Genomic DNA, 60,948 nt, shown 5'->3' on the forward strand with positions numbered 1-60,948 from the left:
ATTTTCTATAAAATATTCTTTATTTTTTCTCTTTTAGTCGACACACATACTACATACATTTTGAGAAAAGAAAATTTTAAGAAAAAATCAAAAAGTAAAAGGAAATAAGAAAAAAATATATAAGAAGGACGACCACGGGAATTCTTTTTAGAATGTTTGTACACTTTTTTTTTGTTTTTTTTTCAAGAAAAAAGAACATAAAATGACATGAACATGTCAACTATATATCTGTTTTACTCTACAGAATTAACTAAAATTCTAAAATATGCAATAAGGTAAATTTTATACTCGCTCTTAAAAAATATTTCATACAATTATAGGGTGCTATTTCATATTCAATGCTAAAATATAAAAAAATTTGGAGAGACCAATTGTTAGAATGTGGAGAACTGACATTATTTTTCAAGTAGCAGTTTTAACTAGTATATTGATAAAGCTGAACGAATATAAAAACTATTTCTATTCTCACAGTATCGGAGCGGCTCTATATACACAAAATTATATATTTGGAATCGTTGGCATTCTTAATGCAATATTTCTGAAAATATTACAAAACTCTATCATATAGGTTTTCTACTTTTCGGCCAGTTGCATTTTACAGCGTGATCTTTATACTTCATTTTTTTACTTTATAAACTTTTTTTTCTCCATTTGAGTTTACGTTCTTCCCCTCTCATTGAATTTGCATTTAGTTCTGAACATATTCTTACTCCCCCTTAATCGATTTGTAAATACAAAATATATTCGAAAAAAATCATAAACAAATCTATAATAATTACATTTAACATATTTTTATTTAATATTAGGTTTTCGGACCGTATGGAAGCTGTACCAAACAAAAACTCATGGGACAAAACTAAATTGTAAATGGCCAAATTAGCTGCTCGAGCCTGTCACACGATTGCACTTAAATTTCCAGCTGTCATGTGTCCAATTGTAGAATTAAACTACAATTGGACACATGACAGCTACATCTTACGCAGCTAGAATACATATATATACTTCCACAATAAATATAAAATGTAATTGGACAAAAGCACGTTCAAAAAATTTAATATTAATTTCTTTGTTAGGTTTTGAAATATTTAAAACAATAATAATTTTGAGTTGTATTGGAGCTAGCCGGAACTGTTGTTCGAATCTGTTCAATTACAATAGCAGCCGTCCTTTTCAGAAATGAAGCAATTTTTTTAAAGGATGGATTGGAGGCAAGTCTAAATCAACGCAAAATAATTAATGTACCCTTTGAGGTTTATGGTATAAGAAAGTACAAAGAGTAATCATAAAGTGTAGAATTTAAAGCTTAATTTCCTACAGTTATGCAATACAAATTTTTTCCATCAAAGAATAGAAAACGATATTATAAAAGTTGGAAGACAAATTTTATGTCTATAAATTTGTTATTTGACAAAATTTCTTTTAAAATTTTGTAAGGAATAAAATCATAAGAGTTTTCATACTACACAAATATAAATTCTCACATATAATTTGTAAGACAACGTACATTATGATTAATATTTAATTTATGAGTACCTCGTATATAGAAAAGAATATTCAATACAGGTAGATTTTCATATAAAAATGTGAGCACTTAGTTTGATAGTAAACTTGCAAATATTTTAATATCATCTTTGTGTATGCATGCAATCATTTTTGAAGTCAAAAATTTTTCGAAAACAGAAAATTTATAAAATATTTAAAATAATATTATGTGCATATGTGTGTAGGTAGAAATAAATGAAATTTTATATTTTTCTACATTCAACAGGCTTTTATTATATACGATATATAGTGAAATTATAGTGAAATTATTATATTGTACAAGAACATGTCAAAATGCAATTATTACAGAGCCATATTTAACTTCTTATATAATGGTGGTTAAATTAAGGAAAATAGTAATTTTTATAAGTTTCAAAATACGTGTTTGAGTTTAAAAGTAAACATGACTGACAGAAGTGAAATAAAATTATTTTGAAATAAAAAAAAAAAATGTTTACATTTATATTTTGTATATTATTTTGTTGAATTATAAAATTAAGAAAAATTTTGAAAATTGTTTCACAAAAAAAATTCAATAAATTTTTTCATTAAATGCAAAAAAGAATTTACATTATTGTTAATCAAAATTTTAATATACAAAACTGGTCAATTCGATTCCAGTTGAGATTGTTCTACTCTTTCAGCTAATTTTGAGATCTTTAGTTTAGAATAAAGAGTTGAATACAACCGGCCCGAAATGCCGACTTATAGCAATCAAATATGAGTTTTAAAATATAATATACAATTTCGTTTTAATTTTTCAATTCCAACTTGAATTATTAATTAACACACAGGAAACAAATCAAAATAACAACCTCCCAGTAACAGTATACTTATTATATATTTATACTTGCCTGGAGCATCAATGATTTCGGGAAATATAACTTAAAAACACTTTAAAAATTGAATGGAAATAAATCTTATTCCAAATATAAACTCTCAAATCTTGATACTTTAAATATTTTAAAATATATAGCCATTCTAAATATTATACAGAAATTTACTTTCAAAGGGTCTTTTCAAAATTAATTCTAGAGTTCCAACCGGTAAAAATTTATTCGTATATGTAATTCTCGAACAATTTTTTAATTAAATAATTAAATTTTTTCTACTCTTAACTAGTAGGATCCCTATATATTGAACTCTGAAAATTATGCAACTTTTATTCGTAAGACAGAATTCGTAAAACACGAATATGTTCATTATATAGAGATACGAAAATGTTAATTATATAGAGATCCCAGTGTATAAATACAAATATAATAAATTTTAATAAAAATTATTATTAAAATATATTTTTAAAAGAAAAGTAAAACCAATATTTTAAATGGTACTTAAAAAATATTTTTTAAAATTGTTTAACATTTAATTCTTAAATCTCATAGTATTGGTATATTCTCCTGCCGCCACACACCCCCATCCCATCTCCACTCATTTACTACATTTCTTATGGTATTAATTCTTACCGTCTATTATATTTTATAAACACTATAAAGGATTTTATAATCTGAAATTTTTTTTAATAAAAAAAAAACTTTTTTTCTATATTAATTTTAAAATATTTTTTTTTTTAAATAAAAAATATATTTTTCTTAAATTTTTTTGTAAAAATTTTTTTTCCCAAAATTCTATTGTAAAAAAATTTTATGTTATATTTATTTTGTATTACACTATAATATTAATACCTATATGAAATTAGAAAAAATTTCCTAATTCTTGATGAACAATTTAATTGTTCCACTTAATATTTTAATATTTTTGAAAGATCATACTCATACCCTTTGTACATGCATTATGTTCATATTATTAGATTATGTAATTCATTGAACAACATGCTTAATAGTTATTTTCAACACTTTCAGAACAGACCTTTCGCATATTTTTTGAACACATTTAACACGTTTTACTGAAAAAACTATGAAAGATAGACGAAAATGTTATATGGTATACTTTTAGATCTCATCTCGTAGCGCATCGAAAAAAAAAACAAAAAATAATAGGAAACATTTCCGAGAAATTTCGAGTTTTGAAAAAAATATCAAAAAACAAAAACTCTGACTTTGACTTGCTATGTCTCAAAAATTATAGCTCAAATCAAATTAATTGTAAGATCAAAAATAAAGACAAACAATCAATCGTCTGTAAAACAAGCTACTAATAAGAACTCTATATTGTATGGTTGCTAAGTTATAAACATTTATTTATGTTCAGGAAAAGTCCGAAACATTTTTTTTTCAACAAGCTATAGCTCGAAAACGAATATATCGGTAACTCCCCCAGCCATAAAATTTTTTGTTGGAAATTGATCAAAGAACCATTCCTGAAATTATTCGCCGCCTTATACGAAACACCCTGTTTATATAAAAAGATTAGATTGTGTTTTTCAGTTCTCTTAATTAATTTCCTTACATATCTTTTAATATCAAAACTAAATGTTGTAAAATTCCCAACCCAAAGCCCTTATCCATCCGAATTTGTAAAGTGAAATATTTAAGAGTATCATAACTGAATAATATTTTAATTTTTTATAATATGTATAATAATTTCTTTAAGTTAGTTTAAAATATAAATGAATAAAATCTAGAAGATTGTAAAATACCTTGCAGACAAAATTACCACCTGAAATGATTTCGAACAACAGAATGTAGATCAGTCATAATATTAACAGAACTAATTCTAATAAATTTATTTTTCAGAGTTGTCGATACTATATATAAAATGTAAATTAAATTGTAATTAAAGGTGTAGATGCGACTCTGGTTGTCATCGTCAAAAATTTTGTTATTTGCTGGCTTTTCTAAGCAGATTTCCGAATTCATTAGAAGAAAGATACTTTATTAAATGAGTACTGCCTCCTTCTGTATTCAAATCTAGAAGATTTAGACAAGAACGTAGAAATATTATGATGTAAGCTAGGTGTAATAAAAAATTCATTGGCTATAAGACGATTTAATCGTCTTATCCTACTTTATGAGGTTGGATACATTTTGGATAAATTTTTTTCTCGAAATTGGATACATTTTATTTTCACCGAGTTCAGGGAACACTGATTTCTACTGGTCAAAAAATTATGCGCTGACAAAAATGTATGGTCGTATCATTCGCCCAAATATATGCAACACTTTTATTGATTTAAAATTTTTCTATACTTAGGCTTACATACGAGTATTTCTCATAAAATTGAATAGCTAGGCTAGTTGTTTCTTTTCTCAAATTACATACAACCAAATATAGGATATACAAATTACTAATATGCAAAAATTACAATAATTATTAATGTTTTAATATTAAAATTTTTCCTTTCCATAAAAATTAAATTAATCCCATCTTTGTTGTACACCATTTAGAAGCTAATAACTTTTACAAAAGTTTTAAACCTTATAAAATTTGATTTTTAATTTTTTAATTTTAAGGCAAACTTTTCATAATAATCAAGTTTAAATTCCAAATAAAAAAATAAATAAATTAAATATGTAATGCAAAATTTTATAAAATTCGAATTCATAGAATGTTCTTTACACAATAATTATTGTAGTCATCAACTTTATTTTTGGAAATCTGAAATTGAGGGAAAAAATGAAAACTTAAAAAATATAATAACGATTTTTTTTATTTATTTCATTCAAAATTCTTTATTCCTTATACTTTCAATATAATAACCATAAGTTATGTAGGTATACACATATGGCAATCAAGGATAAATATGGCATATATGCACAGATATATTTGCATTTGGGAATATATAGAAATGGGTAGGTATTAAACTTATAAATCCTTTCAACAATCAAAATTGTAAAAACATTGAAATCATACCGAAATTTTTTTTTTTTCTGCAATTTAACTTTACAATAGACTAATAGAGCTAATATACTTCAATATACATATTTAAGTTTTTTTTTATATTTCGTATTTGTATATATGAATGTGTGCACTCATATACTTGTCCATAAATTTATATGGTTTAAGTTTTCGTAACAATTAAATGTATAATTCTTATTTTAGGTTGATACGACTCAAAAAAATATTTCATTACGATATTTGATTTTAATTTCGCCAGTTGTATTGAATAATCACACAGAAGTGCCTGGTACAGAGTCCGTATCTGTGAGAGAAATATTTTAATAGGCATAATGCATTTAAATATGTCATACTTCGAAACACTATGCAACAGCAAGAATAACGAGTTTGTGTCTTTACTATTGGTGGAATCTTATATACTAATCCTTCAAAGCTTTGCAAATTAACAAGTTCAGCTAATAATCTTTTTATCGTCAGCCTTTTTTTCAGGATCTGCAAAATGCATTCACTTAAAGGAATGAAATTCTTTTCTTCAGAATTTTCGTTCCCATATCTATTTAAATATTTTATTGTGTTCAGATATGAAAATCAGTGCTATTCCCTTATTACTACTGAAGTTCTAAATCGCTCCAAAACAACAATCTGTTATTTCAGATTGATGTTTTGGGGCGCTTCAACCAAGAAGGCACTGTGTTTTTAATCTGATAAACGGTAATCCTATCAACGCGGCCTTGACTATTGTAAAAAAATTTTTATTTTTTCGCTTAGCAGTACCCGAGGTATCAATTGTCTCCTTATGTCATTTAGATTTGTAGTACCTTTACGTACCTTCATTTTAATCACATTACGAGAGCCCGACAGAAAAACTGGAGAATAAATTTTCACAATTCAATGAAACAAGTATAAACAAAATTTAAAAAATTTGTTTTTGTTGTTATTAACCCCCTTTAAACCTCAAGCAGACTCCAAGTAAAATTATAGCATATGCCGTTGAAAATGTTTCTTTCAAATTTAGAAATTAGATATTTTACAATTTCCAACCGTATATTAATTTCCGAAAACCATTACTATTGAAAATTTAAATATTCAGTATCGAATTTCCGAACCCAACGGTCTTAGTGAAATATTACTTAAAAAATATGTTATACAGTGGAGCACACACGTATCAATCTATTACATAATACGCTTATTTTTCTATTGTGTTATATTGTTTATTAAAAAATACAAAAAAAAAAAATTTTTCTCCCAGACGTAAGCTTAACGTATAACTAACAATCATATTCAAATTTTCAATTTTTCTTTTTCTGTACCTGGACTGTGTATAGTAATGCAAAATCGAATGTACGTATGCATTACATATATATGATTCATGTTGTTATAAGATTCACATTGTTATTTTAAAATCCAACTTTCCTTACAATATAAAATCCTTAATACCATAAATATAAATTTGTAAAATAAAAAAAAAAAAAAATTTCGTTAGGTCGTATACGTATTACACATATTATATTTTGTACTACTAATAATGAAATCCTTTTGTAATCGCCAAATTGTTGTTTAAAAATTTTTATTCATCCTTTAAGCAATGAACAAACAAAAACAAAATACATAAGATTCTCTTTAAATTGATTTATACTTTAATAAAATCTAGTTTTTATTGATTTAAATTTGACTTTCAACTAATTCCAACTAATAGTTTACAATAATTTTAAATTCTTACATTTATGTATTTCAAGAATTTTAAAATTACGATATTATACGAGTTGGTTTATTTATAAGATTTAAGCTATTAAACTTGCATGTCCGCACCTTGAATATAGCAACATAAATTTAATCATAACTTATATAAATTATAACATTAGTAAGAATTATAACAGAATTTTCAAAATGAAATTGCGACTCTATTATTACAACACATCTTACGTTCCATTAAATTATGTACATATAATCTCTCTGTCAGCGCATAAAACTTCCAACTATACCAGCAGCTGTAACGAATACTTATTCCAGTAGATGTCATAACAATTTTATATGCAAAATTTATTTTAATTCTTCAACAACGCATACCTCAATTCATAAGTTAGTATTTACTCCGGTAAAATAGGATTATTCCGAACAAAATAAATGATTGATTTAGATAAAGTTATAAATCAAGATGAGGAAAATTCAAGTAGTTTGCCTCTCCAAACTGGATACCTAATGATTATTTATGGCATTTTACCAAATAAGATTAAGAGATTTAAAGGAATAACCGGCGATATGTTCTTTAGTTTGCTTATTTCAGTAATTTATTATAATATCACACAAACCACCCCTGAATCACACATACACAACTATATACGAAAATTCATATCGTAAACCCATTAACAAACATTGCATTCACATTAATTCTTACAAACTTTATGTACCTAAGTATGTATATTGCAATAATTCAATTTTATTATTAATTAATTATCATTGTTTTGGAATTAATATTTATATTATCATGGTCCTAAATACTTTTCAACAAATTTTTCATGATATGTCAAAGCTGCTTTTATTAAATTTTGCCGTTCCTTTAAGCGTATTTTCAGGAATATCTAGAATATTTTAGCTCAGTATAGCTGCCTTCTTTAAATGTGACTTTAATTTATTTAATAAAACACCGCTTAAACAATAATCAGGTTCTACAAAATGAAAAAATTTTGACACTTAATGTTTAATTATTTTTCAAAAAAATAAATTTTACTTAATTTTCATTTTTCGCTCTTTATCTCAAAAATTCTATGTCAAAAAAAAATTAAATAAAAACGTATTCTATGACGTCACTCCATAATGTGGATGTCAATTTGACAACTCATTTTGTACATACAATAGTCTTATGTCGTGACATTGTCCATTTTGTTACAACACTATAAAAATATTTTTATTTTATTATTGAATCACAGATTTATTTTTACTTAAATATTAAAAATTTTTTAAAAAATACTTCTAAGACATTTGTTAAGAATTTTACTATATGTATGTGTGTATTGAATAATTATTTTTCCTAATTTTTTAAATATTTGAATTATTTATGTCGTGATAAAACGACGGAACATCTAAAAACAATATACGAGCAAACAAATCACTTACATCAACTGTCGGCAAAATTTTATAGGTTATGAGCAAATATATATACTTAGCGAATATGAGTATGACCTACTTACAAGAAGAAATGAAATTTTCAACAGACGTTAATGATTTTGTTTTGAGTTTTATTTTGACAAATAATAAATTTGTATTGAACAGATCCGTTATCTATGACTTAGATCTTAAAATTTTTTTTTGAAAAATTTTAATAGTCGCAATCGAATATATTGTTTTTTTTGCAAGCAAAATGATAGGCCAAATTTGGAAGTTGAAAGCGCCACCCTTCGCCAACAAATGAATTACATTATTATAAGAGGAATTTTAATGAAACCATGAAATTTCATAAGGTTAATTTGAGAACACTTTATTTTACAAATATAATGTATATCTACTGGATAGTTGTAAACGATTAGTTTTATAAAATTTACGAAAAATTTATAGAAATTAAAAAATTTACTTTTTCTCTAAGTGAAACCTTTAAAAGACACAGAAAAAATTCTAAAAGAAAAAACTTTTGTTTTTATGCATTCATTCACTCTTAAGGGCAAAAATAATGTGCTGCTGAAACAAAAAACCCCAAAATATGAAAAGAAAAATTATAAAACAATGGCAGTAGTGAACGAATGCTGCAATATTATATAAATTGCTATTGCATATGTATGTATATGAGAACCCTAACTAACGATACTATATAGACTCACTTAGATTTTAAATAATTTTGAATGGTTTCTGATCCTATTCTGTATTAAAAAAAAAATTTAATCTTCACTTTTCAGTTTATTGGAATTTATTTTCGACTCTTTTATTTCACTCTGTCTCTTAATAATATTTATACCGTTTATTTTTAATTCGAAACGTTTATTTTACAATTGAAGGAAGAAGAAGCCTCTATAATATTGTGTGCATGTGAATGATTAAATATGAGAGAAGTTTTTTACTTTTATTTAAAATTTTTTTTCTTCTATTTGTTGTTGTTATCAAAATTCATTTAATAAAATTTAATTACCATCACTTAACAGAAAATAAATAATATTTAACAAAAAAAAAAAAAGAAAAAAAAAATTTTTTTTACTTGTTTTTTTTTTTGTATTTCGTCCTTTAAGAAGCTTACATTAAACCATATAATCGCTTTCGGCTTACAAAATAAAAAAAAAATTTAATTTTTTTTATGGCTTTCATTTAAACTTTTAACAGAAGTCATGAAAAATTATAGTGAAAATGTATTCTAAATTTGATTAAGCGTTTTAAGTATATACTGATAGCGCGGTGACATCCATATTGCAAACGTTATTGCAAATAGTTGACACAAATAAAGCATTTATAAGCAATGCTAAGTAGATTAATAGATTCCAAAGGGAAATGAGTAGAGGCAAGTGGAGATATCCCCCGGGGAATGCTTATAAAACAATCTTATTGGTTTGCAAAAATAAAGCATTGCTTACAACTTGCATTTTGGAACATTATTTTGAACTTTTATCTATATTTGAACTCGTCAATATGATTATAGTTATAAAATTTGTTTTTTAAAGTTCTGATCTTTAAAATTTTTAAACAATTTGTACTAAACTATAAAATCATCCGCTTTAATAGAAGAACTATTTCTTCGTCACAACAAACCAAGTAAGTTCAAAGTTTAATGAATTATTATAGCAGTATGATTAATAAAAAAACGAGTCGAAAAATTCCAATAATATCAAATTTTAAAGATGCAATAAGAAAATATCAAGAAGACGGACGTATTCTTTAATTATTTCAGAATGAGTCGAAGAAGGTTCGAGATAATTAAAACAAAAAAATGCAAACAAAATGCAAACACAAAAAAGTTTATTTGCACTATGCAAATATTGTTTTGCATCTGTCAAACTTTTCAATTTGGATCATAATGATATTATTAAAAATTTTTGGTTTGCAACTTGGATTATTTGATATTGCTACACACACTCGAATTTAGTTCTAATTTACTCTACGTAATAGTATTCAATTTTGAATGTATCATATTTAAGGACAAATACATATTATGACGCAATATACTAGGCTACTAGATTTTTTTTTGAATACGTACATTATGCATGGACATTAATGAACAGATTTCCTTTAAATTTTCAATTAGAACTCATAAATTTAATTTTAAAGAATTAGTATAACTTTTCTGTTTATTTTCCCCCAAAATGTAGCAAATCTAATATGTTAGTTTAGAACAAGACTATTCTAAGTACTCTCGAAAAAATAAAAATTATGCAAAATCCAATGATATGTTTGTTTCGCGCTAAAACCGAAAGTGTAAACGTCGTGGCTTCAAAATCATTCTACTTAAAAATTCTATGTCAAAAACTTTAAACTATTCAACGCTATAATGTATTGCGATTAATTTGAAAAATGAAATATTTTTGTTAATTTTGGTATACGAAATGAATTTCATTTTATTTTTTATATTGACAAAACTGGCATAAAGCGACAATCCGTGACTTCAATAATATTCAATGTCAAGAGCTTTTACCAAATTTTTTAGAATGTGATACTTTGTAAAGTTTATGTTGTAAGCGCATTATTGAAGTTATGGAATAATTAATGTTACGTTGCTCTCATAAAAATGAAAATTCAATTTGAGAACTTTATTTTTGAAAAATTTAAAAATTGCTACTCAAACTTCTTACTGACATCATTGTTATCCTAAGGTTATGCTATATAATTCTACAAAACAACTTTATTTATCGCGTAAAAGTAAAATGAAATTTTTAACTTTATTTTTGCACTTTTATTTCAGATTTTTATTGTTTTAATAATAGCGTTAATTTTGTTCTTTTGTTTTTGTTTTTTTTCCTTTCAAAAAATAAATTTTATTTTCTCCATTTTTTTTTTTTTTGATCCATTTAAATTGTGTATTTGTTTTTTTAATAGTTTCATGTACACATACATATTTCATTGGTTTTCCGCTCAAAACAGGTGACAAAGGAAAGGAAAAAAAATCTTCATATATGTGGAATAAAAAATCATAAATGGATTTATTAAAAAACCACAATATAGCAGAATTCAAAAGGGCTTTTTGTTTTGTGGTAAATAAATTTTTTTACCCCCAAAATGATAATGTCTTTTTTATAATATTCTTAAATGTTAAAATAAGCCAAAAATACAAATATTTGGAAATAACAATGACGGAAAGAGAAAAATGGTACAAATCCGCTTAATTCACATATCAGGATCATTTTAATAGTGGGTAAAAAATAACAAAGAACAAATAAAAAATGGCAGAATAGCGTGTGTTAATGGCAAATAATTTAAATTTTTTTTTTGATTCATAATTCCATGAAAAACACAAAATTTAATAGGACAAAAGAACTTTTAATTCATTTGATAAATTGAATGCTCATTTCGGATGAAATTTTCAAAATCTAATCAAATATTTATAAGATTTTTACTAGAGTGTTGAATTTAAAAAAAAAAAAATTTTTTTTTTCCAAAATTTTACCATAACTTAAGAGAAAAATCTTATCATAATGAAATTAAAAATTTCACATTTCGGAATTTTAGCGAAAATGAATTTGTTTATATGTTTTTCTTCTATTCTGTTGATCAGCTTGGGTACTTTCACATTTCAGTTCTCTTATTTTAAATTTTATTAGTAAAGTTTTTAAACTTCAATTTAAATTAAGCCTAAATGTAACCTATGGCCAGTATTTTTACAGACTGTCATGGTAATGTAATAATGACAATTGCAAACATTTATTATAGGTCAACCTGAATACATTAAAGGGATTTATTTAGAAAATGAAACTCTATATTAGGCCGGAATAGTTTTAAAATATGGAACACTGTTTTTAATAGAAATTCTATTATATAAGCAATGAAAACTAACCGATAAATTTGAATATTCAAGATGTCGACCTTTGTTTTTCATATTTATGTTAAAATTCTTTTGAAATGAAACCATCTACCGGGATTAAATGTGAATGATTACTCATTTCATTTGTATAAAATGATGTATTGAAGATTATTACTGTTTTTGTAATCTATTAGTTTTGAAAATATGCAATTAAAATTTCTTATAGTTAATATCAGTTTTCCTTTCCATTATAGGATATTTAAATTATAATGATTCTAAAGTTATAAATCTAAAAAAGAAAGAAAATCATTCTGTAATTAATACAAAACAACCAAATTGAATTTAATAAAAAATTATTTAATCCTATACTTAAAACTTAAAAAATAAGATATTATTTTTTAATCTTTTAAGATAAAATCTGAAAAGGTATAAATCTTATTTATTTTGTACTTATGTTCATATTTTAACTTAATCATTACTATTTTATATTGCTTACATTAATATGACCAAAAACCTCTTGTTATACAAGCCAAATAACAATACAATAGAATTAAAATAAAGAGATAAAAATTTTTATTAAAATTTTTAATTTATTTATGAATTAAAACTAAAATTCCATCTTTAACTAAAAGAATCTCATTAAGCTAAACTATAGGAAACTAAATGAGAGCAATTAATTTTTTTTTTCAATCTACAACATTGTATATTCAATAAAGAAGGTATTGTAATCGTACTATTAACTTCAATGGGTTTTAGATGAAGGAGATATAATGCGAAATTTTATGAGCTGTTCAACGAGGCTGATGTCGTGAAAAAAATAAAGATTCAGCAACTAAGATCGCTAAGTAATTTGTTTAGAATGGAACAGCAAACTCCAATTAAACAGGTTTTTACCACTGAACCAGTGGGTAAGCGCAGAAAAAGTATACCAAACTTACGATGGATGGAGAGGGGTTAAAGCAGACATTCGAATGATAAACCTTACCGGAAGTTTTTAAGGTTTAGCCGATTCGGCTATAAATTCGGCGCTAATTTAATGAATTGTCTCGTCACTAAATTATGATGATTGTAATCGTATCAAATTTCATATATGGAGTAAAACCTGTTAAAACCACATGGTTTGGTCTCTTGCGATTCCGCCTTTAACAGATTTCACTGGATATGAAAATGTGCATTCCTCTAAATTAGAAAAAATATAATAAAAAACAAACTTCAGTTAATCTGTCTTCAATCAAAAACTCAACTGAACTGATTTGTTTAAATTTTATATCTGAGTATTCTTTCTTTGTAAATGCAATGAATTAATCAACTTTTAGAATTAATTACTTGCTATACAGAATTCTATATTTAATTATGGGCCATATGTTTTTATCACAGTAATGAACTTAATTAAAATTGTCTAAGTTTCTTCAAGAGAATAAATAAAATTTTGAAATGAAATCGAATGGTAGAGAAATAAGAATTTACGACTGTTTAATTTTTGGATTTTGAGACCACCTTACCAAATGTGAGACCTATATCAATTATAAAATTCGAGTTATATTTACAAAATCATTATTGTCTCCTGGCGTATGGGTCTTGTCGAGAGACATGTAAAGATTTACTAGTATAAATATACTGTGGAGTCATTCATGTTTTGACCCCATCGATTTTTTTTTTTGCATTTCAGTTTCTTTGCTAAATATTTTTAGTATATGGATGAAGAAAAATTTATATTTTAACCCAAAATTTTTTCATTTTATTTTCATTTTTCTTTTCTTCATCCTTCTTAATCATAATAGTAAAGCATTTAAATTACAATACTCGTAATGGCAAACAATCGAGCGCACAAAAGGGATCATTTTTTTACATAATATGCTATTATATTTTTTGGAATATCCTTCTCTTTTTTTTATATTTCATTTATTTTAGAAAAAAAAATTTTATTTTCTATAAATAAAATTTAAACTTATTTATTTAATTTTAACAAACCCCTCTAATTTCTCTAAGTAGAAAAAAAAAATTTTTTTTTTTCAACTCCCATTTGAATTTTTATAAACCAAGGTCCAGTTGAATTTTTAACTTTTTATATAATATGAATAATTAACATTACAAAAAAAAATATAAAAGAAATAAATAGAAAATTTTATATTTTAGCGCATCGTAAATATTTAATTAAAAGGTGAAATCCTTTTTAACTTTTCCAAAAAAATTAAAAAATAAAAAACAAATTAAATAAATAAGTAGACCAAAAATATATAGATAATGATTATTAAGAAAAAGGAAATTTGAGAATTTTTTTTTTTCAAAAAAATTTTCTCCCTGTAAAGTTCGTTGTGAATTCAAGGATCAATACTATGAGATAGGCCAAATTTAGAACTCAAACGATTTATTTCTGTTTATAAGCCTAATTAAATTGTAGTACAGTACCGTTATGACGGAACGGAAGTGTCCTGGGTCGAAACCTTGGTCATATTAAAATAACGATTAGAATTCAAGCTTTAAATTCCTACAAAAAAAATCGTACAATTACGAGTAAATGACAAATAAAGCAAAATTTATTGAAAATTTTTTTTTTTTAATTTTAATTTTGCATTTAAAATCTCTAAAAATTCAAAATCCTTTGATACCAGTGATATATTATTAAAGAATGGGAACTTTATGCGCTTCAAAATGGGTATATAAAATTGCTTTTACATTTCAGATTTTCCAATTTATCAATAAAAATGTAAAAATTAAACAATTTACATAAATTCCAATTTTGAGGCCTAAAAACTCGAGAAGAACGGTTATACTTTTTTCGTCTGGAATGGCTTCACTCTACTTTAGGAGTTTCGAACATCAACTTAATAGTCAACTGAATGAAATAACATAATTAATGATGAATCATTCTATTTAGCAATTTTATAGCAATTTTTGTATGTCTCCAATTATATTTGATATAAATTATTTAAAATTTTAACATTTACGATACTAATAACGTTGAAATTACGGTATAAAATTATTGAGATATAAAATATTTCAATATTTAAATTTTGAATTCCTTAAACTTGAATAATATTTCAAAATGGTATTATAAACTTCATAAGAGAACATGCGTTACATTAAAAAAAAAAAACTCGATGAAACACTCAGCGTCTAAAATTAAAACTGTAAAATTTTTATAAACGGTTATTTTTTTATTAAAAGCACAACCTTAAAGAGAAAACTAGAAAAATTACATAGAATAAAAAAAAAAAAGAAATTTATTCTGGTAAGGGTCAATTCATCAGTAAGCACTTATATAAACATACAAAATATATTTTCATATACAGAAAATATAAGTTAATTTCAAATAAATTATGTAGAAAAAATTATGGTTTTTAAATGTTATACGGTTAAAAAGGGTAAAATATTTCTACATTTTCTATTTTGGTACACTAAATCAAAATATTACGGCTTCTTCTCTTAGTTCCTTACTTGGTTTTTATAAAATCTAAAATAAAATTTTCCCCTAAAAATATGCAAGATTATAAGTATGCATCCCTTTGCAACGCTAAGAAATACACTGCTGCGACGAAGACTGGATTCTCAAGTCATTTAGCCAGTCTTTATTAATTAAGTTTGTATTTTTAGATCCCTGTAACTTAGTCGTCCGTTCGCCCGTTCATAATAAGAATAACCAAATTTATCATAATAAGATTAACCAAACACAAATTCTTGAGTTTTGTCGTATAACGAAAACTATATATAATAAAATCTATAATATATATACAGATTTGGTTATAGAGCTACTACTCGCATAAAAAGTTTCAGAAATTATATATAGAATTCATAAATTTCACCAGCACAAATTCAGTGGCTAAAAATTAATTATTTAGTCGATCGAAATACTCAATTACGATACAAGTTGTTACTTAAAACTTAAAATTAGCAAATATGTGAGATTTATAGACTTATTATCTATAGTGAATCTGTCAACTCGTTAAATTCGCTCTTATTAAAACAAAAGGGAAAAGAACTTTTAATTCATAATTTCACCCCGATTTAAGTTAACCTATATTATAACGTGTATAAATTATATGTATAAAAGTATAATAGTTTTATTATATTAAAAAGTTAACAGTCTAACCACATCATTAGCTCAAAGGATATTTTGAAGAAAAAAAAAAAATAAATTGATTCATGTTTAAAAAAAAAAAATTATTTCAACAACATTTAAAATATAGTAAATTATTAAACATAGGGTTGCCAAATACTAATAATTTTATAAAAAATATACATGTAAGTTTTTAAATACTCCATTCACTTACCATAAACGTTTCGAAAGCATGCCTCACTAATACTATTTTTCTTCAATCCTTGAACGCTCTTCTTGTGAGATGTTTTAGAATTTTTTTTTAATTTGAAAGAAATTTTTTCAATATATTATAAAATTATAATTATTTTATTAATTTCTCTTTTATAACTTGAATATTTGAGTCTTATTATTTGTTAAATGAAAATTAATTTTATTATTTGTTACTTTAAACTGCTTGTTCCAATTCTCAAAAAAAAAAAACGCTACAAATTCAAAATTAAATTTAATAAGTGAATTAAATTACAAAATTTTATAAATTTCATATTTACGAATACATTTATACATATACATCTGTCATCTGTCATACATTTAATTTGTCAAATTTGCGACGATCTGTCAAATTAAAGTCGATTTGTTATATTGCATAATAATTTTACATGAAATTAATTTGAAATTTTGAATTTCTTTTTCGATTTGATTTGAATTTACAGTACAGGAACAGCACTACAGATTCGGAATTGCATAGTTAGGACGGTGAGTTCGGGATACACATATTCTACTGTATTTTTTTTTTAGAGTAAATTAATTTTAGTATTACAATTTTAATCTAATTTTTTATTCTTTAGAAATAAAAAAAAAAAAAATAAATTTTTAAATGAAGTATAAAGGTTTTTTTTTAAACAAATTTTTTACTTACATGTTTTTTTTTTCTTTTACTATTTACACTGCTTTATTTTTTTTTCCTACATTCTTCAACTAATATGTATGCCAAAAATTCATTTGAAAGAGTCCTTTTTAGTGCTTTGAGGATTTTCAAGAGGTTTTTATATATTTTTTTTTTTCCTTGTATTTTCATATTCACTTTTTCTTCTCTATATATTTTTTGTCTGTTTATATTTAATTCTGAACTCAAACAAATACATATATAAAATGGAGAAAAAAAAAATAAGATAAAAAAAAAGTAGCAATATAAAGAGAAAATCAGGTTCTTATTTAGATATTGCATATAAGAAGAAGAAAAAAAATAAATAAAGTTTCCACCTCTAAAAAGCAAATATTATAATGAGATTTTATACAAATGCATAAAACATGTACATAAATTAAATATTATAGAAATTATAAGTATATATATATATATACGCACATACACATTATACATATGAAATGAAAATTTGCTATTCGAACCCTTTTTTGAATAGCTTAATTTTATTTAATCAGCTTTGTATGCTCAAAAGAGTGCAAACATAATTTTAACTCTTTTTGAAAAATTATTGCAAAAAAAATAAAATAAAAGAAAATATACAAATAAAACCATTTTCTATTCATTTAATTTTCAAAATTTTTTGTTTAATTTTTTGAATTTCGTTTAAATAGAAAATCGCCTCTATACAAAATTTTTAATAAACAAAATTTATTTTAATTTCTTTATTTCATTTATAAACTCTTTCTAAAACCAAATATTCGTATTATTTAATTTTTAAATTTTTATTTTTAATTAAATTTTGTTATTTTTTAATTAAAATATAATTAAAATTCTTTGTCTTATATATTTGCAAGCCAATTGTTTTTCAATTATGAGCTTCTGTTTATATCTAAATTGAGAAAAAGCGAGTTTCCCACTTTCCGTTCCAACAAACGAATTGCATACAATTGGCGTTATAGTGATCATTCATAATATTCCACATAGTAAATTATCACTTCCCTGTTTTAAAGAAATGTTCACATTTAATTGTAAAAGTACAATATTTAATATACACAAAATTAATTTTATTAAGATTTCAGTTTTTTGTTTCTACACTCCCGTATTTCTCAAATTCAGCTAAATCAATTTTTAAGAAATATTCAATGGATTCTCTTAAAATTTTTACTTAAAATTCTTATACAAGAATTTTATTGAAAGAATCATTTTATTAAAAAATATTTTGAAACTTACCCATAGAAAATATAACAATCAAGAAAAAGATCAAAAAATTTTAATAAATTAAAGTATGTTTTAGAAAATATTTTTAAACCGAAAAAAATATTTTTATTTTAAATATTTTTCATATTTATTGAAATAATTATAAATTTAATTTGTCGCCTCATAACTTTCTGAATACCATAGCTCAATGATCAAAAATAGCCGAGTTTTAATATTCAACCATTTCGGTTTTACTGAATTAGAGTATGGGTCTATAGGAATGAATATACACAAATAAACGTTGGAAAAAAAAATCGACATAATAAATAAAATTAATCAAATTAATTCAAATATTTTCAATTTACTTATAAATAACGTTGTATGAAAAGCAGAGAATTACGAAAAATTAATATTATTGACGAAACCAATAATTAATATTTACGATATACATATTTCTTTAGATTTTAATGATTTTTTGTTCAAATGTTCATAGATTACGAGTAAATCTTATATAGCAATTATATTTATGTCCTTGAATAAAAAATAGTGAAATTTTAAAAATATAGAATCCTCATATAGCCAATCTTCATTGACTTATATGAGAATTCCAATTATACAAACCTGTTGTGCGTACTTTTCGTTAGCTGATTTCTAACTAATGCGTAACTATAGTTGTCAGATTATTACTTATATTCTTGTAATAAAACACCGGCGGTGTAATAAACACCGGAATTTAATTTTCTATATTAATGCCTAACTATTAGTCAGTTTCTTTCTTCTAAAACTCTTATTGTCAGTTTAATTCCAACTAACAACTAACTGATTGTCAGTTTATTTGCTACTAATGACAAGAGATTGATTTTATTAAAAAATAATATCTTTCTAATGGCTAAAGGATTCTAATTGGATTTAATGTTAAGTGACAAATTAACCGAAAACCGAAAAAAATATTTTTATTTTAAATATTTTTCATATTTATTGAAATAATTATAAATTTAATTTGTCGCCTCATAACTTTCTGAATACCATAGCTCAAATATCAAAAATAGCCGAGTTTGAAAATAGGAATGAATATACACAAATAAACGTTGGAAAAAAAATCGACATAATAAATAAAATTAATCAAATTAATTCAAATATTTTCAATTTACTTATAAATAACGTTGTATGAAAAGCAGAGAATTACGAAAAATTAATATTATTGACGAAACCAATAATTAATATTTACGATATATTTCTTTAGATTTTAATGATTTTTTGTTCAAATGTTCATAGATTACGAGTAAATCTTATATAGCAATTATATTTATGTCCTTGAATAAAAAATAGTGAAATTTTAAAAATATAGAATCCTCATATAGCCAATCTTCATTGACTTATATGAGGATTCCAATTATACAAACCTGTTGTGCGTACTTTTCGTTAGCTGATTTCTAACTAATGCGTAACTATAGTTGTCAGATTATTACTTATATTCTTGTAATAAAACACCGGCGGTCAATTTAATTTTCTATATTAATGCCTAACTATTAGTCAGTTTCTTTCTTCTAAAACTCTTGTTGTCAGTTTAATTCCAACTAACAACTAACTGATTGTCAGTTTATTTGCTACTAATGACAAGAGATTGATTTTATTAAAAAATAATATCCTTCTAATGGCTAAAGGTAGATTCTAAGTAGATTCTAAGTGTCGGCAATAAATATTTTTCAGAAATGATATATGTATATTTGTTTTTGTTGTGTGTACATCATTTTTTTAAGATAATTTACTCGGTTCTTTTATAAAGGCAGTATATTTTGCTAGTGATAAATATTGTTATGGCCTAACTCTACCTCTTAAATCGTCATTAGTTTAAAGTCCTATTACAATTATAATTGCTACACATATTATTTTCAGTATAATGTATTTATAATACGATTAAAATTATTCTACAAAAATTTTATTATTCATAAAAATAATCAAAAATTTTACAATTTTACAATATTTATTATTAAAAACTTTTGTTTCATATTTACAAAGAGAAGGTAAATTACATTATTACACAATTTTTTTTTATATTTATATAATATATTTATAATTACCGATTTTTTTCATTTAATTTTTTTTTTAAGTCATCATTTTATATCAAAAAGAAAAAATATTTATTAATTTTTTATAAAAAAAAAAAAAAATGATTATTCATCTGCTCGAATAAATTTTGATTTTGTTTTTTTTTTTTTTTTTAAAGTACCCATATTTACATACATATGTTTAAGTATATAATTTTATCACAGAATGATGGTCATATATATTCAAAACAAAAAATATATATATATATATATAAAAGAAAATTACACAAAAAATAAAAACAATTTCCAACATTTTAATTAAGGTATAAACTGTTCTACTATAATTTATAACATTACAAATATAAAATAAATTCTTAATAACTAAGACTCTTACATAATGTTAAACTACAAATTCTTGTAAAAGACTTTTATTTTCTAGAATATAAGAAATATTTTTATCACGATATTATAAAAATACATACGTTACATATGGTCATTATAGACTTTTTTTTTATTTCCAAAGTTTGAAATTTGTGTTCAAGGATTCTCCATTCAATAAAATATAGTTTTGATATTTTTGTACTACCCCACGTAAAATGAATTTACCAGTAAGTTCCAATAATAATTATTTTTAATGTTATTCAACTATACAATCTGTGCTTATTTTCAAAGAATTTATTTCCATGAATTTCTTACTTCTCTACAAAGTCTTAATGTAACATTCTAAATTATTTTGAAATATCGTGACATTTAAATGTTTATATAAGTATATGTAAATGTTTATCTTACTTACATAGCATAAAAACATTTATGTTATTTGTTTTTTTTTACATTTATTTTATTTATTTTCATTTATTAATTTGTTTTTTGTTTTTCTACATTCTTTGATTTTCATTGTTTTTTTTTGTTTTTGTATTCAACAACATTTTTATTGTACTATTTGTTGGGAATCCCGAATATCACTCACTTTTTATTCTATTATTTTCTTTTATAATAAAAACTAATTTATTAATTAATTTGTTTTATTTTTAAGTACTTAAGAAAAATATTCAAATTAAATAAGTAAAGCTTTTGTGATACTCAACTAAAAATATTTCTCATATAATTAATTACGCTTTTAAAACTACTTATTTATTAATTACAAATACATTTTGTTTTTTTTTTTATTTATTTTTTGTTTGATTAAAATTTGTCGATGGGTTTTTGATTTTTAGGTAAATTAATATCACGTTTCAGTTTTAGTCTGGAAATATACAAAAAAACAAATACATTACATATAATTTTTAAGTGTTGCATGAAAAAGTAATTATTTAAAGGTATTTTCTTAAAAAGGCACTCATTTCTCATTTTATTCGAAATAGAATAACGCATCAGAACGGACAATGCATTTAAGAATAACATTGAAAAACGTTAAAGATAAAAATACAATTACAGCTCCTAATGTTACAAAGCTTAAAATATCTGATTTTGTAACTAATTTCAACAAAAATAAAAAATTATGAAACAAGGACTAAAAGAGCTTTTCCATGAAAAGTATACAAAAATTTTGTATAAAATATTTTATAATCATGATCGCAAACCATATAATATGAAAAAAGATTCAGATCTTTGCTAAAAATTATACAACAGCTTTTATATTACTAGCCGCGGATATATTTTTATAAGCCGCAGTTTTTTATTTTTTGTGGCTTGTCGCCGGCTTTTTGAAAAATTTTATAACAAGAGCCACCATGATGATAAATGTTGCTAAAGTAGCTAAAATTTTTAATAATAATGGGTATATATATATATATAATTTATACATAATACCTAAGTGTCCTCGAACTGAAATGAATATTTCACATAATAATAACACTAAAATACTATTGCATGCTATGCCCAAAACTATTGTAATAAAATTAAAGTACATAAAAGTGAAGTGTCAAACATGATGCGTAATTGTTCCAAAATAACAACAAGAATAGGGTCAACGAATTTTTATAATTTATTATGGAATCCATAAATGAGTTTAAGACGACTTAATTAAGCTTTTTACCTCCATTTTTACAGTAGTTACTACACCATTTGTAGATCCATTTATTTCTGGTAGTAAATATGTAGTTAAAGATGCTACAGTGGCTTCTCTATGCGTTGTCATCGGCAAGTTAGAACTTTCTTCAGTTGAAGTTAAAAAACATTCCTTTGGAAGAAATCTAAAACCAATAAAAAATTAAATTAAGTACATTACATAATAATATATTTTCCTTCAAATATTAAATCTAGAAAAAAACTACAAATTACCTATGAATAACTGGAGATATTAAATCAGGATCAATTGTTTTTAAATCAGTTGGACCAGTTAAAAATGAAACAATAGTTCCAACTATAACTGTAGTAAATATACCAATTGGGCTAATCCAATCGAATGAAAATCGATATAAAGGAAATACATTAGATTCATCAGGATAATTAATTTCACTTAATATTAATGAACTATTATTCATACAGCCTTCTATTGATACTGGTAATTTATGCGGTACAACTAAACCATTAGCTTCTGCTACTTGTATACCAAATGATACCCAACCGGACATTATTGCACCACATATAGCTCCGGCTATTACACCTTTTGTATTACTCCATGGTATTAACATTCCCAATGTAAACATACCAAATGTTGTACCAGCTGCTATAGCTGATAATGATGTTGCTAAACTTAATATACCACCTAATCTTTCAACTAAAAACATTAAAGAAAATGATACGACACCTAATACTAATACAGATGATTTCACTAATATTGTTGATGCCCTATCACTTAATTTCAATTTAAAACAACCTTTAGCAATGTCTTCTAAAATAACAGCTGATGTTGAATTTAATACAACTGATAAAGAACTTAAAGCTGCACCAAATACACCAGCAATAAATAAACCAGGTACACCACGAAGATTACCAACTGTTTGCATTACATAAACTGGAAATAATTGATCGTTGTTCTAAAATCAGAAAAAAAAAATTATTTTATTAGAAATACAAAAAAAAAAAAAAGCATTTTTAAAATTTGTGCATTAATAAATACCCTTATTAAACCAGCTGTTAATGGATCGCATTTCCAATATGCAGCATAAATTAAGAGACCAGCAAAACAGCATATAGACACAAACAATATAATTCCGATTGTAAACCAACATATTGACCATTGTGCTTTTTTTATATTTGGCAGTGACATATAACGTTGTACCATAGTTTGATGTACCGAATTGTATGAAGTCCAGTAAAAGAAACCTCCAATTAAAACACTCCAAAAAGAATGTCTTTCATAAAAAGATGGGGACACACTATTGTTAAATATTAAAAATTTATTTAACTACTTTTAATTACTTTAATTTGAATTTTATATTTTATTACTTAAAAAAAATTAATCTTCCACCATCATTTGCTCGATTTATAACTTCAACAGGACCGCCAATCGCAATTAAACCAAGTATACAAACTACAACTACCGAAATAAACATTACAGCTACTTGCCAAGCATCTGTCACAACAACAGCTTTAATTCCCCCCTAAAAATATAAAAAAAATATAAATACAAAAATATTCTTGAAAATCTACATATTTCAAAGTTTGATATACTTACAACGAGAGTATAAAATACGCAAATTACACACACTATAGCCCCAATAATATAGATGCTTGTACCAGTTACTGAAAAGTAATATTTAAGCAATATTTTAATACTAATTAACGTAAAAATTAAGGAAAACACTTATAAAAGTATTAAGACGCCTCAAAATAAATGAAAGCTCTAAATTGAAAAAATTAATTTATCTCCAGAGTTCTTTAAAAATATTTTTATTAAATTCTAGAACTTTACATTTAAGTGAAAATTGTTAAATTGTAAAACTTAAAAATTAAAATATTTTCTACTTTTTCAAAGGTGTTCCGTCACAATATTATGGAAATTATAGAAAATTAATTAAAAAATTACAAAAATTCTGATTAAATTTTGAATAATTTAACCCCAGTACTAAATATATTTTAAAAAATTCAAAATACTAAATATTCAAATTCCATTCATAAAAAAATTCTTTCAAACATTTTAGTGAAATGTAATATAACATTAAACTCTATATTCACCTTGATTGAAAGCTAACGAGGGTACATAAACAATCATTGGCAAGAAGAAAACCTGAAAATATACAATAAAAAAGAATTAATAAGAAAAAATCTATGATTTTCATGATAATTAATGCAAATATATTTTCATATCTAGTTTGTATCTAATTTTTCACGTTAACTTCCATACTAGGCAGAACCTATATGAAGAGTAGAAATCTATCATTATAAATTTTGTAAAAATTTTGGCCTTTCAAAGAAGTCACTTTTTGTTTTTGGCTCTTGCATAAATATGAACAATTAATATTTCCGATTTCAAATAATTAAGAATTTTTACTTAATTTTTAATAATTAATTTTTATTAAAAATACGACAAATGTCTAAATTACAAAAATGCTAACTAAAGAAAAGAATATTGTGTTGAATCGAACATGATTTGTGTTAAACAAATATCACCTTGCAATATAGTTTCTATATCTAGCTGTCTATAATTTACAGAATTTTAATTATATTGGTGATGCTTAATATCAAATTAAATTAATTAATTGTTATCATGCAATATTATTAAAATATAACTATAAAATTATTATAAAGGATTTTCCTGTAACAATTTTATGTTAATAAAATTGGTTTTTTAATTAAATTGTATACTTTAACGAATACAATAAATACAAGCTATAAAAATTCACTGAATACTCTAAGCACATTTGAAGATTACACAATAACTTCCGAATTTAGAATTCTATTTTTACAAATAAACAACCAATTCATAATATTTTTATAATGACAAATGAACCACTAAAATAAAATTAAAATATTTGATTTATTTATTTACTCACCTCATCTATTACAAACATTACTGAAGCAATAGATCGAACAGCTGAACTAAAACGCATTTCTAAATACTGTAACGATATACAAAGACGAAGATTTACTTAATATATATATATATACTCAGAAATATAACATTATATAAAAATTATTAATTTTATTAAACTTGAGTCAACTTGTATCATAAATAAAATAAAAATTTATTAGTAACATATACATTTTAAAATATAGTACATTTGAAAAATCAATAAAATTTTGAATAAGGTATTCCTCCAAATATTATGCAAACTAACATATAAGAATATGCAACTCCATAATATGTTGTCCAGAATAATTTACAGAAAATTTTTTTTGCAATTAAATTGCCGAAACTTCTTCTTTTATTATAATTAAACCATCATATGTATATATCGCACATTTACGAGAACAGTGACATAAGGCAAACTACAGAGTTGCAAAATTGCTTTTATTACTATTAAATTTTAATACATAAAACTTTTCTGTAACAAAATAATACCGAAAATTTGTTCATATACTTGTAGAATAGTTATATACCAATATGCTTTTTAGCCTTCGATAGTAATTTACACTTGGCTACAAAATGCTTTAAAACCCGGAAGACAAAGTTATATTTTTTAGTTGTGTCCTTATTCTTCCCAATATGTGATATGTAAATTTTCATAACAATAATAGATCATACAATCTAGGAATGCATTTGAAATTGCTACAAAGAAAAGGGTTTATTGGAAATGGTGTTGCTATAAAACTACATGCATTCATAATAATAATAATTTAATTCTAAGCAAGCATGATTAACAAAATCTACTCGAACTAGCTTTATTGTAATAAAATTAATTTCTCTATATGCACATACATACATACATGCACTCATATCGACAGAATATCGTAAAAGGTGTTAAAAAATATTCTTAATTAAAAAACCAGTTATTTGTACAATATACATATGTACATATCTAAGTATTTATTCACGCTTACTTTTAATTTATAATTTTATTCTATTTACTCATCACTAATCAACAAAAAACAAAAATTTCTTATTTCAAAAGAAAAAAATTCAAGTGGACTTTGTAACCAAGCTTTTTCATAATTAATTTAATAATAATATTAAAGACATGCTGAAATTCTACTTTTATTTTTTATTAAAACAAATATAGAAAGTCATTTGGCTAGAAAAATTTTTCATGTACATGTATATATACATATATATTTATTTATATTGTACATATTTAATTATTTATTTATTATTTTGTTAATAAAATTTTTATAAGACTGTACGAGTAACAAACCTTAACTAATATCGCATATAAAACAGGGTGGGCCATTAATTATTGAGTATACAAACTAGAAATAATTTGCACAGAATATAATATTTTTTTTACACATTATTTGATCTTTAGTATTTCAACTCAATCGTTAAGAGGGTGAACATTAAAAAAATTCAGATTACTACAATTATTAAAGATTTCGGAGAATTTGGATATTACGAGTATTTAGGAAAAAAATTACTTTGAAGTATCATTTTCTCCTGTTTTCAGTGCTTGACGGTGTCAACGAATGAATTCGTCAAATCCAAAACTGAAAAAATTTGTATTTTTCTACAAAAGCTATCTCGACAGTCATTGAAATTTATTATAATATGTATATATATGCATATTCCATATAGGAAAAATTCTAGGAGGAGAAGGAGGCATTTGAGCCTCTAGTTCAGAACTATAATATAATTAACTATTATTTTGATTGAAAATTAAATTGGCAGTTCAGGTACATGTGTAATAATTTTAATTTTTGAATTTTAATAATTTGCATTTAATGAAAATTAAATATTATTTGTATTAACGTTGAAATAAATATTATAATAATATAATACATATGATTTTTAATGTTTTTAAATGGTCCACTCATACCACAATACGAGTATACATATACATATGCATTTATATTAAATGAATATAAATGAATTGTAAAATAGAATAAATTCGCATTTAATTCTTAAATAATTAAATTTAACTATTTTAAATTTGTTTGAACTTCATAAAAATGATTTTTATTAGTTGTGTACACACATTTTATTTATGTAGGCATTTATTCATTTTAAAATGTCATTCATATACATTTAAACATACGTGTACATAAAGAAATTATGTATGTATGTATTATTTGCATAAATATTGTTTGATTAGAATAGGCAAAGAAAGCATTATTAATATACGTACGTATATGTATGCATATATGTATATTTATATGTACATTAAAAAAATTTTTTATTTAATAATTGACACTCAAATGATAAAATGCTAATTTCAAAGTTCACAGTCCACATTTTTATTATATGGTATTAAGTAGCCATTATATAAAAATTTTTTAACGGTACAATAGAAATATGATAGTAAGATTTATTATTCTTATTATAAATTATTTTAAAAACTGGGTTTGAATTTTTTAAACCTGGCCGATAAAAGTAGCTGACCATGCTCAATTATACTACGCCGGGATGGAACACGCCAGTCACCAGTTTTCTGCGTTTGCAAAATTTAACAGTAAAAAGTATTTGTGGTTTCGTTACAGTAAATAATCAAAAAATTACATTTTTAAGACATTGAAGGTGACTATAAATTTCAGAGGGGGAAGATACGTAAAAATTTTCTTCAATGGAAACAAAAGGGTTTCTAGTAAAAATCAATTTATATATAAAATTTCAGTCGCCTATCTTACAGACTGAAGAAGACCCAAAATAAAAAATAATTTAAGAATAAAACACAAAAAGATTATCGTAAACAAACACAAAATAAAATTTTTAAAGACAATAATGTCTGGCAACTTTAATATACTAGTTTGAAAAAAATTTAAAATGAGTTCAAATCAAAATAATAAAAATTTTATGAGTAGAGGTATACTTATATTTGTAACATAATTATGTATGTATATTGTGGCAGATTTTGGAAATAAAACTAGTACAAGCCATTCAAAAAGAAATACTGGGGGTTATTTTGATAATCTAAACACCAAATAATTGTATTATTTATCGTAAAAATTTTAAAGCTTTATTAAGTGACTCAAGTCATTTTTATTATTCTCAGAATGAGCCCTACCGTATATACCCAACGCTTTTTATTTTATTATTATAGACTTAAATTTAAATACTGGACAGGATAAAAAATATCCTGATTTCGCCAAAAAAAAAAAGAAAAAAAAAACTAACCTGGTATGACGATCCAAGACCAAGAGTTGAAAATACTGGTAAATATACCCGAGATACAGCCAGTCCCATAAATACAATCGGTATTATTATCATCCAATACTGTGTTCCAAAATTATAAATTTCCGCTGGTGTCCCTAAAACAGTTACACCAGAAATATAACTAAAAATATATTAAATTTGAAAAAGGATATTAATTAAAGTAAGACTAATATTGTTAAAATCAAAAACAAAATCTTCTTAATATTTCCAGAAGATTTTTAACAGTCAAATGTTTGGTCGCATAATTTTCAACCGCCATTTCGCATTTTTTGTTAATTTATTTACATACATATGTATATAAAAATTCACACAACACATATAAAATCCAGAACATTATTAACATATTTAAAAACTCAAAATTAAAAAATAGTTTTTTTGGAAACAAAGAAATTATTTGAATCGCAAATGAAGATCGTCCAATAAATGAAGTTAGTGGTTGCATTTAATGAAGTTTCAAAATTTATTTGTCATAATGTGCTACATACTTGGCAGACTAATTTATCATAATGTGCTACATACTTGACTCGAAAATTTCTTGGCATTGGAATTCATAAAAAACAATTGTATAAACTCTATGCCATGAAAATTGTAGCAAATCAAAATAGTCCAGAAACTCTTACATTACAGTTTAGAAGTTCTCTTTGATACTATACTGTGGAACATTCAAACATAATGCTTGACTGGTCTAAATATTTTTAAAATTACATATAAATGTGTGTTTTTGTTAACACTGTAAATAATAAATTTCTGGGTTAATTAGTTTTTCAATTTAATATCGATATAAAATTTCGCATTGTCCAATTTTAAACGGAACAAAGAACAAATTTTTTCTATGCAAATTTAGACTTCAATTTATAGACAGTCATACTATATTCTTTTTTATTTTAAACCGTTTTCTACACGCACTTTTCCCTGGAACTCCTAGACTCATTAAATTCTTACAAACAATTATGAGAAATTAAATTCCCTAAAATATTTATGCTTATATTTTTTATTTTACTCTATATAAAAACAAGAAAACAATCATTATTACCTTGCCACTAAACTCATTGCAACTGGAAATACTTTCAGTTTTCTTGAACCTAACAAATATTCATTTAGTGATTCCGATCCAAAATCTTGTTTTTGTTTTGTTTTCTTCGGTACTTCCACCTGTTGAATATTTTCCTTGAAGTTTTTTTTTCTTTTATAACAACATTAAAAAAAAGAAAAAATAAAAAATTAATTATAATTGGCAATTTTACAAAGGAAAAATTAAAGCGAAAGAGTAAGATTTAAAAAATCAACAATTGAAAAAAAAAAAAAACAAATTTTACCTGTAATAGCCAAAGTAAACACCAGTTACAGCTGACAAAATTAGCATTGCCGCAAAAACGCAATAATCAACAATATGGAAATAAAATTTTTCCACATTATTATCTGTGTATTTCTTCATCATCTAAAATTTATTATAAAAAGGAAAACATAAATTACATTTTCAAATTTAAATTAAAAAAAAAATATTATTTAAATCAAAAAAAAAAAAATTGACATTAAATACATTTATCTAATATGTAGTAACAAAATAAATTAAAACCAAAAACACAAATAACAAATAAAATCCAGTGTTAATGAATTTTATTTAATTTGTTAATAGACCTAATAAATTATTCAGTAAAATTAAATTCAGAATTGCAATGTTAATAAGTTTTAAAATAAAATTTAATGTTTTTAAATTTATGATCAAATCAAACATTTGTGTATGTCAACACGAGTTTAACCTGAAAAAAAAACGTCAATAAAGAATAAGTTTTTAAAATTATTCACAACAAATTACATTATTACTTAGTTCACAATAATTTTTGTATCAATTTATACTAATAGCCAAAATTTTGTTTATACTTAATAGAATTTGGTGAACAAATTATCGAATTAAGTGACATTTTTGTCAAAAATCAAATATTTACAATTACATTTCTACTAAAGACAGACCGTATTATATAATGTAAGAGAACACTATCGTAATAAATAAAGAGGCAATTTTTCCGTCCCTTAATTTATTTATTTTGATCAAACTAAATTTATTTATTTTGATCAAACTAAATTTATTTATTTTGATAAAAAATAAATTATACCAGTAAAAAAGAGCGTTCATGAAATTTGCTCTGCAATATATGATTGACAATTGACATTACTAGTACTAAATAAATTTGCATTTTAGTACAATTATTTTCCACGTTCTTATCAATATTTTTTTAATAAAAAATTGTTGCATTGATTATTTGCGTACATTATTGTAACTTTATTGATTTGTTTACATAACCTTTTATAATTATGTGAAATATATTTAATATAAGAATAAGTATGTATATGTATGCATGTACATACATAAGTATATTTGTATAATAATTTCAATACGTATATAATATTGATAAAATTATTTTAATCAATTATAAAGAAAAAAATTTTCTTGTTTGAATTTTCAATTAAAATCAATCATAATTATTTTAAAATGTACAAACACATGTTATTACATATATGTATGTACGTACACATGTACGTTTACAATTGAAACTCATTTATAGATCAAAGTTTCAATTTTCATAATTATTAATTTTAACAGTTCTGTTGCAATTAGAAATTCTGTTGCATAAAATATTATTTGCATTTTAATATAAGGAAAAAAACGTAAACAAATTTCATGATCAAATTCTAAGGAAATTAACATTAATGTCATGATTACTGATTTCATTTGTATAACAAATCACAAAAATTTTAAAATATGCTTATTCTATTGAACTGTAAGTAATAAAGTAAAACAAACAATAAATTAAAGTAAGTCTATCTACATATATAAAAAAAGGAAAAATTATTTTAAATTATTTTTAGTAGTTTTATATATAGACCACATTTATAAATAAATTACTTTAATTGTAACTACAATATTCTTGCAATTTTATTCACCTTAATTAATTTAAAAAAAAGCGAAATGTGTCAATTTAAATAATATATATAAACAGAATAATTTATAAAATAAATAAAGAAAATTTCAATTAGTTATTTGTAACTAGTATTGGATTTTTTAGTTACAGATAACTAATTTATTGACTATAAATGCTAATTTTGCTGGTAAAAACATTTCAATTTATACCGTTATACAAAACTATAATGGAAATGCTAGATCAGTATAATTTTAATATTATTATTAACTCATATTACTTAGTAGCACTCTATGTAGCTTGCGATTAATACTGAATTGCAATTATAAAAGTAAAAGTAATCAAAGTAATCAAATTAAGTTTATTGTAAGGTAATTCTTTTAGATTATTTTAGTCGGTATTATACGTTATTAAATCGACAAATTTAATGTAATTCTTAAATTATTTTATCGATTTAAATGATACTTGATTTATAAATATGTTATATAATTAAATTAAAATATAATTTTAGATTATAAAATTTTATATACTTAATATTAAAGTAAACTTCATAAATAATTGTTATTAAAAACTGAAAACCAAACTTTAAAATTGAATTTCAATGCAAAAAAAAAATTTTTTTTTTATTTTTAAATAAAATATTGAGAATAAAAAACAAAAACAAATAAATAATTATTATTTAATTAACTTAAAACAATTAATGTACTTACTGATAAATTATAATGTACTTATATAACAAAAACAGAAAATAATGATTATTCAATGTTAAACTTCAAACTAATTCAAAAAAATTATCTTAAGGTATAAAATTTAATTCAAAACCTTTGACATTATTATTGTAATCAACTGTTTATAAGTATTGTGTATTTTAACACTCAACCACAAGTTAATTAATTGTTAAAATCTATGCAATAAAACAAAAACCCATTAGACAACAAAATTAAAAACAATTAAATCTTAATTCTCATGTCATTTAAATTTAAATTGAGAAAGGCGAAAACAACACAATATTTTTTTTTTAAATGACGTCACAGAAAATCAAACAAAAAAAATTAAAACAAAATTAACAATAAAAATATTAGAGAAACTCATTTCTTTTTTTTTTTTAATTATTTTATTATAGGTATTAAATATTGAAAATTGTACCCGTTTCTGAATATTATAAATCATATATAAGACTTGCATCTTCACAGGAACAATTTTGACTTGATAATAGGGTAAAATAATTAAGCCTGAAATAAGTTTTTAGCATTGAATATAAAATGGAATGAACAATTTTTTATTATGGTAAGTATTTAAAAATTTCTTTAATAAATAATTTTATATTTTAGTACCAAAATTAATTACTAATTTTTTAAATACTAAACTTTCGAATTTCAAACGTTTAATGTTAAAAGGGGCAAATTTACCAATGAAAATCTTTTTGGGAATATTAGGAATATTATAAGGAATGATATGAGGAAAATTCATCTCGCAATTAAAACTTTTGTACTAAAGTTTAAGTATTTTAAGATTAATAATTGGAAACATATTTCAAATTTTGAAATTTGTGCGTATGCCATTAATAAATATGCGTATGGAAAATATGTATATAAAACACCTCCAAAATATGTTAAAATGTAAGTAAATAATATTAACCCCAATAATATAAGCAAATTTTCTTTGACCAGAAACAAAAAATTTTGTACTTATAAAAATATACAAATAAAATTACTTAAGTATAATAATTAAAACTTTTCGTATATATTATTCTCATACAATAAATCTCAATGTTTAAATGCAAATTTTCGTAATTTCAACGCAAAGATTTGAAATGACAGTGCAAAATATCTATGATGTGATGATACTTTAGTTTTATTGGTTTTATCTTTTGTTTATAAAAATATTTGTTTATTTTTCTAATTCTTTTTTATTCAGTTTTTAAAAAAATTTTAATAATGAGATATATGAATAACAGAATTAGTAAATCTACTACTTCTAGTTGGTACTCCATATAATAATATGGTAAATTTAACTCATATTTGAATGTTAAGTATACCACTTATTTTCAAAAGCTATAATTACAAAATTAAATGAGCGCGATAATGCCTATTGTCTTTTATTGTAGCATTGTCAATTTATAAGTACTTACATATATGTTTATTTGATCTAGACTAGATCATAGCTGAATAGGGTGAACATATTACGTGTATGTATAATATGTGCATTTATGTGCGTTCATAAAAATTAATTTTTTCTATAATATGCAAGTTTTATCAAAATATAAAATAACTTGAATTTAAATAACACGAATTTGTATGTAGGTAAGAAGTAGAACACTTTCTTTTAATTATATGGCATTTTTTATTGCAAGTATATCACGAATTAATTACGAGTAATAGCACATTGCACTCTTATTATCATATTTGTATAAATACATCTATTAAAAAAAATCGAGGTTGTAAAGTTTTAATTTAAACACTTTTATTAAACCTTTAAAATATAAAATTTAGTGAATTAAAACAATGACTTGTAAAATGGCATATTTTCGAAAAATTATTGAGTTTTTAGCTTATATTTTTTGTATTGCTTAACAATTGTATGTGAATATTACTTACAACTCAAATTTATAAGAAAATTTTAAAAATAATACAAATTAGCATAAATATTGAATTATAAGTATGTTATAAGATTTAAATTATTTAGGACAAAATAATATATCTACGTACTTTTATGTAAAAAAACCATTACTGCTATATTCGTGCATTTATACAAGTCCATTTGAGCTTACACAAAGTTGAAGTTACACATAAATAGTACGGGCTCGAAAATTTAAATTTTGATAATTTTGAAGGTTACTGGGGAATATTATCTACTCGTATTAAGGAACAAAAATAATTTTTCCTAGTAAAATAAAATTTTGGTCCATTAAAATCTATTGAAAATTTAAAACTACCCAATGTCCGGTACACAAGAAAAATTGCACTAATAGTTGGCATTTGCTTAGAGCTTTTTATGAAACTACGTTTACAGAATTAACAAACTACAGTTTACCCCAAAATATTTTTGTAAAAACATTCAACTTTCTAACTTGAACATTGTACCAGATTGTAGTACCTACATATGTATATAAAGTTTTAAATATTTTTACGAGATTTCAACTCACAGCAAATTAGAACCTTTAATACCTACTTTAAAAATTTCCGATATTTTTTCCATTACATTGTATTTTTTTTTACCTAAAACCAAAACAAATAAATCATTTTAAATCACTGAATGCTCTTTAAGAATTAATTAAAACCAGTTTATATAATATGCTTTTAAATTTAAAACAAGAAAAAAAAAAGTCATAAAGAAAAATAAGAAGAAATGAATATTAAATTGGGTTTAAACAGTGGAAATTTTTCACATTTCATGGGATTTAATTTGGTATAAATATTATGTATGTGTCACAACTTAACTATAAGTGTGTATGTAGGTTTTAATTATAATATTGTTTGTTTTGTTAAGGCTTTTTCCTTTACTTTCGTTTTGCTTTGCTTTTGCTTTTATTTATGCTTTTATTTTTGCTTTTGCTCAGTTGAATTCTAAAATCTTTACTTTCTTTTCTCTATGCTTCTACTTTGATTTCAATTGCATATATACAAATTATAGAAACTTTATAAACGAAACAAACTGTTTGTTACATTTCTAACATACTAGAGAAAAAAAAATGTTTGTTAAACGAATGCCAACATGCAACGGTTAATACAATTTTTCAACCTGTAATATTCCTTAATGTTTTATCGAATAAATCAATTGACATCGGAATGCAAACGCATTTTAATTTTTTTTCAAACTACATACATACATATATTTGAAGTCAAGATCTTAAAAAATTACCTAATTTTACATTACCGGCAAGGGAATAAAAATTCTTAGTTCAATTTTCTAGTAACAATTTTAGTAAACTCAATATCAAAAAATTAAATATGTATACTGAATTTAGAAGACGCATATATTATATAGATGCAGATAAGTATGTGCTATATAATATTTTTAATAATTAAATGCTATTGGCAAAAACATTTTACACTCTAATCATGATATCTCATAATTATTATAATTCAAATATTAATTTTTAAAGGTTATCAACATTTTTAAGATAAAAATTCTTATCAAAATTGAATTTAGTAAAATCCAGTCTACCTTTTTGACATAAAGATTTATTAGATAAGTGTTTTTATATATTTTTATTATTATTAAATCCACAGGGGTAATATGCCCCTAATAAACAATTGTCCATTAAAAAGCGGATTTATTCTATTATATACACATATATTGTGCAAAATATTAATGTGTATAACAGTTATTAATAGAATAATTTCACTTTATTATAATTTTCTAAGTTTTGTTGATTAGGTATTTAAGTGGGAATTTTTAGTGGCTACTATTGTTTTCATATTATTTATACATTATGTATAAGTATAACACTTGTTTGTATAAAAAATCCTACAAATTCAATAAAATTTTTTTGGGTTTTTTGTTTTTCATTTAATCTGTGAATTTATATTTGAGCAACACTTAAAAACAGATCAATCAATTTAATTAATTATTGTAGTAAAAATGTTTGTATAATTATAACTACAAAGGTCGTAGCGTAACCTTTATAAACAAATATAATATTATTATTTATTTATTTTATAAAATATTAAATAATTTAAAATTTTTAATTTGAAGTAGGTTAATACTTTATACAAGTACACAAGTATTATAATTAAATTAAAATGAATTATATTTTTTTTATAAGAAATAGTGATATGATAGTTCACTTGGTTTTATATCCCAAGATAATAAGAGTGTATACTTATGTACACATAAATACTAATTATATTTAAAAGTATGTAGGTCATCGGAACAATATAAAAGTTATCAAAATTATAAATTTTTATAATATTTAATTACGTAATATGATCTACTTACAAATATACATATGTATATTATTTGACATAATAAACGTATAACAGTTATGAATGTATTAAGTAGTTTAAATAGAGAATTTTTTTAACAATGCGTATGAACGTATATAAGTATATGTATGCATGTATTTATAGGATTTTTGGAAAAATAGAAAACATTTACTTTTCCCCCTAATGTTATTAATTTTACCTAAACTAGAAGTACTTAGATCTAAGAGTATTTGATAAGTTTCAGTAAGGTAAACTTCAAATAATCCTGGCAATTTTGAATCACAATTTTTTTTTAAATCGAATTAAATATTTTCCATAACTTCAAGTAAACAGAATAAAATACTAATTTTAAAATAATGTGCAAGATAAAGACAATTTAATTTTGAATAATATCTTGAATAGAGTAAAATAATTAAATTTGCTGATACGTACAGAATAATAATTAGTCTAGCAAAATAAAAAAAAAGAGAATGAAATACGTACTTGTACAAAAAGTTACTAAAAAAACATATCGAATCGAAGTTCATCACAGTTCACTATTTGGAATAATAATAATAATATGTGCATATGTATATGTAGCTTTTCGATGTTACCAAAATTGTAATTCTAAGAACATTGTATAACAAAAATTACATTTAAATAGTGCAGTCTTTAAAAATAAATTAATTACTAAATTAAAAAAGAACCAACATTTTTATGCAAATAAGCAATATAAAAGTTTAATCAATGACATATGCATATACTCATACATATACATATAATAATAACAAATATGCGGCATTAAATTTTTAAACTTAAAATACTTCTTTTGATATGAAATATAAAATTTCTTAGGGGCAAAGTAATTTTACACCAAAATTTATAATTTTACACTAAAGAAAATTGGAACTCTATACAACAAAACGCAACGTCATTATTTTGGAACAATAATTTAAAAGGTCTCATAATACAAGAACAGATTTAAAATATTTAATGTAAGTACTCGTAAGTATAAGAAGATTATTCAAATTCCTTAGATATTTAGAGAATAAATTCAAAACAAAATGTTATATTGTTTCCATTTGGTTTAGGGATATATAAAAGTTTAGGTGTATTACAATATCTAATAAGTTGAACTAAATAGTTACATAATACACATACATATTAATTTCGGTAGACGGTCCCAATTATAAAATTTTGGTGTTTAAATTTAAATGTTTCTTAGTTTTTTTCCTTATAGGTAGGTACAACTACGTATTCACACACATATGTATACGTATATAAGTATCAATTCATCGCGTATAACAGTTTAGTAATTTCATATTACAATTTACAATTTATTATATTAGAACACAAATAATTTTTACATATTTAATAAATTTATTTTTATTACGTGTTACGTTATCACAATGTTTTTAATATTAAATACGCGATGATTTTATTCGCGATTTAATTTTCACATAATCATCTTTTATTCAGATCATTTATTTGCTATATACGTTTATGTGAGTATGAAAGTAGTACATATTATTATTAAATTAATAAGATCAGAACTAAAAATTATTCTTAATCGCAACTAATAAGTATATATAAAAGCTACACAAGTACGTATTTCCTTTCCCTATTATATATGTACATATATTTACCTTCATGTATATGTATGTATGTATGTACGTACAAATCAAAATATTGAAATACATACGAGGGTCACTATTTATATTTCGGGTCTAGCAATAAAAAACAAACATTTATCATTGGAAATGGTTTTATTGTTTTTCAAAATATTCCCCATGAAGATCAATACACTTTTGCATGCGCTGAAACCAATTTTCGTAGCACTTTTTCCACTCCGATTGAGACACCTCCAAAACATGGTTTTTGAACGCATCGACTGCTTCTTCAGGTGTTGAAAATCGTTGTCCACGCATTTTTTTTTTGATGTGAGGGAATAAGAAGAAGTCATTGGGTGCTAAATCAGGACTGTACGGCGGATGACCCATCAATTCGACATTTTGAGTGCTCAAATAGTCCATTGTTTCAGCTGATTTGTGAGAGCTTGCATTGTCATGATGAAGAATGATTCGCCGGCGCTTGTTTGTTTTCCTTATTTCTTCGAAAACTTTCGGCAAACAGATGGTGGTGTACCATTCAGAATTGACCGTCCTACGTTCCACTAAAGGTACTGTGGCCACATGACCGGTTATATGTCACATGCCGGTCCATCATTATCATTTCGCGCACAGCATCGAAGGTTTCCGGCAAAACGACCGAAATTGGCCGACCTTCACGAAATTCATCCTGGAGCGAACGGCGTCCGAAACCAAACTCTTGATACCAGCGATTTACAGTGGTTTTTGATGGTGCTTCATCACCAAAAGTCGAAACAAGTTGATCGAGACACTCTTGTCTCGATAATCCGCGCCGAAAATCGTAAAAAATCATCGCACGAAAATTTTCACGGGACAATTCCATTTTTTGACCGAGATGAATTTTTCAAGTCACTGTAAACAAAACAATTCGCGCTCGAATGACAAAACGTTCTGAGTGAAGTTGTCCTAAAAAATGTCAAACTTTCCAATGGAAGTGTCAGATTGCACCTGGCAGCACTAGTATTGCCAGGACCCGAAATATAAATAGTGACCCTCGTATTACCTATTTTATTATAATTATCAATAATATTATTATTGCATATAGTGATATTTAAATTTACATTTGTACCAACATATGTATGGATGTATTGAAAAGCTTTATCGATTTGATAATAATAGCAATTGTAAACAAAAGCAAGCGGAAGAAAATTATTATGTACATATTATTTTTATTTACTACATAAAATAATAATATTATGTATGCGATAAGTATTTTTGTTTGTAAATATCTTAGTTTTTTTAACAACGAACTGCATACATCGTATTATAAATATATACACATATTTCCATATATACATTCAACATATAGAAAAGCACAGCTGACTTGATGACTCGATCATGTTATATTCAGCTTTCACACCTTGATTTATGTCAAAATGAATACATTTTCAATTATATTTTGGTGGTCTCAAAATATTATTCAAAAGGGAGAAACTAAATGTGAATTGAAAATTTTTAATTTCACACTGTTTGATGTTTTTCTTAAAAGTGTACTATTATACATATGTATATTACATGTCCTAAGGTTCGATACGCTTAAGAAACACTTTTTATCAAATATTGCACACACAAATATTGCACAAATTTTTTCACCTGTGAGTGGGAACACTGGTTATAATACTTTCTAAAAACAGTTTGTTATATTTTTTCGTAATATTTTGACATTTAATATAATTATGACATTTATAGAATGCACTAAATGAGATTAAAATTAGTTTAATTCTCTTCCAATTTTTACACAGACTCTGTTTAAAGTGTCTGAATGAAATTCTTCTAATAAATTAATAAAGTAATTTTATAGCCTTAGAACACTTTATTATCGGAGTAGACAAATTTTTACTAATCAATTTTTATAATTAATTATTATTTTATTTGTAAATATGTTTCGTAAATTAAAAAATGATTTTACTGTAAACACATGTTTTTTTCTTTAAAAAATTTCCTATAAAAGAGCGCATGAACAAAAAAAAAATTAATACATATTACGAAATTATTGTGCTTATGTCAAACTACATACGTATGTGTATTGTTACGTATGCGGTTTAGCATAAGCATAAGTATTTTTGCTGCTTAACTGTACTTTAATTATAATATCTCATAAGTCATTTTAATTAATTATACAGGAGATAAGAAAAGAAAAATATCTTGTTAAAAATGTTAAGAATGAATTTAAAAGGACTTTCATATACTTATGTCTATATTTTTCATTGCAACATTGATTTATAAAAGAATCAGTTGGAAAAGTGTTCATTAACATTGCATAGGTATATAAAAATTGCAATTCTATTAACTGAAATAAATTTTTATACTTACACAATGATTTTACTATTTAAGATTCAATTTTAAATTTTTTTATAAATAAATTCAATTTTTAAATTTTATTAATTTATTTAAAAACTCTTCACGGTAATTATTTGTAGGTTCAATATAGACAAGTAAACACGTCTATAAAAATTCAGTATAATTGACTAATAAATTATTTAGTGTCATAGTATGAAAATTAAATGATAGTACAGTTAATTTCTCACAATTAAAAATTTAAAAATTAACTTATTTTTTATCGATTTCAATTATTTAAAAAAAAAATACGTATTTTCTTAAATAAAATAACGATTCTTGAGTAATTCATTTTTCGAAAAATCAAAATATGTATTCGATTTTCTCAAATTAAAATTTATGATTATAGTCCAATTAAATTCTGAGAGAATATAAATGTAAAAAAAACGTGCATGTATTTCATAAACATAATATTATAAACATTATTTATACAAATATTGTAGGTATATAAAAATTAAACTACATAATATCGAAATAGATACTATTTGTATAAACATACACATATGATTAAACATTATGTAAATGAATGCAAAGAACTTTCACATTGGAATTTTTTAAAAATACAAAAACAAAAAAAAAGAAAATGAAAGTAAAAATGTAATAATAAATACATTCACAATTTATTATCAAAATGTTTTCATCTATGGTATATACCATGTGTTACGTGGTATCTATATTGCATTAAGTAAATATTATGTGGTATCACCTCACCGCATTTAAATACTTCTTCATGTACTACAGTATACTCTAGTAGTTATTGTATGTAGATTTTTAATACTTTTTCAAAAAAAAAACAAATCTGTATGTCTATTTACAAAACTTCTTCATCTTTTGAGATAAAAAGTTGAAATTTTTTATATATACATACATATTCATTTAAAAGTCATTGCCCGTGAAGGTTCCCAAAATTGAATTTTTGACTACTTATTGTATCGAAACCTAGGTATAATATTATTTTAAATTCTGCAAACGCCCAAAAGCAGCGATTGACTTCTTCTACCATCGAAAATTATAAAAAAATATTACAATGACAAAATGGTCATTGAATTTTACCGTTATCTAAAACCGGTTTCTTTTTTTCCAATTTTTTACATTTTTTTTTTTTATTTTTTGACGATTTTACAATACTTATATGACACACTCGTCTTATTATTTAAACTTAAAAGTCGAATTCGGCTATTATGATAACGGTTTCTTAATTTGTAATCATCCTAGATATATTCAATAATTTAATATATTTCAGATTTTGAATGGAAATAATTTAAATAAAGCATATTTTTTTAAAATACAATTTTCACATGCTCAAGAGGGAAATGTGCTATTTTACAAATCCCATTGGTTTGATTCGAATATAAGTATTTTTATTTTTTTTAAATTATATTTATTTTTTATGTTCATTTCATTGAATCATGTAACATTTTATAAAAGATAAAAATAATGCAACCAAAATAGTATGCATTACATTAATAATAGAATCAATTGTAGACAATATAAAATTTTTCTATTTTTTTATACTCTCATAGTTTTTTTTTTTGGTTTTGTATGATAAGAAACTCTAAATGATAAAAATAAAATGTTTAAGATAATAAAAAACGAAATAAAAAATTAAAAATAGAAATACATTCATATAACATGTATGTATGTAGATAAGTATAGCGTATAAACACTATGCATTAGTATTTAAGTTTCCTTGCATAAAACTTTCCTATACTAATGTTTACGCATGCAAAAGTTAATACTTATTTGTACATGTACGTATATTTTTAATTTATTTGGAAAATAATATCACGCATTTTTTAATTAAATATTGAATTGGTTTTAAAAATATAATAGGTATTATAATTTATATTTTTATTTTAATTAACGTACTCATATATTATAATAACAACATACTTATGAACTATGTACAAACAACGTGCATATATGCAGGCGCCTGAATCTTTCTTTAACACAAATTGTAAACGTGTTATTTATTATAATATGTTATGTAAAAATTAAATACATAATAATCAATTTTTCTTTCCAATAAAATATTAAAAATACAATGGATAATAAATAAACTCAAAACAATATTATAAATAGGTTGTTTTGCAAAAATTATTCTTAGAAGAAAATAATAATACAAAAGCGAAAACGAATTGTACATACTATTAAGTACATATGCATGTACATGTCTTCATACATAAATTAAATAAATAAGCCCCTTGACCGTATAAAATTTATTAAAAAATTATTTAGAGCTATGCATATATGTACATAATTCGTTCATTATGATTAGTGTATTACAGATTTTTAAAAATATTTACAAATCAATTAAATTAAATACAAAAAGTACTTATAAATGTATACTGTAAATACATTTTACAATTATGTATGAATTTAAATTATAGGTATGTACCAATATATAATTTCAATATTAATATTTATGTATACTTAAAAATAAGGATAAACCAACAATATTTAAAACAAAAATACTGTTATGAACAATATTGCAATATGAAATTAAGTACCTAATACTCAAAAAATATGATAACACAAAACTACTAGTTACATATAAGTATATTTAAGTACTATAGTAGATAGTAGTAGATAGCAAAAAATTTTTACTTTAAAATTGTCGTAAATTAGAAAATAATTGACGTTAATTAACAAACAATAATTAGGTTCAATTAAATATTTAAGATTTCTTGTTGATATCGGCCACATTTAAGTGAAATAAACATACTATCAGGAGAAAATACATATATGTATGTATATTAATTTCATCAAAGTGAACTTACATGCGTATACATACATATTATTACAACTTCCCGAGTAATTGATGAAAGTATTTAATAAAATAGAACGTTGTTTTGAGGAAAATTCTATTATACAAAAATTAAAAAAAAAACTAAATTTACAAATTCAAATGCATAATATCAAAGATTTTTTATTATAAGTAGGTATCTAACTATTCACTTATTTTTGATAGTTCATAGGAAATTTAGGATTGTTGTACATTTGGAATATATTATATAGGTATGCTATACGTTTAAAGTATTGTTTCATTCCATTAATACATAACGTATGTACCCACACAAATTATATTATTATTATGTAGGTACAATTGAATGTAGATACATACATATATTATTTTAAATAAATCTGATAATAACAATAAAACCTAATATAAATTTTAATTATTTTAATTCATACCTCTTTTATTTTAAGAAATTTTTTATTTTAAACACCGTCTTTTAACTTTTTATTTTTAATTATTTATTGTTAAATATTTGTTTTATTTATTTAATAATATTACGAGTATCAATTTTATAATTCTTTTTTTTTTTTTTGGACAATAATTTTCTATTTATTTAATATCTTATTTATTCTTATTTCTTTCTCTAATGCACATTAAATTTAATTATCTTATTAATATTGAGCACTATTTGAATTTTAGTATTACAAATAATCTAAAAATTATTGATGTGTACATAGATAAATTTTACCTACATGCATATAAATATATATACTTACATAAATATAATTACAATAAATTAAAAAGAAAAAATAAAATTTTCACTTGTTTAATTTTTTTTCTCTTCTTTTTTAATAGATAATAGATGTAAAAATTGTAAAAACTCTTTTTAATTGTTTAAAATTAAAAAAGAAAGAAAATTCTAAATAAAAAATATGTTAAGTAATAAGTACACAGCAAAATATAATTTGTTCCTTTTCCTTTTCTTTTTTTTTTGTTATTTTTTTTATTATTTCACGCCGACTACATGAATTGTATGCCGTCAATAACTGAAGAGAAATAACTGAAAACAATTTTTTTTTTTAATATACGTGAATGTTGGCTTTTTAAGTTTTTAATTTTTTCCTCGAAAGCTTTCATATTTAGCTTTGGTATGTGATATACTTACATATATATTTACATATGCATGTGTCAATTTTAAATACTGCTATACTCTACAATTGATTACAGCGCTGGAAAACCTACCATTTCTTGCCAAATTGTGCCGCGCAAAAAAAAAAAAACAAAAAAACATTTTCTATTTACTTTTCAAATGAAATTAATTGATTTTTAATGTTGTCACGACTAAAAGGCGAGTTATCTTGAATTATATTATAAAATAGAGGAAATTTTCGTTTGATGTCTTTTATTTGTCTGTAATCATTCTATTATCCGGCATCGAGAATAACATATAGTCGCAGACACGATGAATAAAAAAAATGTTTCATAGATTTTTTGCGGTATGTTTTTGGTTCGTTATTTAATCAATTTGGTCTAGTCTGGTTTAATATATAAATTATAACATATAAATATGTACATATCAATCACGTTAAAATATAATAATATATAGGCTAACAATGCTTTACAACAAAAAAATATAATATTTTTGCTATTTATGCGAATTCAAATAAAATACATAAACTGCAATGTAACGTAACAGTAAAGTACCTATAAAAAGTAATATAGTTTCTAAATGACAGCGGCTCCTAGAACGAAGGGTAGTCCTCTACTGGGAGCACTGTAATCATTCTGTACTAAAAACCGATGTAGAACCACAGAATAGTCCTAGTAAAACTATGGTTCCTGTCATCATTGTCACAAAAAATTTAATGAAAAATTGAACGAAAGAATAAAACTATCTCTCAGCAGTTCTCATCAAAGAAAAAATTACTGAATTATAAAAGCTGTTTTATTCATTTTTTTAAATGATAACACCGAATTTTTTTCCACATAAAATTACCACCAACTATTTGATGATTATGATGAAACCAAAAATTAATAATAAATATTCACTAATGTCTGAATGATAAAAGTAAAGATGATGGGCTCCTGCAGTGTTTAAGATAATTTTTTGATGGTTACTTTCTCAAAGAGAAAGAAATTTTAAGGATATCAAATTTTCCCCTTATTTTTTATCCGAAATCATTTACCAATTGTTTACATTACATATTTTTTCTTCTTCCCTCTTCAATTTTTATTGACACAAAATAATGAAAATGTTTTGCATCGTGAAAACGGATTTTTTTTTGGGTAAATTATTCTATATTACTTGATCTGCCTTTGCAAAGCCTTTTGGTGCACTCAATAATTGAGGTTCTATAAAGGTTCTATAAAGTTCTATGTATATAAAGAAACATATATGTATGTAATATCCGTTTGATATAACTTAAATCGCATTCATTTTATTACATTTATTACATTTAATACATTTAAATTTAGAAAAAAAAAAAAACAATTTAATTAATTAAAGTTGATATATAAAATACTTAATTAAATTAATAATTTACAAATTGTGATTTAATCCTCATTTCCCCAAATAAGAAAGAACATAATCTATCAACAGCAAATGCCAAAATTGTATCACCAACTAACACCATAAGTAAAGTTTTTCGATACTAAAATTAAATTATTTTAATTTAATTATAAATTAATTTAAATACAAATATTACATCGTCTGGAAAATCTACAATTTCAAAAACTGAAGTCAATTCAGGAGCTATACCCAGGGCTAAAATTGCTACCACTGAACTTGACGCAATGATGGAATACATCAGTAACCTGTTTTCTCTTAGACTTTCCATAAACGGATGTCCCTATTGTGGACAATTAAAAAATTTAAAAAAAATAGATAACTCAAAATAAACCATATAGTTCCCAAAATTGTTTATAATTCAATCTTTTTCTTACTTTATAATTAACAGCAAAAGTTGAAACCTGCAGAGCTAAACATATTATATATACGGTACTATTAACAATATTTGGTTTAAATTCATCCTTTTCATCAGGGTTTAAGTCAATATTCAATTTAATCTTTCCCTCTCTAAAATTTTTTTAATACATGCATTAATTTTGGAAGAATTCTTAAAATATAAAAAAAAAACAAATTTCATAAAAAGTTATTTACCTTGGTTCGCTTCTCGCTTGAGCTTCTTGTGAAAGATATATTAAAGCTGTAAAGTGTACGGCAAATTGTAATAAAATTGTCGAAATTGTATATAAATTAAATATATTTGGCAGAGGTGCTTGCTTCGATAATGTTTTCAATGGCTAGAATTATTTTAAAAATTATTCTCTTTTCCATATGAAAGAAAAAACAAAAACATTTGGTTTGATTGGAATACCTTCGATCTAGTTATGAACAAAAAGCAACAAGCAATAAATAAACCTTGAAGAGTAGCTTGAACATCACTAAATTTAACACCATCCAAGTAAAGTACAGACTGGCAATAAGCTGAGATCAAAGCGTTTAATGCCAAAATTTTGAACATTTGAAGTGTAGTAACTAAAGTGCAGCGCCCCTGTTTAATTATGTGACAAACTAAAAAAAAAAAGGCGTAAAAGTGTTAAAAAGGTTTACGCATACTTTACATAAATTAGAAAATATTACCACAACTAATTGAGGAAGATTTACTAGTAAACGGAGCAGCAATACTAGCATCTCCCAATTTAACAATCTGAATTTGCTCTTCATCTAATTCTTTTAAAGCTTTTTGTATGTTTGCTGTTGCTTCTCGATTTTTCATTATCGCTTTTTCCCTTGGCGTTAGAGCCCTTTGCTCACCATCTCTATTTGAAATGCTGCTTATTTTGTTTCGCAGGTTCACATTATTTGGAATATTCTCATCATGTAAATTAAGAATTTCGTTTTCCCTTCTTTTTCTTTTTGGTGGTTTGCTCAATAAAGAAACACCGACATTTGCATGCTTTAAAGCTCCTACATCATTTGTACCATCACCACACATTAATGTATAATATCCTAAGTTTTTCAAAGTAGTTATAACTTTTTCTTTTTGTTTAGGGGCGAAACGAGCACACACAGTAATGTAAGGCAATAATTTAAGCATATACTCATGCTGATACTCATTCAAATACTGTAATCCATCACCAGTTATACAAAAATCAAATTCATCTAACAAGTTATAAATATTTTCAGTTGATTTAAAAGACTGTGAACAATCAACTGATTCCCAAAACCATGTTTTTTCATGTTTTGTCAAAATTAATAAGTCTTTTTTGGTGAAGCGTAATTCTTTCGCAACATGACAGGCTGTAAGAGGGTTATCTCCAGTTATCATCATAACTTTGTGAGAGGCTTGAATTAATTCCACCACAATTTTTTTTGAATCTGGTTTTAAAGGGCATGAAATAATTATAAAACCTGCAAAATCCAAATCTTTCTCTACGTCTTCACGTTTAATATCTCGCACAGCACCGGTTTCTAACTTTCCAAACTCTTTAATGCCCAAAGCCAAAACTCTTGCACCTTTACGCGAATATTCTAAATATGTCTAAAAAGTAAATTACATTAACTTAAAATTTAAAATATTGAAAAGAAAAAAATGATTATAAATCTAATTTCTTATAGGTAAAAATTATTTAAAAATTTTCATTGCTCAAAATTTCATGAATACACACCTCTTCATACCCTTTAGGTACTTTTTTTAGCATATTCATCAAAACTTCTGGAGCTCCTTTAACAGTTCCAATATAAAAAACATCATTTGAAAACGGCAGTAAATAACCAGCTAAAACTGACATTCTCTTAAGAGCAGATGAAAAATAAAATCTATGATATATTTTTAAGGCTTTAAATTTCCCTCGTTTTGGAATAACACTATCTTGTTTAGTTAAATTCCAATCAATTGCTGTCAATGTGGCTTTTTCTAACGGGTCACCTACCAAACCATCTTCTAACTGTGCTAGAGAATGGCAGGTAGCTAGAACTTGTACAGAACTTTCCGGTATTTCATTAATAGGCATTACTTCACTTTTCCCATTCAGACCAGCAACACCTTCTACCATCAAATCGTCACTTGTTAAAGTTCCAGTTTTATCAAAGCAACAAATTTGCACTTTTCCTGCAAAAGGAATCCTAAATGGTTCTGTGCAAAAAATAAAAAGCTTTGATAATTGCAATAATGATGTGTTGACTGCCAAAGACAATTCTATAGGCAAGTCAGGTGGAATTATTGAAGTTAAAATTAATGTACACTCCAAAAACAATTTATATCGATTTCTTTCTGGATCTTCTGTGCCTTTAATCCAGACATACGATGCAGCCGAGAGTGCAAAGACTAACAAGAATAAAATAAATGCAAATGTTTCCAAATTATTTTCAGTTACACGTTTTACTCCAAAAAGTATAGTTCTTAAAAGTTTGCCTTGAGATGTGTTAAAACCATTTCGAATTACATATCCAATACATCCACCATCTGGAGCCCGAATTGAATCCTTCGTAGGGGAAGTATGTTGCACAACTTTAGTTCCTCCAAATAAAACAAATAGTTTTCCTTCACCATCTGGATCTAGTTCTGTACTAAGATTATCTAGTGTTTCTAAAGATTCCTTCATTTGCGGTACTGATTCTCCGGTCAACATACTTTCGTCAACAATACATGACCCACGTAATAAAACCATATCACAAGGAACTATATTTTCATTCTGATTTCTTACTATTGAAACAACATCCCCCGGCAATAACTCACTGGACTCTATTGGCCGCCACTTATTATTTCTTAACACGTTGATAAAATACGGTTTATTTCCCATTTTCCTTATTTCTGACATATTTCTTAACTGTTGTTGAACTAAAGTACATTCGAAAACAATTAACATGCATAATGTAAATAATGAATAATACCAATATTCATCAAGGCACCAAAGGCCAACGGAGAATACTTGAAAAACGAAAAATGGAGCAGTAGCTCGCTCAATAAAAAGTTGATAGAATTCTGGAATTACCATTTCCATCTTATTTTTCCCATAAACTTTTGTGGCTAAGGAAATTGCAGAATCAGTCTCTAAACCTCTAGATCTGCTATATTCTTTAAGCTGCCTATTAATCGGAAACTCCAATCCCCGAAATGTTCGTTTTTCCTCATCCCAAATGTATTTAATCTTTTGAAACATAAACCAATATTGAATACGTTTATCGTCTTCATTTATTGCTGTCGCTTGAATCTTAACTATTTCCGATGAACCATTGTTTGGAGTCGGAACCACTTTGACCAAAACTCCGAGCTTTGGTTCTTTAACCTTGAATAAAATACATAATTGGCATACATTCTTTCTAATTCTTAAAAATTTTACCGTTCTGCAATTTAACAATGTTTGTATGTGAACACTCCAAAAGCAACATAAAAGAGTTAAAATATGCCAAAAACCTATTACTACTATTGCAATAAACCCAGCTTCATCGTACTCTTCTCCGTTGTAAACATAAATCCAAAGATATATTGAAGTTACATATAAAGCCGCAAAGGGTAAAACTATACCACTTAAATAAACTGGTGTTAGTACATGAAGGGTGACGTAGCTAATCTGAAATTATAATGTAAGCAATTTTTTGAAGAATTGATTATCCTTTATACCAAATCATCAAGCCGTGGTTGTCTTTTCGCTTTTGTGGACATTTTTAAGTTAATACCGGTTTAATTAATACAGTATGACTCTAAACTTATTCATTTAAAAAATTTTTGTCTTACTGAGAAATCTAAACCAAATCAAAACCACACAATTAGACACTTTCAATTTATATTTTACTTATTTAAAATCTTTTGGAATGTCAAAATAATATCAAAATGAAGAACTGCCATTAGTAACAAAACAAAAATCACTCATTTTGAGTAAATTTTCTAAATAAAATTTCTTCGTTTTTTATTCAAAATAGTCCTGTTTACACATGTATGCAATAGGTATAAGCACAGCACTTCTTTCACGTTAACTTTTACAAATTTTTCATTATATATTTTTCTGTACGGTGTTGCTTCTTTCCAACTGCCTTTTAAATTTTTCAACATTTAGCTATAAGACAATTATAGTTATATAAACTTTAACTTTTTTGATTTTTAAAATAAACTGAAGCTGTCCAAAGCATTATTTGTCTGTTCGCCGGCAAATTTCACATCATCACTTCACTATCGTTGACAAATTTCCGCACCTCTAAATCCGATTGCCGAAACTAATACGTGTAACATTGACTAGAATTTTTTACGTCAAAATAATTTGTAATTGATACTCCAGCGATAACAGCATTTCCGCACAAATTTTACCTGCAGAATCTGGCGAAACTAGTGAAAGAATTGAATAAGATGTAGAATCATGCAAGGCTGCTTGCGTATATTATATCTACGCTTAAACGGTAATAATGTTCTACTTCAAAGTCAAATATGTATGTCTGTTTATTATGTTAGTTAGTAGAATAGTTTTTTAAACACATTGATTAGTACAATAGTTTGCAATAAACTTTTTTTTTCAGCTTTAAATAGATGTACATATAAAAATATATAACATTTTAATGTAAATTCGAAGTGCATATAGTAGTTTCTACTACCGCTAGAAGGTGTTGATTTTGATATTAAATGATCGAGAATCGATACTCTACACTAAACGAGTATTTAAACAAACGCGTATCGGCGTATGCTGAGCTAAACTAGGCAAAGAATTATTAAAAACTTGTGTTAACTTGTTAAGTGAACTAAAACTCTGCTTGAACTTCCACTTTTTTTTGAAAACGTGAAAGGAATTAGATATTTGCACAAAAATTAATTTTATCAGATCGTTAAAAGTTAAACAAATAATACAGGTGAATTTCTTGCATATTATTAATTTTCTTAGCTAATAAAATATTATTGAAATGAGCGAATAACGTGAAAATAAAGAGTAGACAAAATTTTATATGTGTTACATATGTATATTAAAAAAAAGATGGCGTCACCACGCCGCCTTAATTAGGCAAAAATTATAACCTATTTCGTTTTTACATGAAATTAAGTTAAAAAATGGCTGATAATGATGACCTTTTGGATTATGAAGATGAAGAGCAAACTGAAACGCAAGTAACGGAAACACAAGAAGCCCCAAAAAAAGATGTTAAAGGAACATATGTATCAATTCATAGCTCAGGGTTTAGGGATTTCTTGCTTAAACCAGAGATATTAAGAGCTATTGTTGATTGCGGTTTTGAACATCCATCGGAAGGTATGTATCAACTGTATTTAATACATTAGGAATCTAACCATTTAAGAGAATGACAATAAAAACGCACAAAATCAATTACAGAACCTTATTATAATTTTAACTTTTTATACAATTTCAGTTCAACATGAATGTATTCCTCAAGCTGTTCTAGCGATGGATATTTTGTGTCAAGCAAAATCAGGTATGGGCAAAACAGCAGTTTTTGTATTAGCCACATTGCAACAATTAGAGCCCACTGAAAATCATACTTATGTATTAGTAATGTGTCATACAAGAGAACTTGCATTCCAAATTAGTAAAGAATATGAAAGATTTTCGAAATATATGCCAAACATTAAGGTAGTTATTTATTCTATTATTGCCATGTCAACACATTTTATTAATTGAAAATTAACAATTAAGGTTGGTGTTTTCTTCGGTGGTCTACCAATACAAAAGGACGAAGAAACCTTAAAAAACATGGTACCACATATTGTTGTCGGAACTCCAGGTAGAATTTTGGCCCTAATCCGCAATAAAAAACTTAATCTCAAACATTTGAAACATTTTATTCTTGATGAATGTGATAAAATGTTGGAGCAATTGGGTAAATATATCAATTTGATTTATTAAAATTTTTTAAATATTTTCATTTATGATGATAATTTTGATAGGGACATCCGATATATTGTGATGATTTATCAAGTTTTTAAAATCTGAGAAAACAATACAGTTTCTAAATTTTAGTTATTTTAATTACTTTTATCAAAAGCTCGTGAAAAACTTTTAGCTTTCTGCGATAAGAGAAAAAATATTTGAGTTTTAACTTTATTTCTTTTCGATTTGTAAAAGTTTATTCCGTTAATTATTTTTATAAAATTGAATTGTTTTTATAATTCCGAATACATACATATGTACATATGTATATCTGTCGAGCCATCAACTGCTTATCCATCGAGCCATCAAACTATTTATGTGAATACCTTATAATTTTTTAACTCTGCATTTGAATATTCAATGTTAAAATTTCATAAAAATCGGTTTGAAATTTTGTTATTTTATTAAAATCTTTATAAAATTATGTTTAGAACTGCGGTCGCAGACTGTTCGTTTTAGTTTAAAGTTTTGTGAAAATTTGCGGCAAGGAAGTAGCACCATATATGTTTTGATGAGGTCATTTATTTGTTTAAATTGAATTTCTTTTAGTTTTGAAATTTATTTTTATATAGAGTGAAGTAATTAGAACTCCAAATATGAACTCAAATTTTATTACAATTTATGCTGAAAATAGTTTTAAAAAATTGACAATAACTTGTGAAATATAAAATGAAAGTTTATAAAAATCATCGACATTCCAATTGTCATTGGCTTTTTACTGCGCATTCAAAATGTTTTATGAACTATGGGAGATTATAATAACTTTTACAATATGGAAATTTCCAATACCTTTATTTTTTTATCACAAAAAATTAGCGGGAAAATTTTCTTTTGTTGGTGATGTCCAGCAAACCAAATTTAACCTTAAAAAAAAGTCATTTTTTTTTGTCATATAATTCGCTGTCATATCATAAGGAAGAGTACAAGTCAAAAACAATAATATTGTTTAAGATGAATATAAAAATATAATATATATGGGTTTAATGTATGCATATGCAAGTGCAAAATTTCAAGGGAATTTCATGGTTATTCCTTGTAAATATACGAACTAAAACATTCAGTTATTGATGCCTGATTTAGAAATGGTCCTATTTTCAGTCAGAGTAAAAATTGTTTCAATCAAATTTTAGGTGCCTAGATCAACATAACCTAAAAAATTACTTGGTATTTATTTCTAAAGACATTTAAATTCTATTATTTATCTTTGACCCCGACGAAATAAATTTTGATAGTGTGCTTGTGCTCCTATATATATGTATATGCTTTCAAATAAAATTTTTATGCTAAAATTTTATATCCGTAAAAGAAATATGTAAAGTTGATTAAATAACTTATAGCAAGCTCCTTAGATCCATTTTCGGCTAAAAGAAAATGATTGAGTCATAAGCTTGCCAAATAAAAGTAGCCAATATTTTTATATATTAATTGATATTAGCATTCACAGTGTAAAATTATACGTAAACCAAATTTAACGTAAAATTTGTGTAAAATATGCGATATATTCTGAACAGATTATTCTTGATGCATTCAATATTTTTTTGTTTGTGGATAGATCTTCTAATTAAGATAATCGTGTAAAATACACAAAGAAGTTACTTTTGGGAATGCATACGATATCAATTGAACATATAATGGCTACATTAAACTCCGAAAAATTGAATTAAAATTATAAACTGTATTGTTAATTTACCAAAAATAGATTATTTTGCTCTAATAAATTTTAGATATACACACTAATCAAATTTTAAAATTTTATTTTCCAGATATGCGACGTGATGTACAAGAAATTTTCCGCAATACACCACATGGAAAACAAGTTATGATGTTTTCTGCTACACTGAGTAAGGAAATCCGCCCGGTCTGCAAAAAATTTATGCAAGATGTAAATATCCAGAGATTCTACTTAATTTGAACTTCCATTAATCTACATATATAAGTTATTGTGAAGTCTTAGGGGAGATAACTGCAGTATTCCAACCGGGTGGAACATCCTTATAAAAAAATAAGTCTGAAAAATACTGAAATCTTGTTATGGGGTCGTATTAAGCAATGAATAAATAATTTGGCATCTACTTATATTCAAAACAGTATCGTAAAAACCGGGAAGATTTACCTTCACGCTGAAGATATTAGGGGTTTTAAAAATTTTTATTAAGAGGCATTTTCTTCGAATAATTTTAATATGGGGGTGTTAGTTTAAGAGTCAATCGAAAAATGTGGTGAAACAAACTTTATGGATAAGAAAATTATCAATTCCAATTCAAAACAAAAAAACCTGAACCGATTTTAGCAAATCCATTAACATACAATTCACGTCGTTTCTTTTAACATTATACAATATTCAAACATTAAAACTCCAACAGTTTCGTATTACAATAACAATTATTGCTCGAACCAATTCTTCTAAGAAGAAGTATTTTTTACTTCTAAGATAAAGTGTTCATTCGTTTAGAAAAATAATTAAATGTTTTTGATGGTTGTACGTGTGTTTAACATTACACCATTTTCAACAACTACAAGGATGGATTGCAGAAAATACAATATGTAGCCGTATGTATTAATATAAAAAAACGTAAAATTACAATTTACAGTCTTCGCTTAATATTCTTTTAACGATTTATTAAGAGAAAAAGAATATTGGAATTCTAGAATACATCCCCCATAACTTGAAAATAAAGAGGCAAACAAGATTCAACATTGTTTATAGTTTTTCGGATAAAAGATAAGCGGAGGACACCCGTTTTGGAACTGGCTTAATTAATTTTTTCTTGTTTTATATTTCTAATAATAAAAATTTTCTCACAAATATAAAAATTTTCTATTAATTTTTGCAGCCAATGGAGGTTTATGTTGATGATGAAGCAAAACTAACTTTACATGGTTTACAGCAGCATTACGTTAAACTGAAAGAAAATGAAAAAAATAAAAAACTATTTGAGCTTCTTGATGTCTTGGAATTTAATCAAGTTGTTATATTTGTAAAATCTGTTCAACGTTGTATGGCGTTAGCACAGCTTTTAACTGAACAAAATTTTCCTGCTATTGGAATTCATAGAGGAATGAATCAGGAAGAACGTTTATCAAGATATCAACAGTTTAAAGATTTCCAAAAGGTTTTTTTTTTTTGTACGACATTAAGTAATATGAATTAAAATTTCTTGTCTTGTTTTTCTAGCGTATTTTAGTGGCAACTAATTTATTTGGACGTGGAATGGATATTGAACGTGTCAATATTGTTTTTAATTATGATATGCCAGAAGATTCTGACACTTATTTACATAGAGTTGCAAGAGCAGGTCGATTTGGTACCAAAGGTTTAGCCATTACTTTCGTGTCAGAAGAATCAGATGCAAAAACACTAAATGAAGTTCAAGATAGATTTGACGTTAATATTACAGAATTACCTGACGAAATTGATTTATCATCTTATAGTAAGATTTTTAAAAAAATTTTGTTTTTTATCATTTAATTTATTTTTAAAAATTTAATTTTACAGTTGAAGGACGATAGACTGAAAGAGAAATACACTCACATTCATTTAACTTACAGTGTGGGAAATTTTTGAATTTTTTTGAATGTTCAAATAAGAAATTATAATTAGATTGTAATGAACATAAATTAATAAGCATAATTTTTTAATCCAATTAAACAGTATAAAAATATTTTTTTTTTCTCTTAAAACTTTTTGTTTTTATTGCAATTCCTTTGTACCTAGTAAAAATTATTATAAACTAGTTGATGTAGGTACAGTTTAATGTTGATCGGCGAATACATTTTAATATAAGTGGTTTGAATCATTTTGTTAACCTGCATTATATAAAAGTTGCCTAATTCATTCAATGTCCAAAATGCAAACCTAAATGTTTGTAACTATAATAGTTCCACTTTCAAATTTCGCAAGAATTGATCAGTAGCGTTAATCAATAATTTAATTAGTACCATTAGCAATAAAGAAAAGCTAATGGAGCTTACTTTTGTGTAGAGTGGAAAATTTAAATAAAGAAATCCAATCTATATTTTATAGACTACATGGCTCGCAGTACAAATTTGGTTCATATATGTACCCACTTTGTATTTAAAATTAAAAACAGCAAGTAATGTATAAAATTTTATTAAAAATTGAAAAAATATGTATATTTTTTATATTTGCAAAAATCTGAAAATATAAAATGCTACATGAAAGGATTCAGCAAAATTTGGGTTGTTACATCGACAGCTTTATCACCTTGCTTTTTTAAGGGGACCATATCTAATTCATCATCGGTGCACTCACTTGTTTCATTTTTCCTTTTTTTATTATTCAAATTTTCTTTATTATTGTATTTTAACCAAAATTCTTTTGGCTGAGCGAATTCGGTTAAATTAAAAAACTTTCTACAAACACCAAACGCCAAATCATCAATGTAGCTTTGAAAGGATGTATCCCAATTTAATAGGATTTCTGAAATTTTTGGTATTATAGAAATTGCTTTCTCTACAGCGCATAACTATAAAAAAATAAAAATGAATTATTTTAAGACAAGTCACAAGATTGTAATTATTATCTTACGCCGTCATTTATTGTCGGTGCATTACTTCTCCTTCCCTTTTTTGAACTATCGGAGTTCTTATTTTTTGTATCAGTACCTTCATTGCTCGTGATTGGTGTATCATTTAACTCATTGTTCACTTCAGTGTTTTTAGTTTCTTTTTTCTCTTGCATATAACTGCAAATTCTTTTTAAAATATAGAGCATGTCTTTTATTGTAGAATATCCTTCTGTTGTTTTAATAGATTCATCTTTTAATATTTTTCCATATATAATCTTCAAATTGTCGAAAAACATTAGAAGATTGATATCATCAATTTTCATAATAAATGCATTATATAGTAAATATCGAGATCTACGATGTTCCTCTCCATTTAATGGAGATCTTATTTCAATACCAGAAAAACTATCAAAACCATCAAATTGCTGAAAAGAGTAAATTTTTTTGGATTTTTGAATTTGTGTATATAATTATTGCTTTTACCATATAATCATTATAAACAAATGGGCACTCCAGGAGACATGTTTGAAATAGTAATGAATTTTTTCTTTCTAGATATGTCAAAAAGAAATCTGTTGCTTTGTTCGATATTCCATCATCATCATCTAACATTACTGTCATCAAACATAATAGCAAATTACCACGTAATTTTAATTGGTCTTGCAAAACTAAAGTAGACAAATTTGTAAAGGTTGCCATTCTATTTTCAGAATAAGCTGACTTTAATTTTGTTAACATAATTCCCAAAATCATTTCTACAACATTTGTATGCCTTTTACATAAATCTGTTAAAGCTGTCAATACTGTATTTACGACCGCTGGACGATCGATCTTCTTTAAGATATTTCCGAAAAGATAACATGTTGTAGAAGCCGTTGATGCATCTCTTAATGAAAATCTTACTGATAACAAAATCATTTGGTTAAGCATATTAATATCTTCAGAATCGTATTCGGATTCTGGAATATTCAAATGCTCATGAATAGCGTTATGAATAAATTTTACAATTTTTTCGTTTGGCCTAATTAGTAATTCCAAATTTGTTTCAGCATATGAAAATATATATGACATAAAGCGATTTTTATGCTCGTAAAATTTTTCTAAGTTTTCTATCAAATATTTTTCGCATAAATTATGAATTTCTTCAACCCATTTCAAATGAGATCTATCAATATTGGCACCAGGAACCCTTTTATTTTCTGACTGACCACTTATAGTCATACATAAATCTAAAGATTTACTTATTATAGTAGGTGGTAATACACCGTCTTTCATTAATTTCGTTATACAGCTAAATGCCATATTTAGAGCAGAATGACTGAATTCCTTGACACACTTCGAAAGCACTTCCAGAATTATATGCAAATTTTGTTCTGCATTCCACTAAAAAAAAACACCAATAATTTGTTGTTATTTCCATATGAGCAATGCTTACCGACTGTTCTTGCATAGATTTTATGAAAGAAGAAATAAGAGAGTCCGGCTCCCTGAACCTGACTTTTCCAGCAACAAAATTTAAAAGGATCCATGCTTCAGTCGAATTAGGCGTTAAAGTTTGTGACTCCAAATATCCTAAAATTTTGTGACTAAAAAAATATAGCGCTTTTTAAAATTTTCTTAAAAAACAATTTTAAATTTATGAAATATGTATGTATGTATGTATGTGAAAAATAATTTTTAAACTTGCGAAGGCTTACTTAATAGCCTCATTTTTTATTGCACTGTTTATGCAATTTTGTAGATGCTTTCTTCTTTGTGTTGAAAGTAACACTCTAACAATAACCCATGGCATAAAATGCTCAGCTTGATTTGATTGTTCAATGCCTTTAATATTATCAAAAACTTTTCGTTTAAAGCACTAAAAATAAACAATGAGTAAAATATGCAACACAGTGCTTTTTAAAATAAACCTCTACAGCTATTTCAACGTTTCTGTTGTCGCAGTCGTCAAGTAGTGGAACTAATATTTTACACCAAGTCCATATGAGAGGATAACAATTCGGATATTTGTCTAAAACGTTGTCTATCATTTGTAAAGCTTGCCTTCGTACTAACGAGTTAGGGTCATAAGATAAAGATGAACAGTTCTAGAAATTTGACACTACAATATTAAAAACAAGAGTTTTTCAAAATTATACTTTAACAAAATTCGAGTTATATATAATTAAAGGATTTATGACAACAATGGTTTCCATTAAAGAAATAGCAGCTTTTCGCACATATCCGTTTAAGTTGTTAAATAGCATGTACAAACTATTTGGAAGATTATTAAATAAATTTTGTATAACTTCATGTCCTTCGAAACTGTATACGGGTTCCAATGGATCTGGTTTTTCGAATCTTATCTCTTTTTTACTTATACGAGGTTCCTTTGGCAGAAAGACATCTGAATCAGGAAATTTGGCAAATTTAATACTTTCGTTCAAAATTGTTTTAGCATTTTCTGTTCCTTTAACAAAAGCTTGGTGAAAACCATGTAACGCTTTCAATTTAATTGTGTTGTTTATGTCATGAAATCGATTTAATATTTCTTTTAATACATTTACTTCTCGAGGAATACTTGAAATTTCATGACAAAATACTTCCCAGTTAACTTTAGCCTCAATGAGAATCAAGCGATTTGATAGCTCCAAAGCGTTCTGCCTGATAACAACATCCTCTGCACAAAGAGCACTTGACAAAAATGGTATCACAGTCTCATTGCAGTTTATATATAAAAATGAATCATACTTCGCAGCATAATCTAAAATACGCTGATATTGCTCGGGTCTCCACTATTGATCAAAAAATCATTCAGCTGTTATTAAAATCTCAAAGTACATAATATATTAGTACTGAAAAAATATACATACCCTTTCTTCAGGATTTGTTATAATTGCTTCAACAAAATATTTTAAGACATTTGTTAAAACCCGTGGATATTTAGAAATTGACGCCACGAACCAATCAGAAATATGTTCAATAAAGTTTGAAGCGGTACTGAATTGTTGGTGCCTTTTTATAAGAGGAGGATGGGTATGAAGTGCATAACTCATTTTCATAATTTTCTTTAATGTTGCTTCAGGGTCACCGTTGTGAGCATTTATGATTTCTTCAAAAACTTCATAACATTTCCCATGTAAATTGGCTGCGTCTTAAAAAATTAAACGTATAAAATTCATATTTAGGTATTTTTTTTTGTTTTTCAATAAGCGTACAAACGTTTTCGAATCCATTAACTTGATTGTAGTACAAAATCTTTACTAGTTTCCATAAGATGCTATTTCTTGAATTTTTATATTCATCAAAGTGGACATAGCGGAAAAGTAACTTAAGATCATCACAAAAATTTATAAATCTGATATATATCTCAATTTTATCCTGTCGGGAAATGTCACAAGTTTGTATTTTTTCAACTAAATCGAATATATCTGTTGCATGCGACAAAATAGTTTCTTCAAAAATATTAAAACCTTTAGAACCTGGAATGGTTAACGATAAAATAAATACACTTGCAGCTTCAAAAGATAATTTTCTATAGATTTTTTGGTTTGGGTCTAAATGAACAAGACATAAAAGTGTATAAATAAATGCCAAGTATTTATCTCTTGGAGCTACTTTAATTATGCTGTCCCAAGAATCGTATGTATTATCATATCCACTATTTGATTCTCTAAGAACTCGTATAGCTGAACACAATTCAGAAAGACTATATAAAACTGTTGATGAATTAATAGCGTTTCTGACCATTGGAAGTTTTAGTACTGATTTTATATTTTTCAATTTCCTTTGCTGCATATTGTTTAAACCACCGCTAAAAGTCTCTTTCTCTTTGGAAGGTAAGTTAGCTAATTCAGACAAGGAAAGCTCTTCCTCGCTACTGCTATCTGTTGGTTCATGTTCTGCTTCATTTTGATATTTTTGGTATATGTCACAAATATCTTCCCATTTTATGCTTGGATCATAATATTTATTTATACTTTCAAATATGTTTATCAAATCGTGCATTTGAAAATAAAACAAATGATCTATCAAAATTCAAAACATCAATAAAACGACAGCTATCGGTAGAAAATAGAACTGCAGGCAAAACCTGTAGGTAAAATATCGCACTTCACATCTACATTTTGTGGCTGCCGTTTACACACTGTGGCAATTGCAATTTGTGTCATTACGTATCAGCAAAATGACATTTTCAAAATATTTACAATGACAACATAAATGAAACTATAAAATACGTACATACATAAATAAATTACAATTCATATAATACATTATAATTTAATTAATGATTTACAAAATTGCTCTTTGATTTCACATGATTCTGGACAATTACGTACTATCGATAAAATG

The 60,948-nt window shown here is 24.9% G+C and overlaps 4 protein-coding genes across 9 annotated transcripts; 1 reads left to right on the forward strand and 3 right to left on the reverse strand.

The window, feature by feature from the left end:
• Window positions 1–20,409: 20,409 nt before the first annotated feature.
• Window positions 20,410–44,253, reverse strand: LOC129608764 (sodium-coupled monocarboxylate transporter 1-like). 5 transcript variants are annotated; one of them, XM_055520465.1, is made up of 13 exons: window positions 43,993–44,253; window positions 32,730–32,815; window positions 29,982–30,103; window positions 29,699–29,848; window positions 28,627–28,786; window positions 25,415–25,480; window positions 24,597–24,648; window positions 24,097–24,164; window positions 23,868–24,022; window positions 23,539–23,797; window positions 22,758–23,455; window positions 22,513–22,669; window positions 20,411–21,720 (listed from the first exon to the last, which is right to left on the reverse strand). In XM_055520465.1, exons 2-13 carry the CDS (start codon window positions 32,766–32,768, stop codon window positions 21,703–21,705), a joined length of 1,944 nt encoding a protein of 647 aa, XP_055376440.1. In that variant the 5' UTR covers window positions 32,769–32,815; window positions 43,993–44,253; the 3' UTR covers window positions 20,411–21,702. The 5 variants fall into 5 exon arrangements, with proteins under 5 accessions (XP_055376438.1, XP_055376440.1, XP_055376441.1 ...); XM_055520463.1 differs by lacking the exons at window positions 32,730–32,815; window positions 43,993–44,253 and adding an exon at window positions 30,780–30,875 and having other exon boundaries at window positions 20,410–21,720; XM_055520466.1 differs by lacking the exon at window positions 32,730–32,815.
• A 1,370-nt stretch (window positions 44,254–45,623) lies between these two features.
• LOC129608782 (endoplasmic reticulum transmembrane helix translocase) lies at window positions 45,624–50,008 on the reverse strand. Its single transcript, XM_055520495.1, has 9 exons — window positions 49,843–50,008; window positions 49,562–49,792; window positions 47,888–49,507; window positions 46,860–47,760; window positions 46,594–46,790; window positions 46,377–46,519; window positions 46,160–46,292; window positions 45,922–46,065; window positions 45,624–45,867 (listed from the first exon to the last, which is right to left on the reverse strand). Exons 1-9 carry the CDS (start codon window positions 49,882–49,884, stop codon window positions 45,748–45,750), a joined length of 3,531 nt encoding a protein of 1,176 aa, XP_055376470.1. The 5' UTR covers window positions 49,885–50,008; the 3' UTR covers window positions 45,624–45,747.
• Window positions 50,009–50,898: 890 nt separating this feature from the next.
• Window positions 50,899–55,768, forward strand: LOC129608708 (ATP-dependent RNA helicase WM6). Of its 2 annotated transcripts, XM_055520374.1 has the most exons (8): window positions 50,899–51,056; window positions 51,246–51,451; window positions 51,570–51,790; window positions 51,854–52,037; window positions 53,851–53,969; window positions 54,922–55,200; window positions 55,263–55,518; window positions 55,584–55,768. In XM_055520374.1, exons 2-8 carry the CDS (start codon window positions 51,253–51,255, stop codon window positions 55,595–55,597), a joined length of 1,272 nt encoding a protein of 423 aa, XP_055376349.1. In that variant the 5' UTR covers window positions 50,899–51,056; window positions 51,246–51,252; the 3' UTR covers window positions 55,598–55,768. The 2 variants fall into 2 exon arrangements, with proteins under 2 accessions (XP_055376349.1, XP_055376350.1); XM_055520375.1 differs by lacking the exon at window positions 50,899–51,056 and having other exon boundaries at window positions 51,071–51,451.
• A 414-nt stretch (window positions 55,769–56,182) lies between these two features.
• On the reverse strand, window positions 56,183–60,656 carry LOC129608738 (condensin-2 complex subunit D3). Its single transcript, XM_055520414.1, has 9 exons — window positions 59,814–60,656; window positions 59,469–59,749; window positions 58,755–59,390; window positions 58,527–58,703; window positions 58,314–58,474; window positions 58,052–58,202; window positions 57,100–57,999; window positions 56,637–57,041; window positions 56,183–56,574 (listed from the first exon to the last, which is right to left on the reverse strand). Exons 1-9 carry the CDS (start codon window positions 60,601–60,603, stop codon window positions 56,260–56,262), a joined length of 3,816 nt encoding a protein of 1,271 aa, XP_055376389.1. The 5' UTR covers window positions 60,604–60,656; the 3' UTR covers window positions 56,183–56,259.
• Window positions 60,657–60,948: the final 292 nt, after the last annotated feature.

Source organism: Condylostylus longicornis, unplaced genomic scaffold, assembly GCF_029603195.1.
Source record: "Condylostylus longicornis isolate FDR11 unplaced genomic scaffold, ASM2960319v2 ptg000034l, whole genome shotgun sequence".
Taxonomy (NCBI): Eukaryota; Metazoa; Arthropoda; class Insecta; order Diptera; family Dolichopodidae; genus Condylostylus; species Condylostylus longicornis.

What these genes read in the sequence shown, in the direction of transcription:
- LOC129608764 (XM_055520463.1), bottom strand. Translation starts at nt 30,860, where the DNA reads ATGCAAATTTATTTAGTACTAGTAATGTCAATTGTCAATCATATATTG. An exon ending in GTTTACTTTGGCTATTACAG is followed by an intron (nt 29,849 to 29,981) that starts GTAAAATTTGTT and finishes TTGTTATAAAAG; the next exon opens with AAAAAAAAACTTCAAGGAAA. An exon ending in TAACAGCTGGTTTAATAAGG is followed by an intron (nt 23,456 to 23,538) that starts GTATTTATTAAT and finishes TTCTGATTTTAG; the next exon opens with AACAACGATCAATTATTTCC.
- LOC129608782 (XM_055520495.1), bottom strand. Translation starts at nt 49,884, where the DNA reads ATGTCCACAAAAGCGAAAAGACAACCACGGCTTGATGATTTG. An exon ending in TACCTAAAGGGTATGAAGAG is followed by an intron (nt 47,761 to 47,887) that starts GTGTGTATTCAT and finishes TTTACTTTTTAG; the next exon opens with ACATATTTAGAATATTCGCG. An exon ending in TGTTCATAACTAGATCGAAG is followed by an intron (nt 46,520 to 46,593) that starts GTATTCCAATCA and finishes AAATAATTCTAG; the next exon opens with CCATTGAAAACATTATCGAA.
- LOC129608708 (XM_055520374.1), top strand. Translation starts at nt 51,253, where the DNA reads ATGGCTGATAATGATGACCTTTTGGATTATGAAGATGAAGAGCAAACT. An exon ending in TTTTGAACATCCATCGGAAG is followed by an intron (nt 51,452 to 51,569) that starts GTATGTATCAAC and finishes ATACAATTTCAG; the next exon opens with TTCAACATGAATGTATTCCT. An exon ending in TAAAATGTTGGAGCAATTGG is followed by an intron (nt 52,038 to 53,850) that starts GTAAATATATCA and finishes TTTATTTTCCAG; the next exon opens with ATATGCGACGTGATGTACAA.
- LOC129608738 (XM_055520414.1), bottom strand. Translation starts at nt 60,603, where the DNA reads ATGCACGATTTGATAAACATATTTGAAAGTATAAATAAATATTATGAT. An exon ending in AATCTATGCAAGAACAGTCG is followed by an intron (nt 58,000 to 58,051) that starts GTAAGCATTGCT and finishes GTTTTTTTTTAG; the next exon opens with TGGAATGCAGAACAAAATTT. An exon ending in TTGTTTATAATGATTATATG is followed by an intron (nt 57,042 to 57,099) that starts GTAAAAGCAATA and finishes TACTCTTTTCAG; the next exon opens with CAATTTGATGGTTTTGATAG.